Here is a 60,948-nt window from a genome sequence, read left to right on the forward strand (position 1 = left end):
ACCGCCAAAAAAAAAAAATCCCACTTACAATTGCATCCAAAAAGATAACTAGGAGTAAATTTAACCAAGGACGTGAAGGACCTGCACACTGAAAACTGGAAGACACTGATAAAGGAAACTGAACAGACAAAAATAAATGGAAAGATACCCTGTGCTCATGAGTAAAAAGAACACTGAGGGACTCCCCTGGTGGCGCAGTGGTTGAGAGTCCGCCTGCCGATGCAGGGGACACGGGTTCGTGCCCCGATCCGGGAAGATCCCACATGCCGCGGAGCGGCTGGGCCCGTGAGCCATGGCCGCTGAGCCTGCGCGTCCGGAGCCTGTGCTCCGCAACGGGAGAGGCCACAACAGTGAGAGGCCTGCATACCGTAAAAACAAAATAAAATAAAAAAGAAAGAAAGAAAAAAACTACCCCAATATAACTTATAAATATGAATGTAAAAATCTATCACAAAATAATAGCAACATGAAACCAACAGAACTTTAAATGGATAATGCCATAAGCAAGTATCTCTACACCAGAAGTTTCAGGTTGCTCAACATATTAAAAGTAAGCAATGTATTAAAGCACAATAATATCGTATCAACTAATGCAAAAAAACTACAGTGAAAATCCAGTGTTATTTCATGACAAACACTCAAGAAAGCAGGACTAAAAGGAAATTTGTTCAATATGGAAAAGAGTGGTACAAAAAGCCACAGCAAACATCATGCTCAATGCTGAAGACTGAAAGATTTACTCCTGAAATCAGGAGCAAGGCCAGGAAGCTGGCCTCCATCACCGTTACTCAGTGGTGACTGGAAGTTCTACCCAGACTCTTGAGGAAAAAATGAAAGGCATCCGTGGGTGAATGGAAAAATTACAACTGTGTCTCTTCACAGAACATAGGTCACATCATCTTAAATATAAAACTACCTATAATCAGCAAAGAAATTATTTGAGCTAATCAACTAATTAAGCAAAGTTATAGAACAAAATATCAATTCATGAAAATCTGTCTTATATGTATACGCTAGCAAAAAATAATCTGAAAAAGAATTTATGAAAACAATTCCGTTTTAAATAATGTCAACATCAACATTTAGGAGTATATTTAATCAAGGTACAAGACTTGTTTTATGTATGTAAAGTTGTATGTTTGAAATTACTGGAAAGTAAATTACTTTTCAAAATATCATGTATGTCAATAGCACGCCAGAAAAGCAGAGAAAACACCAAACTTCCATATAGAAGCCAAGCTTTACCCAGATCCAGTTCACCCAAAGTCCACATGTCATTTAGAGGCACTGGGGGAAGGTTATATTAGGAGCCACTGTCCTCCGTGTTGTGGACGACCCGGATACGGTAGAAACAGTGGGATTTTTGAATTCTAATTTTCCACTTCATTCCACAAAAAAGCTATTAAAACTAATAAATGAATTCAGTAAACTTGCAAAATCAATGCACAGAAATCAGTTGCATTTCTAAACACTAATAATGAACCATCAGAAAGAGAAAGAAGGCAACCCTATTAACAACTGCATCAAAAAGAACAAAATACCTGGGAATAAAGTTAACCAAGGATGTGAAAGACCTGCACCCTGAAAACTTTAAGACATTGATGGAGAAATTGAAAAACACACCAATAAATGGAAAGACACCCTGTTCTCAGGGGACGGAACAATTAATATTGTTAAAATACCCATTCTACCCAAAGCAATGGACACAGTGAATGCAACCCCTCCCAAAATTCCACGGTATTTTCCCCCAAAATAGAGCAAATCCTCCTAATATCTGCGTGGAACCACAAAGGACCCCGAAGAGCCAAGGCAACCCTGAGAAAGGAGAACGGGCTGGAGGCATCTCCCTCCCTGACTTCACACTTCATCACGAAGCTACAGTCCCCAAACCAGCGCGGAACTGGCTCAAAACAGGCGCAGGGACCAGAGGAACAGGACGGAGAGCCAGAATTCAGCCCACACGGACGGGGTCAGTTAATTCATGACACAGGGACCAAGGACACACCACGGAGCACGACACTCCCCACAATAAATGGTGCTGGGAAAACTGGACACCCCATAGCTCATGCTGGCTACCCTGCACACAAACCTGACCAAAAGCCCAGCTTTGCACACCGAGCCCTTCCTCGGTCACATGAAGACGGACCCCCTCGGCCGTCAGTCGCCCACAGGAAGCTTCTCCCCACTTTTCCTCGCTGTCTCTTCACCTTTCCCTCAGGCATCACCTGGGTCCTCAGGTAACCTGTTCCCTAGTCAGCGTGGGCGCAGCCCCACTTTGTCCTGAAGCCGAAACCCCAGCGAGTCCTAAGGAGACGGAGACCGAGCTCCTCTCAGCGGAGACGCTGAGCCGGACGTCCCACCCGAAGCCCCCGCCCCCGCGCCTGAGGAGGCACAACGCCTCTCAGCTGCGCTCACAATCGAGTTCGCGGGGGACGAGCATGCGCTGTGGGTCAGAGAGGCGAGCTCGGCGCCACCATGTGGTCAGTGCAGGAAGTGCAGGCAGCGCCTCCCTCACAGGTCACTGGAGACAGCGCCCCCTACTGACAGAACTACGGAATCCATTAAACTGGAAATTCAAACTGAAGTGGAGTCTCTATCCCAAAAGTTTTCTAAAATTAGTTGAGGAACAATTAATTGGAAACCATTTGGAATGAAATGAATGTAGATGCAAACTTTACAACTTATACCAAATTCACTCAAAGTTATTCAGAGGCAAATTTTATTTTATTTTATAATTTATTTTTGGCTGCGCTGGGTCTTCGTTGCTGCACGTGGGCTTTCTCTAGTTGCATCGAGCGGGGCTACTCTTCGTTGTAGTGCACGGGTTTCTCATTGCAGTGGCTTCTCTTGCTGGGGAGCACAGGCTCTAGGCGCGCAGGCTTCAGTAGTTGCGCAGCGCAGGCTTAGTTGCTCTGCGGGATGTAGGATCTTCCCGGACCAGGGCTCGAGCCCATGTCCCCTGCATTGGCAGGCAGACTCTTAACCACTGCACCACCAGGGGAGTCCCCACAGACAAATTTTAAATACAAAACTATTCAAAATTATAGAAGAAAATTGACATGAGCTTGGGTTTGCCCATGTAAATCATGAGCTTTGGAGTTTTAACACACAAAACAAAAAGGCAATCTAAAAATGAAAACAAGCAATAACATGGACTTAATTAAAGATTTGTACTCTGTGAATGACCTTACTCAGAAAATCAAAAGGCAAGTCACAAACCAGGAGAAAAATATTTGCAAACACATATCTAATAAAGGTTTTGTCTCAAAATACAAATAACTCTAACACAAACAACCCAATTAAAATAGGGAAAGATCTGAATGGACACCTGGCCAAAGAAGATACACAGACAGTACACAAAACTATGCCCAGGACTACGGGGCAGAAAAACAATGGTCCAGCTCAACTCCCTGAGCCATTTGTGACTGTGGACTAGTCCTGTCCTTCATGGAGGTGTCAGAGACATGGAGAGAGAGGAAGGGGAAGAGGGCCAGTTATGCTTAAACCTCACTCTAACCCTGACCATTCCAGCCACTTTCATTTAACATGGTCTAAGAAGTCCTAGTCATAGTAATGAGATTTTAAAAAATAAAAATAAAAGGAATCTCATGGCAGAAGAAAAAGTAAAACTGTCACTGTTTGCAGATGACAGGGTACTCTATACAGAAAACCTTGAAGATGACACCCAAAACCAAATAGAACTCATCAGAAAGCACAGTTAAGTTGCAGCACACAAAATCAATCTACAGAGATCGGTTGCATCTCTATACACTCACAACAAAATGCCAGAAGGAGAAATTAAGAAAACAACCCCATGGACAAGGACATTAACAAAGATAAAATACCTAGGAATACATCTAACCGAGGAGGTGAAAGACCTATACTCAGAAAACTGGAAGACATTGATGAAAGAGACTGAAGACGACACAAATGGAAAGACATACCATGCTCATGGATTAGAAGAATTCGTATTGTTAAAAGGATTCCACACCCCAAGGCTATCTAGAGATTCAATGCCATTTCTAGAAAAATACCAATGGAATTTTTAGGAGAACTAGAACAAAGACATGAAGCCATAAAACTCCTAGAAGAAAACATAGGCACTACACTCTTTGACATCAGTCTTAGCAATACTTTTTGGACCTGTCTCCTCAGCAAGGGAAACAAAGGCAAAATAAAGCAATGGGACTCCATCAAACTGAAAAGTTTTTCAATGGCAAAGGAAACCATCCACAAAACAAAAAGGGCAGCCTACTGAATGTGAGAAATATTTACAAACAATATATCTGGTAAGTGGTTCATACACAAAATAGACCAAGAACTCACTTACACAAGTTAGCCTCCCAAAAAACAAAAACCCAAATAAAAAATTGGCAGAAGACCAAACATGTTTCCAAAGAATATATACAGTTGACCAAAAGACACACGAAAAGATGGTCAGCATCACTCATCATCAGGGAAATGCACATCCAAACCACAGTGAGATTATCAGCTCACACCTCAAAGAATGGCTACCATCTAAAAGACAACAAATAACAAGTCTTGCTCAGGATGTGGAGAAAAGGGAACGCTCATGCACTTTTGTTGGGAATGTTCATTGGTACAACCACTATGGAAAACAGTATGGAGGTTCCTCAAGTAATTAAAAATAGACCTACCATATGATGCAGGAATTACACTTGGGGGTATCTTTCTGAAGGAAACCAAAACACAAATTCAGAAAGATACATGCACCCTTATGTTCATGGCAGCTTTATTGGCAATAGTCAAGATGTGGAAGCCACCAAAGTGTCCATCAATAGACGATTGGATAAAGAAGTTTTCACGTATATGTATGAAAACTGGACACACACACACACACACACACACACACACACAGTGGAATATTACTCAGCCATAAAAAAGAATGAAATCTTATGGCAGCATGAATGGACCTAGAGGGCATTATGCTAAGTGAGATGTAGCGGACAGAGAAAGACAATTACCTTACGATATCACTTATATGTAGAATCTACAAAACAGAACAGATGAACAAACACCACAAAACAGAAATGCACTCATAGGTGCCAAGAACACGCTGGTGGCTGCCAGATGGGAGGGAGTGGAGGGATGAGTGCACTAGTTGAGGAAGATCGAGAAGTTCCAAATCCCAGTTATAAAACAAATGTCCTGGGGTGTGGTTTACAGCATAGGGAATAGCGTCCGTAATCCTGTAATAACATTGTATGGTGACAAATTGTAACTAGACTTATCTTGGTGGTCATTTTGTAGAGTATAAAAATATCAAGTCACTACGTTGTGTTCCAGAAAACTAATACATAATATTGCCTGTCAAGTATACACCGATTTTACAAAAGAAGAGAAAACACTATCTTAAAAAGAGGAGGGGGAACTTCCCTGGTGGCGCAGTGGATAAGACTCTGCGCTCCCAATGCAGGGGGCCGGGGTTTGATCCCTGGTCAGGGAACTAGAACCCACATGCATGCCACAACTAAGAGTTCTCATGCCACAACTAAGAAGGCCACATGCTGCAACTAAGGAGCCCACATGCTGCAACTAAGGAGCTCACGTGCTGCAACTAAGGAGCCCACCTGCCGCAACTAAAACCCGATGCAACCAAATATATAAGTAAATATATTTTTTAAAAAGTGTTGGGGAATTCCCTGGTGGTCCAGTGGTTAGGACTCTGTGCTTTCACTGCTGAGGGCGCAGGTTCAATCCCTGGTCAGGGAACTAAGATCCGGCAAGCTGCACGCTGCAGGCAAAAAAAATTTTTTTAATTAAAAATGTGTAAAAAAGAGTGTAGTGAGATAAAGAGCCGGCATCAGATGAAACTTTGAAAGGATGCTGATTGAAAGGCCAAGTGCCTCCTGAAGTTTGACTCTCAAGTGGCCCAGGCAAACTGAGGACTTGAAGAGGAGGAGTCATGTGATGCTACTGGAATGTTCATTTGTTTCTTTGTTTAAATGGGGTTTATTATTTTTTTAAAGAAGTTTTGAATTCATAGCAAAATTGGGCAGAGTACAGAGAGGTGCCACGTGCCCCCTGTTCTGCTGTTACTGCTCTCTCCATCCACCCCCTCCCCCCCACCCACACAGGTGCTCAGAGTTTCCCTCTCCCCAACTATCCTATCAACATTCTGTGTGTTGGTCATTATCGCTGAATCTACATGGACACATCATGGTCATCAGAGTCCAGAGTTTACACTAGGGTTCACTCCTCGTGTTGTACATTCTATGGGTTTTGACAAATGTATCTCGCCACGAAGGTATCACAATGAATAGTTTCACTGCCTTGAAAGTCCTCTGTGCTTGAGCTGTTTATCATACCCCACCCCTTAACCCCGCCACAAACCCCTAGCAACCCACCCTTTCCGTGGTTCGCCTTTTCCCGAATGTCATAGGTAGTTGGTACCCTAAGATGTGGCACCTTTCCAGATTGGCTTCTTTCAGTGAGTGACATGCAGTTAAGGTGCCCCACCTGTCACCCCGTGGCTCCCTCTCTCTCTCATTTTTCTTTTCAGTGCGAAGAACATTCTGCTGCATGGATGGAGTCCCGTCTATCTGTCCATTCACCTCCCGAAGGACATCTTGGTTGCTTCCAAGTTCTGGCAGTTATGAATAAAGCTGCCGTAAAGTCCAGAGGCAAGTTTCTGTGTAGACGGAAGCATTCGACTCATTTAGGTCCATCAGTACCAAGGAGTTTGAGGGCTGGATCGTAGAGGAAGAATGCGTTTCATTTTGAAAGACACAGCCCATGTTCACAGAGCTTCTGAAGATGGTAGCTGAGAGCATGTCAGCATGCTGAGGACTCAAGCCAAGGAAGGAGGTAGAATTCAAAGATGCCGGCAGGGAAGATGTGGCCGAGACCGAACCTGACCTCCACCCTCTTAGAGCTGACGGCTGGTCCTGAGAATTAAATGGGCGTGAAACAGACTCACAGGAGGGAACCATACACATTTATTTCCCACAAGTTTTACCTGACCCAGGGCGCCCTCCTAAGGAAATGAAGAAAGACCCAGAGAAGTGGCGAAACCTAAATTCTTTTCTGTTGTGTTGAACACAGAGAGGCGATTGTGGAAAAGGACCTACACTATGTGGGGAGGCTAAGGAGGTTGAGAATTAGGTTGAACAAGGTCTGTTTGTACAGAATTCTCTCACTCTCCACTCTCTGCCCTTAACGATCGCAATGTCACTCTCCTTCCAGCAGAGGGAAGGCGTCTTCCTCTGGGGGGTGGGGGTGCAGTGGCGGGGGGGGGGGGGGGGGGACATGTTATCTGCTGCTTCCAGGAAGGAAGAGGAGAAGGTTCAGAACGCCCTTCTGCACCTGCTGTATTGTGTGTGTGTGGGGGGGGAGTTGTTTTTGCTTTGTTTTTTGAAGTGTCAGTAGCTCAAGACAATATTCTGGTTTCCTTTACATCTAAGTCCTTTACCTGGCGTCTGGCTTCTGACAGGAGGAGGGACACGTTTCTGACATGACGGGCTGGGCAGGCAAGGAGGGATAAGATGGGTGCGGGCCCGTGCCTGTTCTCATGTGTTGGGAAGATGATTCTGCTTTTGCCAGATGGGATCTAATTTGTCCATGAACAATCTAGCAAGATATCAGCTGAAAAGAGGAAGAGCAAAGGTCAGAAGAACGTGGAGAAGATGGATGATAGATGCTGGGGTCTCCTGAGCAGTGATTTCATCGGAGGCACATGCACATCCCTGGTCTCTGGACCACCATGTTTAAGGCCGATTTGGTGTGTAGGTCATTTTCAATGTACGGTGGTACCATCAGGCCACTTCGGGGTACTGTCTCCGGCTCGCCTGAGTGGTGCCGTTGTGCCCACATAAGACGGGGCTCACCCGGGGTTGGCATGGTGCCAGAGAAAGGGAGACAGCGGTATGTCATTGAGCTTATGGTATTTCTAAGAGAGTGACTCTCTGAAGTGACTGAGGTAGGAAAGCAGATGGATATCTGTCTCCTTGTTTCTTGGGTATGGGGATGGGGAATTTGTTTATTTTCTGGATGAGGTGAAAGAACTCTTAAAGTGAAGGTGTTTCTACAAGGGGTCTGTCAGGATGAGAGGGTGCAGGTCAGTCCATATGCCAAGAAATCCAGAGAATCTATAATGGCTCAGACTCAGGCCTTTTCTCAGAAACAGGCAGAGACAGGAGTTGGCTTTGGTCACCACAAAGCTAACTGGCACCTCAGTAGTCTCGACAGAAGGTTCCCAAAATGAATTGATTTGCAGGGGCCAGCACGCCTGCAGCCGTCTGCCCTCAGGTCTCAGCCCCCAGGTGGGGTACCTTTCACAGGAGAGATTTATTTCTTCCTAAAAAGAAAAAAGAGGTAAATAGTGTCTCTCTTGCATGGCTCTTTTCTTAAGTAACGTTTATTCAAAATAATCAATGTCACTAAGGCATACTTTGAGGGAAATGCCCTCAAATGCCCCCACTCCCCTGATTGCAGGGGAGACTTCAGGGTCCTCCCAGGTGGGAAGCACGAGGACCAACCATCTGCATCAGGGTGCCACCTGTAAGACCACACAGATGCGAAATCAACAGAAATGTAGACAAATCTGCTTGTGTGTGAGAGACAGAGACAGAGACAGACAGAGACAGACCCCGAGAGATGCACCACACCGTTCAAGATGGCCGCCTCTGGGGGCGGGGTTGGCAAACCTCTTTTCTTTAGGTAATATTTCAATTTTTTATAACATGTGTGTATTACTTTAATAATTATAAAAAGATTACAATCATGTCAAGTGTGATCCATTCATCACTCATCTATGGAGTAATTAAAGTACAATATTTTATTTTTAAAATAAAAATGATTTATTAAAAGATTTATTACAAGGACAATAAACATTTATAACAGTAAAGTAATGAATTCTAAAGGAATTAAGAATCAAGTAAAGAACAAAAGTTTTTGGTGACTCAGTACCAGGCCAGCTAGGTGGCAGTACATAGCAGGGCCGGGGCAAGTTTCTCCAGGAGGTTGTATGTGTTCTGAATCAGCCTCCAATAGAGGTGAGGGAAAAGGTGTACAAGAATTGTACACTGAACACATGCAGATCAGAAAAGACAGTCTAGTTATTTTTTTAAATTAATTAATTTATTTATTTATTTATGGTTGCGTTGGGTCTTCGTTGCTGCACGCAGGCTTTCTCTAGTTGCGGAAAGCGGGGGCTACTCTTCGTTGCCTACTCTTCGTTGCCGTGCGCGGGCTTCTCATTGCGGTGGCTTCTCTTGTTGAGGAGCACGGGCTCTAGGTGCACGGGCTTCAGTAGTTGCCGCACGCGGGCTCAGTAGTTGTGGCTCACGGGCTTAGTTGCCCCGCGGCATGTGGGATCTTCCTGGACCAGGGATCGAACCCACGTCCCGTGCATTGGCAGGTGGACTCTTAACCACTGCACCACCAGGGAAGTCCCATCTTGGGTGTTCTGGATGACCTGGATGTGGTAGAAACAGTGGGATTTCTAATTCCAGTTTTCCACATCAACCCACCAAAAATCTATTAGAGAAATTAAGAAAACAACCCCATTTACCGTAACATCAGAAGAACAAAATACCTAGGATTAAACTTACCCAAAGATGTGAAAGACCTGCCCACTGAAAATGTTATGACATTGATGAAGAAATTGAAGACGTAAATAAATGGAAAGATACCCTGTGCTCATGGACAGAAAGAATTAGTAGTGCTAAAATGTTCATTCTACCCAAATATACACATTCAATGCAATTCCTACAAAAATGCCAAAGGCATTTTTCACAGAAACTGAACTAACAGTCCTGACATTTGTATGGAAACACAAAGGACCCCGAACAGCCAAGGGGATCCTAAGAAAGGAGAGCAGCAGCTGGAGGAAACTCACTCCCTGACTTCAAACCATATTACGAAGCTACAGTAACCAAACAGTGTAGAAATGACACAGAAAGAGACAAAGGGGCCATAAGAATAGAATAGAGAGCCCAAGAATAAGCCCACACACATGTGGTCAGTTGATTTATGCCAAAGCTGCCAAGGACATACCCCAGGGAAAGGACAGTCCCCTCAATAAACTGCCTGGAAAATGGAACATCACAAGCCAAAGGAGGACACGGGACACTGCAGCACACACAAAACTCACTAAAACCCACAGTTTTCCACATCAAGCTCCTCCTCTGCTGGGTCCTCTGGAAACAGACACCCACCCCAGGCAGTCAGCCAGGCAGTCAGCACAGCAAGCTTCTCCCCACTTTTTCCTCACCCTTTTCTCCCAGGGAGGCACCTCCCAGCCAGTCCTGAGGAAACCGAGCTCGTCTCAACGTGGATGCAGCCCTGCACTGTCCCGAAGCCAAATCCTTGGAGGTTCCTGAGGAGGCCAGGCTCCTGTCAGCTGTGCACAGGACCAGCCCTGTGCTGGCAAAGTGGGTAATGCAGGCTGCACCCACTCCCAGTTCAGAGGAGACCGAGTTCCCTGCTGGCCGTCCTGCTGAATCCACTAATGTTTGGAAATTCAAACATATGGCAGCAAATATGCCATGACTTCTTGAAAAATAGGTATAGAACAATCAGAAACCATATGCAATGAAATGAATGTAGACACAGACTTTGCAACTTACACCAAAAGTCATTCCAAAGTGTCCACAGACAAATTTAAAATATAAAACTATAAAAACTATAAAAGAAAACATAGAAGAAAATCTACATGACCATGGGTTTGGGCACATAGATCATGAGGTTTGACTTTTAACACACAACACAAAAAGCCAATGCACAAAAGGAAAAAAGTAACATGTTCTTTGTAAATTAATTTTTTTTATTGAAGTATAGTTGATTTACAATGTTGTGTTAGGGCTTCCCTGGTGGCGCAGTGGTTGAGAGTCCGCCTGCCGATGCAGGGGACACGGGTTCGTGCCCCGGTCCGGGAGGATCCCACATGCCGCGGAGCGGCTGTGCCCGTGAGCCATGGCCGCTGAGCCTGCGCGTCCGGAGCCTGTGCTCCGCAACGGGAGAGGCCACATCTGCTGTACAGCAAAGTGACTCAGTTATTATACACATATATACATTCTTTTCCATTATGGTTTATCCTAGTAACGTGTTCTTTATAAAATTAAAAATTTCTACTCGGTGAAATGCCTTTTCCAGAAAACTGAAAAACAAGCAATAAACTGGGAGAAAAATATTTGCAAAACACGTATCTGATAAAGAATTTGTACTCAAATTATACAAAGAACTGTAAAACAAACAACTGCATTAAAAATGGGTGAAGATCTGAACAGACGTCTGGCCAAAGAAGATAAACAGACAATAAGTGGACAAAAACATGATCAACATCATACACCATTAGGGAATCACAAAGTAAAGCAGGACAGTGATACGGACCTATGAGAACTACTAACCTCCTCCCACAAGGACGACCCTGATCGCTGGAGGGTGGGGAACAACAGCTCTCCTTCATCGCCGATGGAACGCGCAGACGGCCTTGACATACAGTTTGGCAGGATTTTCCAAAGCCAAACAAGTCTCACACCTTGAGATAATTACACAACTCCTCACACCTTCAATAATTACACAACTGCTTTGCAAAACTCTATCCAAACAAAAACAAGGATGCTATTGTGCACGGAAGCTCTACTCATAATGTCTAAACCTAAATGGAATCAGGATGTCTTCAGTAGATGAATGCATAAGCAAACTGGGGTACACCCATGTGAAAGGGAGCAAAATGTGAAACGCCAAAATACGGAATTTCTAGAGACCCCAAAGAGCTAAAACAATTTTTCAAAAGAAATTCAAAGTTGGAGGGTCACACTGCCCAATTTCAAATGTTAGTACACAGCAGCGGTAAATAAAATACTCCCCTCTCCTGAAGTGTGCGTGCCACACAGTGGCTTCACCCTAAAGAAGACACACAGTACAGACTTAGGGAAAAAGTAACTTCACAGTGGGGAAAATCTGACAAACACTACCTGAGCCAGAAGATAAAGCTAACATGAACAGTGATAAGTTGCCCTGATGTATGTTCCCACGATATAAAGTCACAAGAAAGCACTTTACCCCTGTGATCTGCTTCCTCAAAACCCGTGACCCCATTTTAATCACAAGAAAAACACCAAGTAAATCCCAATGCGGGACAATCTACGAAATACCTGACTAGTCCACCTCAACACTGCTGAGGTCATAGAGTGAAGGACAGTGTGAGAAAATGTCAAAGCCGAAAACATACTAAAGTGACATTATGACTCAATGCCATGGGATACCCTGGATGGGATCCTAGGACACAAAATGGAAGAACGAAGGGAATCCAAATAAAATATGGATTTTAGTTAACAATAAGGTACCCACATTTGTTCGTAATTGTGACAATTCTGTTGAAAACTAGAGAAAGAGGAAAAATTAAAACTCAAATAAGAGAAACCTATTGCATCAAACTGGAAATCCACAGGAAATTGGTGATTTCCTAGCAAAAGCACACAATAACAAAATGCATGTTAAAATAAGGAAAATACAAACAGACCAACTCGCCTCCCGGGGACTTCCTTCCCCTGCTGGCTGTCCTCTCATTATTCTGGATTCTCACTCCTGGACAGGAAAGGAAAAGGAACAGAGATGTTCAGCAGCCCCTGTAAGGTCTGACCCCCACCCAGTGTCTGCATCTCCCCCAGCCATGCCCAGCTGAATAACGACACACTGCCAGAGGGATTCCCAGGGATCACTGATTCTGTGTCACCTAGGAGTTTTGTTTGTTTGTTTGTTTCTGGAGTATAGTTGCTTTACAACGTTGTGTTAGTTTCTGCTGTACAGAAAAGTGAATCAGCCTTACGTACACATACATCCCCTCCCTCCTGGACATCCTTCCCATCCAGGTCACCACAGAACACCAAGTAGAGTTCTCTGTGCTATACAGTCGGTTCTCACTAGTTATCTATTTTATACATAAACCTAGAACATCATAGTTTTAATTCACAGAAACGTCAAAGGCTATTTAGGGAGGTCTATGTGTCTAGGAGTCAAGGGTGGCCTCTGGCTAGCGGCTAGCAGGAAGCCAGGGCCTCAGTCCTACTGCTGCAAGGAAATGAATTCTGTCAACAACCTGAGTGAGAGTGGAACTGGATCCTTCCCCAGTCGAGACTCCAGATGCAAACACAGCCCTAGCCAATACCTCGAATGCAACCTTGCAGAGGACCCACCAAGCTATGCCCAGGCTCCTCACCCACAGACACTGAGATCATAAATCGTAAAACTTAGTTTTAAGTTACTAAGTTTGTGGTATTTGTTATGAAAAGATATAAATCTAATACAGACTGTATTATTTGCTAGGGCTGCCATAATAAAGTACCACAGATTGGGTGGTTTAAGCAACAGAAATTTACTTTCTGACAGTTCCAAAGGCCAGAAGTCCAAGATTAAGGTGTTGGCAGTGTTTGTTTCTCCTCAGGCCTTTCTCCTTGGCTCCAGATGGCCACCTTCTCACCATGTGTGCACATGGTCTTCCCTCCGTGCCTGTGTGTCCCAATCTCTTTTCTAAGGACACCAGTCACATCGGATTAGAGCCCACCCAAATGACCTCATTTTGACTTAATTATATCTTTAAAAGCACTGTCTCCAAATAAAATCACGTTATGACCTACTGAGGGTTAGGCCTTCAATATATGAATTTTGGGGAGCACCCAATTGAGCCCATAACAAGAACCACTGGAAGGGAGAAGATGTTTTTTGTTTTTCTGAGATGTTAGCAAAGTGTGGAGATTCAAAGCTCAGGCTCAGAGTCAGACTGATAGCTCTGAATCTTGGCTCTGTGGCTGTTTAGCTGTGTTACTTTGGATATGCTACTTTACATTCTGACATCATTTCTTCGTCTTCAATAAAAAATAATAAAACTACCTACTTCAAAGTGTTGTTGTGTTAACCAAATAAAATAATCCATTTAAAGGGCTTGATCTAGTGCCCGGCAGGTGATAAACTAGGTAAACCTCAGCTGTCATTAAATGGTTATTATCAACACGCATGGTTACTGTGTACTGGTGAGAAGGTGGTAGAAGCTTAGACTGTCATCGTCAGAGCTTGGGAAAACTGACTCGTTATAGACTCATCACATTTAAGGCTCGGAGACACACCTTGGAGTCTGCCTTGGGCCTAGTCTCCTTAAAGGAGAGCCTTAGAAGGGAGGTCGGGTGCATAAGCCTTAACAAGGGAAGGCTCTGGGGAGGAGGATGTGAAGAAAACAGGAGAAAGCAGCAGGGATGTGGCCTTAGCTTAAGACTACCTTCAACTTCATTCCAGAGGAGCTCGGAGCACGAATAGCACGAGTCAACTCTCTTGGAGGCAAAGGAGCTGGGCCTTTATACTGCAACCCCAGTCAGCCATGAGCTCCAGGCGTTTGGGGAGTGGTAACTTCCAGGGCGCAGCAGTTCCCCAAGGACAATTAACTATTCAGAGAAGGGGGCGGCTGTGAGCTGTTGGCCCCCAGCACACCCAGAAGCCGGAGATGGACGCACCAGGCAGTAAAGGGGTCTGGATGCGGCCCCAATAAAGTCCCGGGGTCCAATCCCGCACAGGGACACCCAGACCCAGGAACTCTGCTTGCCTTCTGGAGGTCACTTAGCGAGGTAACGGCAGCCCAACTCGAAGCCGTGGTCGGAGACGGCGTCCTCTGCACAGACCTGCCCAAGACACACGAGGGCTCTCAGGGCGACGGCACCTGACTCAGCAGGCTGCCGAAGAGCAAACGCGGCAAAATGCGCGACAGCTCCTGGCAGGAGGCACGGCACACAGCATAGACTCCATAAACCCGAGACAGCCGGAGGGGCTCAGACCTTAACACGGGGCTGGCGGTGCCAGGCTGGCTGACGCCCCAGAAATACACGAGACGCCCGTGAGCTCAGGGCCGCCCCGCCCCGGAAGCGCCCGGACGCTGGCGCGTATTTCCGGCGCGACGGCAGACGCGGGGACGCCGGGCACCTGTCCTGACCTCCCGCTCGCGCTTGCTCGGAGGCGGCTCCCTGGAGGCGGAAGCCGGTGCTTTTGGGCGAGACGTGACTTGGAGTCCGGGAACCCGGATCCCGGCCGGGCGGGTGGGCACGATGCGGCTGGGCTCCGGGACCTTCGCCGCCTGCTGCGTAGTGATCGAGGTGCTCGGGGTCGCGCTCTTCCTCCGAGGATTCTTCCCGGCTCCTGTTTGTTCCTTTTCCGGGACGGAGCACCAAACAGAGTCCCCAGCGCCCGAACCCTCGGCTGGTATGGACCGCTCCCCGGGCGTCTCTGCTCCCCGGGCCCCACTCTTCCCGGAGGACCCTCCTTATGAGCCTCGCCTCTTGGACTTCTTCCCGCGGCTCCCGGGTGGTCTCTTCCATTCTGGTCCCCACCCTCTAGGGTCCCCTTCTTACCGTTCCAGCCTCCTTTTATGTATCCTACAAGTTTGTGGCAAGCACTACTACCAGCCCTACTAAGATCCTCCTCCCTGGTCACCGCAAAGTAAGATCTCCATACCCGTAAAGAGTAAGCGTCTCCCCAGCTCTACTCATCCAGTGACACCCCAACCCCCTTCCCTGAGCAGATGTTTGGGTCACTGCCTGTTCCAGGCACCCTTTTTGCTCAGGAAGACACAACAGATAAGATTGCTGCCGACCTCTCGTGTTTTCTTCTATGGCATTCCTCTAAGACCCCGTTTTTTCCAGTAGCTAAGACCTCCCTGCCTAGGCCCCTCCCTGGCCTTCACCTACCCAACAGTATATCTTAAGTAAAGGAACTCACGTTTTGGATCAAATCCACACAATACCAGCTACTAACCATGGAAAGACAGTTTGTAAATGCTCGCGCATCCCCTACGTGCAACACTGTGTTTTAGGGCAATCTCCCTGATGTCCCATTCCAGGATACTCACAAAGGGGCTCCTCTGTGCCAGTACTCCCCATCATGCTAAGGGGGATTCACTACACAATATTAGGGCTCCCTGAGCTTACTTGTTGCCCACCCCCTGATCCCAGCGTTGTTTCCCAAGAACAGGCCTTTTTCTTTGGCTCAGGATATGTAGGTGTAACAGAGTACGTGCTGGAGAAGTAAGCAGAAACTAGATTATAAGGTGCTTGAATGCTAAATAAAGGTTAAATTCAATTTTCTTTTTCTTTTTCAAACACTCTTAGGAGCCATTTCCAACTGGACCAAGCTCCCACCACCTCTCTTCAGTAAAGTTGTTATTATGCTGATAGACGCCTTGAGAGATGACTTTGTGTTTGGGTCAAAGGGTGTGAAATTTATGCCCTACACAACTTATCTTGTGGAAAAAGGATCGTCTCACAGTTTTGTGGCTGAAGCAAAGCCACCTACAGTTACTATGCCTCGAATCAAGGTAAAGAGTTTGACTGAACGTATTATAGATCATGGTTTGGCTCTTTCAGAGGTTTAGAGGGGCTCTCTGTAGTCTGTTACTTGGAGTCCCAGTTTTAACTAAGTGGAAATTAGTTTGGTGCTCTCAACCTGGCTGGGGCAATAGAATGCTGAAAAAGCCTCCCAGATAGGATGGAACTAAGACCCATGATTTATGCCCTCTGTAAAGGTAGCCAACAGCTCATGCTTCATGGGAAGCATAACATTTAGAGCCAGATCATCTAGGCCAATCTAATCCAAGAGATACCATGCTCCTTGCTAACCTGCTATCTTCTTTAATCATCAGGGGGTCAGTTAGAATTCTGGGAGGAGCCTCTAGGGTTATCTAGTTCAGTCACTTGACTTTATGGATGAGGAAGCAAATTCAGATAAGTTAAATAACTTGTACAAAATTTTAGTATACACAGTGACCAAACCAACATGATCTGGCCTCACAGATACCTGTTTTTACTCTATAAACCGCCTTCAGGTGTTCAGCCTAGTGGGAGTGCCTTTGAAGTACATATGCTTTACTGCTTTACTTAAGAACTGTGGGGAAAGAAGAGAGTAAAGCTTTATTGATTTGCTCAAAAACAAGTTTTTTTTTGAAAATAACATCTCTGCCTTCATGGAACTTTCAGTCTCTAATGAGAGACGTAGCCATTAAACAAATGAACGTACAAGTAAACGTGCAGTTACAAAGTGTGATTAATGCATAATGAAAAAGAACAGAGCGTGATGTTCAGTGCTGGTTGGGGCCTCAATTTAGATTGGGGTGGTTCAGAAAAGCCTGTCTGAGGAAATTGCATTCACACTTAGACCCGAAGGTTGAGTAAAGAAGTGGGATCAGAAAAGCACAGAGGACCTTAAAAGTTTGTGAATATACTGCAGGCCGGTATGGTGTAGAAGTCTCTGGCTGAACCTTACATCTGTGGATGATCGTGTGACACCTTATTAGTTGGTGAGAAGGTGTCACTTCTTGATTTAAAGCTTGGGGGCAGCATTAGTAGTTACTCAGCAAATGTTTACTGGGTGAGTAAAGCAGTCTGGGATTGAAGGGGTTCATGCCGCATCTTTTACTGACTTTTTTTCTTGAGTTTCCCATTCTCGCTGCCTCTTTTGGATGTGGTTTGGCCTTCATTCAATATTTATTGAGGATCTATATGTACTGTGTGCTGTTCTAGATAAGAGGGATTCAGTGAAAAAACAAGACAGCAACTGTCCTGTCCTCATGAAGCTCACTTTCTAATTGAGGGGACAGAAAATATGTAAGTATACAAATAAATAATCAAAATTGTTTCAGGAGGTGATAAATGCTACGGAAGAAATTGAGGAGGAGAATGTGATGGAGAGTGATGGGGAGTCGGGGAGGCCACCTGTAGTCAGGATGCTTGGGAACAGCCTTTAGGGGTGCAGTCGTTCTGCTGAAACAAGTCCTGTGGAAGCTGGAAGCAAGGCATCCAGGCTCCTGACCACCAGGATCACTGCTTTCTTTACCTGTCCTGTCAGAAGTGTGGGAGGAACCCATTCCTCCTTTGTTCTGATAAGAAAAGAGTTGTTAGGAATCTGGGCAGATTTGTAAGAAAAAATGTAAGTGAGCCTGGTGGCTCCAGGTTCTGTTCAGTCTTGCACATTGGCCGGTGTGGCCCTCCCTTTGGTTTCATTTTACCAAACCAGTGTTTTGTTTTGGATCCTTTGCAGGTTCTTGCTCCTCATTCTCTATCAGGGAGGAGCTAGTACACAGGAAGTCCATCCTGGAGTTAGGGTTACCTTGCTCTGGAGTTTGATAGGATCAGGTAGTGTTGGCTAAGGAGTGTGTCCCCTGCCCTGCCTCCGCCTAGGAAGGGACTTAGTTCATCTGGAGGTGCTGATACAATTGCCACGAGACACCAGTTTTAAAATTTCAAGACTAATGTCTCTAGTAGCATGTTCACATGTTAAGATGCTGCAGTAGCTTCCTTCTAAAACGTTGTAACTGATTTTTGAATGCCTTTCCTTTTCCTGGGAATTTATAGTTGTAACAGCGGCAGTTACCACTGGCTGTGGTGCACCCGTGGTGCAGGCACTGTCTTGTACACTCTTACCACGGCCCCATGGAAGCTCCATGATGTTGGTGCCACTCTCTTCTCCATTTCCCAGATGAGGAAACAGGCTTGAAGTGTGAAATCTCACAGCTGGCGTCAGAAACCGAGCATAACCTTATGTTTGCCTAGTTCCAGGGCGTTGGTTGGTCACACTGTGTTATACAGCAACACTGTGTTACACAGAATAAGGTGACCAGATCAAATTCTCTTTTAATAGTCTCTGCAGAGCCCTCCTTAATTCTCAGAAGTCAGGAAACGGCTGTTCCCAAGACCACAGCAACCCCAGGGAAACCTCCAAGGAGATGACAGACAAGCGCTCAAAATTCCTGGGCTCTCAGCTGCAACTCTTTTGCTGCCTACATGTTTCCTGGGGTGAAGGGGACACCAGGTAGTCCCTGCCCTTCTTAAAAATGTCCGTGTGAACCCAAACTAGTGTGAAGAGGAGGGAAGTACCTTATAAAAGCCCAGAGGAAAGGATGGGTAGACTCAACCCCAAGTGGTGGGAGACATTATAAACAGTCAACTGACAGACAATAAATGGAAAAATTATTCACAGTTAACAAGATGTGAACCCCACGATATGTAAAGAGGATCCAATCAAGGGCAACAATCCAGGAGCAACTGGACAAAGGATATAAAGAAATCCACATAGAAAGAAATTAAAATATGCCAGTAAGCATAGGAAAAGATTCTTAACTGTACCAGTAATCAGATTAAAGGCAACTAAAGAGTCCTATCACATGGTAAAAATTGCAAGGTTGATGATAACACTCCTCACAAGAAATGAGGTGAACAGATCTCTGTATACTGTTTATGTGACTAACTGGACTCAGCCAGCACCTCCACTACCCCCACTGTAGGCCAGTCTGCTATGGTGTGAGCCTGGACTGTAAAACTATCCCAGCACTTCTCACCCAGAACCTGTCCAAACAGATCACGTTGCTCTGCTCTAGTCCCAACAGTCCTCCAGTGGCTTACACTCTGCCTCCTAACCCAGGCCTCAGGGTGCGTGGTCTTCCCCCGTTTGCCCTTCACCCTCATCTGAGCCGATTTCCCTCTTCCTGTGTGTTTATCCACGCAGATCACACCTAGCTCCGTTCCCCATGTGTGCTGCCCCCTTTCACCTTGGGGTTTTTGCAGTTTGCTGTGTTTTGCCCTGGAAAGCCTCACCTCACCTCACCTAGACAAAACTCCACCTTCACGCCTCAGCTCAAATGGCACTTCCACTGGAGGCTTTTTAAAAGCAATTGCCGTTACATTTTTCACAGAACTAGAACAAAAATTGCACAATTTGTATGGAAACACAAAAGACCTCGAACAGCCAAAGCAATCTTGAGAACGAAAAACGGAGCTGGAGGAATCAGGCTCCCAGACTACTATACTACAAAGCTACAGTAATCAAGACAGTATGGTACTGGCACAAAAACAGAAATGTAGATTAATGGAACAGGATAGAAAGTCCAGAGGTAAACCCACGCACATGAGGTCACCTTATCTTTGATAAAGGAGGCAAGAGTATACAAAGGAGAAAAGAAAGCCTCTTCAATAAGTGGTGCTGGGAAAAATGGACAGCTACATGTGAAAGAATAAAGTTAGAACATTTTCTAACACCATACACAAAAATAAACTCTAAATGGATTAAAGACCTAAATGTAAGGCCAGACACTATCAAACTCGTAGAGGAAAATGGAGGCAGAGCACTCTATGACATAAGTCACAGCAAGGTCCTTTTTGACCCACCTCCTAGAGAAATGGAAATAAAAACAAAAATAAACAAATGGGACCTAATGAAACTTCAAAGCTTTTGCACTGCAAAGGAAACCATAAACAAGACCAAAAGACAACCCTCAGAATGGGAGAAAATATTTACAAACAAAGCAACTGACAAAGGATTAATCTCCAAATTTTACAAGCAGCTCATGCAGCTCAATATCAAAAAAACAAACAACCCAATCCAAAAAATGGGCAGAAGACCTAAATAGACATTTCTCCAAAGAAGACACACAGATTGCCAAAAAACACATGAAAAGATGCCCAACATCACTAATCATTAGAGAAATGCAAGTCAAAACTACAATGAGGTATCACCTCACACTGGTCAGAATTGCCATCATCAAAAAATCTACAAACAGTAAATGCTGGAGAGGGTGTGGAGAAAAGGGAACCCTCCTGCACTGTTGGTGGGAATGTACATTGGTACAGCCACTATGGAGAACAGTATGGAGGTTCCTTAAAAAACTAAAAGTAGAACTACCATGTGACCCAGCAATCCCACTACTGGGCATATACCCTGAGAAAACCATAATTCAAAAAGAGTCACGTACCACAATGTTCACTGCAGCACTATTTACAATAACCAGGACATGGAAGCAACCTAAGTGTCCATCGACGGAGGAATGGATAAAGAAGATGTGGCACAGATATACAATGGAATATTACTCAGCCATAAAAAGAAACGAAATTGAGCTATTTGTAATGAGGTGGATGGATCTAGAGTCTGTCATACAGAGTGAAGTAAGTCAGAAAGAGAAAAACAAATACCATATGGTAGCACGTCTAAAAAATCTAAAAAAAAAAAAAATGGTTCTGATGAACCTAGGGGTAGGACAGGAATAAAGACACAAACATAGAGAATGGACTTGAGGACATGGGGAGGGGGAAGGGTAAGCTGGGATGAAGTGGACAGTAGCATTGACATATGTACACTACGAAATGTAAAACAGGTGGCTAGTGGGAAGCAGCTGCATAGCACAGGGAGATCAGCTCGGTGCTTTGCAACCATCTACATGGGTGGGATTAAAGAGGGTGGGAGGGAGACGCAAGAGGGAGGGGATATGGGGATACACGTATGCATAGAGCTGATTCACTTTGTTATACATCAGAAACTAACACAACATTGTAAAGCAATTATACTCCAATAAAGATGTAAAAAAAAAAAAGAGGAAGAGTGACAAAAAGAAAACAGACATACAGAGAAATAAAAGGGACACATGCGAGACTGTGTCCTTTGAGTGACTGAGAGAGCGGCTAGCCTTAGTTCCTGTTAGCTTTCCAAAAGTTAAATCTCTCCTCTCTGCTCGTGGGTACTCAGTATCCATAAAATAAATTCTCTTTTCTGCTTTCAAAAATAAAAATAAAACAATTGTCATTAAATTCGTCTTGGATATATACATTGTATATCCAAACACTGGAGTACTTGTAGCTGTTTTTAAAAAAGAAGGTGAAATACCTGTATGTTTTCTGTGGAAAGGGGTTCATGATATGTTATTAAGTGAAAAAAGCAAGTTGCAGAACTATCTATATAGTTTGTTGCCATTTTGGTAAAAAAAAAAAAAACGTACTTTATGTATTTCGGATTGTACATATACGGATGAAAGGATACTCACCCAAAGTAACTGGTTACCTTCAGGAAGTAGAATTTTGGGGTGAAAGGCTTACATTTAAAAAAATAACTTCATTGAGGTAGAATTTTCATACAGTACAGTATAGTCCAGTTTGATGAGATTGACCGAGTATATACATGCATGCGACTCCCACCTCGGCTCTGGGCCCTGATCCCCACCCGGGAGTGCTGGTGGCTGTCGCTGTTTTGCTGACTTGCTGAGGCTACTTCTAGAGAGTCCGTCTCTCCTGAAGTCCTGAAATATACGCTCACTGATGTCTCTGCTTGTTGTGTTTTTTTAATTCCTGGTTTTTTTTCAGCCACTCTTCCTGAGGGGCAGCCAGGTCGGGATGGCTGAGCAGTGAGCCAATGACTGGTCACAGGTTGTGCTTAAACACATTGTGGTGTGGCCTCCACTCTCTACAGGGGGTCTTTGTGTGTGGCTCCAGCCGTCAGCCACTCTTCAGGCAGTTTATGAGTCTTCCCTGACTCTCACTTTGTTTGAGCAGGGCCTGTGTTCAGCTGGAAGGACCAGGCAACTAGGCCCTCTCTGTTCTCCCCTGAGTGTACACTCACCCTGTGTGTGCACACAGCCTTCCAGATTCCAGGACCATGTGGGAGCTCACAGAAGCCTACTGCATCTGTCCCATTCCCCAGACCCCCTTTGCAGACTTTTTGCTGTGTCTTACTACAACCAGCATTGAAGCCTCAGGTAGCTGTGACGTTGGCCTTCCCTGTTTTCGCTTTGTCCCTGGCATGGGGCTTCTCCGTGGAGTGCTGGATCGGGCAGGCCCCTCCGGGTCCTCATGGCTGCGACATCACAGAACTGGGTGTGCGGGAGGGGAGCAGCCCAGGTTAAAACACCACAGGTACTATCAGTTCTTACCGAAATGCAGACGTGTTTTGGATAAGAACATTTCAATTTGTGTATATCTTCGTTGAGTTCAAAGTCTTGAAGGGGTTGTTTTTGACAGTTTTATCCAGTTTTATCGTTGCTCTTCAGGGAGAGGGTTTGCCAAGCTCCTCATTCTCAAAGTCCAAGATTAACTCATTTTTGCGTTACTTTGCTGTTAAAGAAGTCTTGGCAAAATTATTACACTTGTTAGCATTGTCCAGATTCCTCTATTTTCATTGCACAGGTCCCTGGATGCCAGTGTTGTAGGTTGTCAGCAAACTCCAGATCATGGAGACCCACGACCCATTTAGATTCTGCTAAAATGAGGGAGGTGGTTGACTTAGTTCTATAGCAGAAAGGTGTGAAGACATGTCGCACCCACCTGCTCCTCCAAGAAATTACGGTGCTGGGTGGGGCGAGGAGGTGGCCCCACCAGCATCCCTGGGCGAGTTTACTGTGAGGATTCCTCAGAGTTCCTGTTTAGGGACCACTTTCCTCCCTGGGTGTGTGGGAGGCTGCTCTTTCTCTCGGGCGGGGGGGTGGACAGTAGAATGACTGGGTTTCAGGATCAGTGTGCGGAGTTTGCTTGTCACATGAAGCAGATCTGAAGCTTAGATGAGGACCTGATGGTGGGTTTGGGTATACAGAGTGCATACCACCCTTTGCCATTTGTTTCATTTCTTATCATCCGTCACTGCTTTTTTGACCACAGCCCTCTAGCTACCCCACGGCCTTCTCCTTTGTCCTCTCGTCGGCTGAAATATGATCAGTTCTTCACTTACTGAGTTTGCTGGTTTTGCCAAGAATCTGTGTAGCTTTTCCCCCTTTGTCCTAATACTGGCCCAGCCTTCAGCACTGGTGTTGCTTTAGCTCTATGCTTGCCTCTTCCATTCGTTGGAATCACCTTCTGTGCCTGTTCCCACGCTGTGCTTGGATTCTGTGGTCTGACCCCTGAATGCTTCTTTCTGCAGGCGTTGATGACAGGGAGCCTCCCCGGCTTCATCGATGTCGTCAGGAACCTCAATTCTCCCACACTGCTGGAAGACAACGTGATCACACGAGCAAAAGCAGCGGGGAAAAGAATCATCTTTTACGGAGATGAAACATGGGTGAAGTTATTCCCAAAGCATTTTGTGGAATATGACGGAACAACCTCTTTTTTTGTATCAGATTATACAGAGGTCAGTTTTTAAGAAAAATATATTCTATGAGACAGAGCCTGGTACCCTCTAACAGTGAGAGGCAACGTTGTTTTGTATGTGGCTTTCATCAATATACTGAGAATAGTATGGAGAGATTGAAAAAATTGTTCCTCCCATAATCAGCTATAAGCCAGGACCATAAACCCTAATGCAAGTGTGAGCATAGTTCTCTGAGCCCAAAGCCCAGACCGGGTGAGCACCCACTGACGGGTACCGGGGGTCGGGAAGGGCTTCCCAGGAGGAGCCGCTCAGCCGGAGTTTTGACAGGTGAGTGGGGCCTTCGCAAGTGGACAGAATGGGGTGGCAGAGTCTGCGAGTCAGAGCCTGAGGTCCCCACGGTCTGCCTGGGATCCTGCCTTGCTGCTGTTCTCCTGCGAGGGCAGCAGCATGAGGGCAGACATGAGCTGGGCGAGCCTACCTGCTGCGGAGGGCATCGGCCCTGTGCTGCGTGTGCAGCCTCCGGCAAGGAGGTTAGACACCCCCCCACCCCGCTCCGTGTTGGCCCTGGGCCAGAGGGAGGCCCGCAGGGCAAAGGCACCGTCTGAGCTGGAGTTGGATGGACCCGTTTGCTTGGCCCGGGGGAGCGCCTGCCGTCCTGTTACACCGACACCCTTTGCCGAAGCTGACCGTATAGACACAGCAGTCGCTGACCACCCTGTGTGTGACGGCTCAGAAGCACTTGTCTTTGTAGTAGACTCTCCAGGGGGAGGGAGGGGTCAGGGCTGACCTGGCTAGTGGCTCTGTCAGGGGCTGTGTGGCTGGGAACTGCTGAGTGTGTGCCTCTTTCTTCCCCAAACAGCCTTCTCGTAGGACACAGGCAGACGTCCCCAGCTTCACCCCGCTGGTTTCTTGAACTCTGGGCACTGTCCTGTCTTAGCTAACTGCCTTAGCCCTCACTTGCCTCATAACAGCGTGACACCCATTTAACTTGGTTATCTGATCAGCTTTAGTTTCAGCTCCGGTAGTGATCCTGAAGAATTGTTTTGTGAGAACAGCCTTTGTTTGTTTAAGTTATAATATGTTCTATCCATAACTTAGAGACATAAAAACAATATTAGTGAAAGCTTAATCTAATGCAAATATTTTTTAAGACAGTTTTTATTTTGGGGGCTGCTTTGTTTGGTGTTTTGGTTTTGGTTTTGGTCTTTTCAAACTCCCATGAGTCCTAGTACCTGAAATAAGCCCGTAGGTTTTAAATGACCATATCACTTTTCCTTGAAGAGTGAACACCAGGGAAATCAGGGAGGCTATTCATATGCACTCTTTTTCCCTTTAAAGGTGGATGATAATGTTACAAGACATTTGGATAAAGTATTAAAAAGGCGGGATTGGGATGTGTTAATCCTCCACTACCTTGGGCTGGACCACATCGGCCACATTTCTGGGCCCAACAGCCCGCTGATCGGGCGCAAGCTCAGTGAGATGGACAGCGTCCTGATGAAGATCCACACCTCGCTGCTCTCAGAGGTGGGCCTAGAATGTCAAGGTGCCAGTGTTTCCTAGAAGAAATGTAGCTTCTACAGTGAACTGGGGTGACCTTGTGTGAGCTTCATACCTACCATCACTCAAGCAGCCTTCGCCTACAGAGCACGTGCCGTGTGCCGGGCACCGTACCCAGCAGCCCTGCGGAATAGCGGCTCTTAATATCTCTACCTGTTCATCCAGCTCATGTTTCCTGGAGGCCTTCTCTGTCGCTGTTGTCTGGGCATTTGTGGAGCTTAATCTCTAGCCAGGAGGGAAGAACAGGAAGCATAATCAATGAGCACATAAGTATTCTAGACAGTGATCGGTGCCGTAGCAGAACGTAGGGCAGGAGGAGGGCACAACATCTGAGAGAAAGGCTGTAATTTTAAACTGCGTGGTCAGAGCAGTCGTCCTTAAGGACGTGGGAGACGTGAGCCGAGACTTGAAGGGCAGGGGTGCCGCCGCGCCATCTGTGAAGGTGTATTCCAGGTGCAAAAGCAGCAAGGGCAAGTCAGAGCCTGTCAGGTACATGCAGGGGCAGCAAAAGCCACTGGCCAGAGCCCCAGGGGCCAGGGGCAGCTCTGTTTGACAGATAAGGAGACTAGGGCATGAAGAGCAATGTGCCCAGGCGCCCACAGCTTGGAAACGGCAAAGACAGAAACCAAACCCTGATTCTCTGCCCCGAGAGGCCTAACACAACCCTCCTGTGCTCCGTGACCTCCATGTGATTCCGTTTGTTTTATTTATGACATTACTCGACGTTGACCCTGCGATCTGACTATAAGCTCATAGGTTAAAAAGAAAAGAAAAGAAAAATTTAGGAAGAGCTACTATTTACAAAGTAAAGCTGAAATCTGAGAACACATGATCTTCTCCCCAGGCTGGGTTCAGCTGAAATGTATTTCCTTTACCTTCTAGGAGAGAGAGACTCTGTTACCCAATCTGCTGGTTCTTTGTGGTGATCATGGCATGTCTGAAGCTGGAGGTCACGGAGCCTCTTCTGTAGAGGAAGTAAACACCGCTATGATCTTAATCAGCTCTGCATTTGAAAGGAAACCTGGTGAGAATTTGGGAATGTTTAACACTTTAAAACTGTACTTTATTTCTTTGCTTTCTGTAGTTTGATTTTAATTTTAAAAACCATTTAACCATTTTTGGAAGCTGTGTAAGTTTGGAAAAAAACCCTGAACGATGTGAGAATGAAAAATAATGGGACAAGGGCCAGTCAGGATTTGGAGTTTACGTTTCTTGCCGATTCTTAAAATACAAATGTTCTTTTTGGGAATTGTGTGCTATGAATGTCACCGCCTCGATATCTGGAACTGTTAGTAAAAAGTGCCAGTGGCTTAGAGACATCTGAAGTGCATGTATGAATTGAGAGAAACATAAAAATTTTAAGTTAAGAAGCAGTATCCGTTATCTGAGACTATATGTTGAACAGCAACGTCAGCGAGAACCACAGGAGCAGGACTGAGTAGGACTGAGGGCCCACGTTCAGCGCTCAGACACAGCGCAGCTCTCCAGCCCAGACACGCCGGTGCCCTCGACCAGCACAGACGTGTGCACAGCCTCTGCCCCCTCACGTCGTCACACGCAGGCAGCCAGCTCACCAGCTGTTTCCACACTGGACGCTCTGGCTTCTCTCGGGTGACCCTTCAGCACCGCTCGGCAGTGCTGACCCCTAGTCCTGGGACCTCCACGTTTCTGGTCTCCCTCTCCCTCTCCCTCTGCTGTCCAGTCTTCTTTGCTGGCTTAGCCTCCTTGCCCTGGCCTTTGTTCTGGACTGCCTTTGTTTCATTCTGCGTTCACTCCTGAGATGATCTCATCCACTCCCATGGTTTTAAATGCCATGAATAGGCTCACACGTGTCAGATTTGTCCCTCCAGCTGTCTCCCCTTTTCCAACCTCCAGACTGTCTACTCCACTGCCTGCTGATGCCTCCGCCTGGATCTTCCACAGGCAGAGCAAACATGACTTCACCTGCAATCTGCCCTCCCTGTTTCCCCGTCAACAGATGGCGCCATTCACGCGGCTCTTCAAGTTGGAAACGTGGGCGTCCACCTCGATCTGCCCTCCCTGCTCCTCGCATGAGCCCAACCGCCTGGCTCCCAGCGCCCACACGTGCCACCTTTCAGTAGCTGAACCTCGGATACAGTAAAACTCCCGCGTGAGACTTCTCGCCTCCCTCACGGCTTTGTCTTGAGCCACATCCTTCACTACTCGCTGAATCCTGACCTCTCCCGCAGGTCCTCCAAGTGATAACTCTTCCTCACGCGCCCGACCCCGTGCTCCTCAGCCCCTCAGCCTGCTCATACGCTCGTCCTTGGTCTCAGCCAAAAATCCAAACCACCTTCCTTCCGGTCGTCTCACAGTGCTCGTGTATTCTGCCGTCGTCCTTCGCGTGGTTTGTAATCACAGCCTGAATCGTGTGGTTGCGTCCATCTCTCTCCTTGCTGTGCGCCACACTTGGGCAGAGCAGAATCTGTTTTATTCATCACTGTATGCCTTGGGTCTCAACATTGCCTGGCATTTGGTGGACGCTGAAAATATTTATGGAGTGAATGAGTCTTCCACTTGAGTAGGGATTGGTTGGGGAAGAAGCTCCACCTGTTTCCTTTTGTCTTTTTACAGCACTGCCTCTTGGGTGTCTGACCTCCTAAGGTATAAGTTTTTGGCTCTTGTAACCTGAGCCTTTCCTGGGTGCCCAGCTGGAGCCTGCCTTCCAGTGAGTGCACGCAGTGCCCATCAGAGCACTGGCCTCCATACACCCAGCTTTCCCGCTCTGCACGCCCAAAGCAGGGTCCCGTGGGGCTCCTCTACCTCAGTGAGAGCCCCAGGCCAGAAACACATGCATCTGTCCACCCATGCAGCAGAGGGGTACTGAGCGCCCACGGTAGGCTAGGCGCTGTGCTGGCACTACAGACAGGGAGCTTATAGTCTGGGGGGAGAAGAGACAACTAAGCTGACATGCTTTTATTACAGGAATGTTAGGGTTATTTTTAACTAAAGTGCTGATGTTTCATTGCTCAGATGGGTATTTAAGGATCTCCTCCCTGGGAGGCCTGACACATCTTCAGATAGGAAGGGCCAGGGCAGCTGTGCATAGGAACTGCCTGCATGGGCTGCTCACGCGGCTGACCTCAGTGCCAACAGTGAGTCTGATCTCTTTCTTATTTTGTTTACTTGTTTGTTTGCTTTAAGGGTAGTTATATTGTCTTGTCATCACGCTTATTTTTTGAGCCTTTTAGTTCATTCAGAGTTGGTTAGCCATCGTCATTGTCAATTTTGGGACATATCACCTCTTTAGTGGTCACCACCACTTCCCCCAACCCAGTAACACACCCACCCCAGCCACCGGCAATCACTCATCTACCTGTCTCTACAGAGTTGCCTCTTCTGGGCATTCCATGTAATAAATGTAGTGTCTAAATGGTCTTTTAATAAATGGACCATGTAGTAAATGGTCTGTGTGACCAACTTCTTTCACTAGGGTAATGTTTTCAAGGTTCATCCACATTGTAGCAGGTGTCAGGACCTCATTCCTTTCTGTTGCTGAATAATATTCCATTGTACAGATGCACCACATTTGTCCATCCATCCGTCCATCAGGTGATGGATATTTGGGTTGTTGCTACTTTTTGGCTATTATGAATGATGCTGTAGATAACATTTATGAACAAGTTTCTGTGTGGACATGTATTTTCTTATGGTGTCATTTCCTTTCTCTAGTACAGCTTCGCTTCTCTTCACCTGTGCTGTTGTTGTCAGATACATTCCATTTCTATATGTTGTAGGCTGACAACATATATATATACACACACACACACACACGTATGTTTTATATATACATATATATGGTTCTATATAATTGCTTTGAAATTTAAGAGAAAAAATGTATTTATGCTGTCTTTTATAACTGTATTACAATTTCTGGTACTCTTTGCTTTTTTTTTTTTTTTTAAACTGGATCCAGATTACCATCTGGAGTCACTAGCTTTCAGCCTGAAGAGCTTCCTTCAGGGTTTCTCGTAAGGCAGGTTTGCTAGCGATGAACTGTCGTTTTTGCTTTTTTAGTCTGTGGATATCTTCATTTCACCTTGACTTTTTGAAAGGTCATTTTGCTGGATGTAGGATTCTTGGTTGACTGGTCTTTTTCTTTCAGCTCTTTGTATGTGCTGTCCTACTGCCTTCTGGCCTCTGTGGTTTCTGATGAGAAATCAATCATTAATCTAATTAGGTTCCCTTCTTTCCCTCCTTGTCTTTCAACATTTTTATTATGTCCGTTAGTTTGTGTTTGTCCAACTTGGAGTTCATCGAGCTTCTTAGATGTGTCAATTTGATGTTTCCCATCAAATTTGGAAGATTTTTTGTCTGTTTCTCAGGTTGCATAATTTTTATCAGTCTGTCTTTAAATTTGCTGATTCTTCTGCCAGTTGAAAATCTCCTGTTGAGCCTTTACAGTGAATATTTCATTTTAGTTACTATATTTCTCAACTTCAGAGTTTCCCTCTGGTTCTTCTTTATAATTCCTGCCCCTCTGTTGATAATCTCTATTGGATGGCACACTGCCATCACACCTTCCTTTACTTCTTTACGCATAGTTTCCTTTAGTCCTTTGAACACATTTACGATGACTGCTTGGAAGACTTTGTCTGTTAACTCTGACATCTGGGCCCTTCCCAGGAAGAGTCTGTTGCCTGCTTTTTCTTCTCTTTGAATTATACTTTCCTGTTTCTTGGCATAATTGCTTGGAGTTTTTGATGAAAACTGAACATTAAATACTATATTGCAGTAACTCTAGCTACTGCTCCCCTCCCCTCCAAGGGCCTGTCGTCATTGTTTGCGTGTTCGTTTGTTGAGTACCTTGGCTGGACTGCTCCAGGGAAGCTTTGACCCCCACTTGTAAAGTCTGCTGTCGTTCCCGTGAGGGCGCCGCGCCCTGGGAGCCAGCGGAGCTCTGTGACGGTCACTTTCTGTGGCGGCTCTAAGTTGTTGCCTCTCTTGCTGCCACACCCACCCAGCTGTTGGCTCCCCTCATTGCAGGATGATTGCTGTCTCGTTTTCGACAATTTATAATCAATGTGCTCTGCGGTCTGGTCTCATCCTATTTGGGCCACTTTGCAGAAGTCATTTCGAGGCCAGTCTTTGAGTCTCTTCTGATGCCAGGGGAGCCCTTCTTAGCTGTCTTTTCTCCCTGATCCTCTCTGGTAAACTTCCAGCTGGCCTGTGGTTTAACCTGTTGCTCTCATGAAGCTGCCAGCTTCCTCTTAGTTGCTTACCTCCAAAACCTTCATAGTTTTCAAGAGCATCCTTAGGCTTGAATTCCCCACATTCTTTTTAAAGTAATGTCAGTTCTTGTTGATACGTCTCTAAGTCTCTTTTAATTTATATGTCTCCCTCCCCATCCTCTTTTATTATGATTATCTGTTGAAGAACCTAGTCGGTTGTCCTGTGGAGTTTCTCTCTGCATTGTCTGCTAACATGTCCTTTGCTCATCCGGTAAATCCCACCTGACCTGGAGTCATGAGCAGATTCAGATCCTGTTGGTTCGGTTGGTTTGGACCAGACTCTTGCTAGCAGCAGGCACAGAGTGTCCGACTTGTCTGCTGTGTGGTGATGTCAGTAGCCACTGATGACCACCTAGGGCCACTAATTCACTAGAGGTTACAAATAGTGATGTTTTAATTCTGTAAGTCCTTTTTTTTTTTTTCACTAATTAGCCAAAATAATTCAGTAAAGAGAATCTTCCCCCATCTACTTTTTGATTACCCAGCATTACCATTTATATAAGAGAGAGGAGATCACTGATGGCTTATTCTTCCCAATTAATTCCCAGTTTCAAATCAGTGAATTAGTTCACTATGAGTTCACTAGCGTGCTTCAACTATGACCAATTAGTTTTTATTTTTATTTTTGGGACATTTTGAACTCATGGATTTAAGCTTGTTTCAATTCACTATAGATACTATTTAATATTATCTAATATTCCATTTGTCCCATCTTTGGGAACTGGGAACATCTTCAGATGACCTCCTGAGTCCTTCTGACCTTACAGTCCCAGAGGCCTTAGTATCTCTGAGGGCTCTGTTGCTGTCTATTCCGAGCAGGTGTCCCAGCCGCTTGTGCACAAGCCCTTCCCTGGACCTGAAATCAGCTGCTTCTCCAAGATGCCCTGGTTCCTTTCAGTGGAAAGGGGTCTTTGAGGACCACCGTCTCACAACTAGCAGTGCTCATGCATACTGGCTTACTCATTTCTGTACAAAGTGAGGAAATCTCTTTAAAATAAAATTGATCTTGAGTTCGTATTGATAACTTGCCCTTCACTTCACTGCTGTAAAATTACCTCCTGAGATCTTTCACCTGTGCTGTCTTCCTCCCGAGCTTAGAATCCCGGTTGTCAGTACCCTCGGATCTGACGGAGTATCGTGTGAGGCCCTCAGTGGTCTCAGCACAAGACCATCACTAATATCAGAGCAAAAGCAATTTAAGGTGGGGTTTTTGTTTTGGGTTTTGTTTTGTTTCAGATCAAAGCACCTAATGTAAGAAAATTCTAGGAGGAAACAAATAATAATGTTGGGTGGAAATGTTCTTCTGAGTGAACCCGGAAGCCATCAGTAAATGGTTGGTCAAGAAAAGGTTAATACATCTCATCAAATTAAAAAGAAAAATTGTATACAACCAGAAATTGCCACAATCAAAGTAAAAGCTTTATAAACTCACACTAGAGTGTCTAAGAGACTTGCACCGGCACTGCCTGTCCCGGGTAGACTCTCCTGGTGACCCCCCAGCCCCCAAGACCTGCACTGTAGCTTCTGAGGTCTGTGGGCCAGATGCTCTCTTTACAGATGACAAAATTCTGAGTTTCTTATCCAAAGCCTCCCACTGGATGGTGGCACAGCAGGAGCCTGAGCCCAGTGTCCTGACGTCACACGCGTTCTCCTGGCAGGAATTCGGAGGCTGGCCAGCCACTGCTGGCCTTGGACTTGTTGGTAGGCGGTGTCTCGCTTGTCAGAGTTGGTTATGGAACTTGGCCCGGCTGGACCCAGCCTTGTTCTGCTCTCCCCAGTAGAGGCACCTGCTGCTGCTCAGGATGCGTGGAGAAGTCTGCATCAGCTTCCCTGTGGGGCTGCGTGGACTGCTCTGACTGCAGCGGGGCAGGGCCACCAGAAATCCACCCTCACCCTCGTTCAGCAGGGTGACCGTTGACCTCACCAAAGTGAACATCCCTCGGCATCCACCCCACGCTGTGAAACGCGCGGTGTTGAGTTTCCTGCGTTAGTGCCTCTCCCGCGTATTGTGTGCTGCTTTTTAGGGAAGCACCAGGCTCCGCAAAAAATGAGGATTCAGTGTTTTTACTGACGTGAAAAACAACGATGTGGTTTCCGTCTGAATCTACACAGGACGGTTTGAAGAGATGGGTGGTTTGACTTACTTTACTTGTAGAAGGTCAAATTGAGGAGTGACCACCATCACATGTGTCCTAGGGCCTGTCACTCAAGCTGTCTTCTTTTTTCTAGGTGACGTCAGACGTCCAAAGTATATTCAACAGACTGATTTGGCTGCAACACTATCAATAGGGCTTGGTCTGCCGATTCCAAAGAGCAGCGTCGGCAATCTTATATTCCCAGTTGTAGACGGAAAGCCGATGAGGGAACAACTGAGATTTTTACATTTAAATACAGTACAGCTTAGCAAGTTGTTGCAGGAGAATGTTCCATCATATAAAAAAGGTAAGCCGCTTAGCAGCTGCTAACATCTCTTATGCTGTGTGTGTGTTTCCATCGCGCCTGATGTCCCCGTGGTGTGCACTACAGCAGTCTTTGACTGTGTGTTCCTTTTCATTAGAACCCTGACTATCACCATTAGCAACACCCACAGATGCAACCATGTAAGTCAAAATCTTTCATAAATTTACTCATTCAGCAAGTGCTGAATTTTTTTCACTAAGTTCCTGTTTGGCCAGGGGCTGTTGGAAGGACTAGAGACACAGCAGGAGGAGAGCTCTGCCCTCGTGGAGCTTATCATCCAGAGCGGGGGAGAGAGGAAAGCAACGACAGATGTCAGATAGTGATGGGCACCTTAGGAAGAGGCTCAACCAGGGAAGGATGCAGGTGGGCGAGGGCCACTGGGGCAGGTTGGCCTGGGAGGGAGCCTTGTGGCAGACGCAGAGTCTTGTGGTGGGGATGTGCCTGCACAGTCAAGGAGTGACCGGGGGCCCGAGTGGCTGGAACTGGCAGAAGGCAGAAGGAGATGAGGGCTGAGGGCTGAGGGCCTTTTGGACATTGAAGGGGTTCTCACTTCCATTCTGAGTAAGTGGGGAGCTCCTGCAGGGTGTTGTGCAGAGCTGAAACCTTCCACTTGCATTTTCAGAGGCTCTCTCAGGTGCCCGTGTGGAGGGCTGTGTTGTGCTGCAGCAGAGCCAGGAGGCTGGTGCGCTACTTCAGTGCAGGGGGAGGGAGCGAGGGCCCAGGCAGTGGGATCCGGGGCAAATGGTTGGTTCTGGATCTGCTTTGAAGGTAGGATTGGCTGATGCACTGGATGTGAGGCGAAGCAATCCAGTGACATAAGGAACAACTTGGGGTTTGCAGCTGAACGGTGAAAGGATGCAGTGAGCGTCACTGAGGTGGGGAAGGCTGTGGGAGGAGCGGGCTTGCAAGGCAGGGTGCTTGTGTGTATGCTGGGGGGCTGGGGCGGGGTCAGTGTCCACGAAGCCAATAAAGAAAGAATTTCAAGAAGGAGAGAGTGAGCATGTGTGTTGAATGGGGTTTGAGGTAAAATAAAATGAGGAATTGAGGGGACTTCCCTGGCGGTCCAGGGGTTAAAACTCCACACCTCCACTGCAAGGGGCGCAGGTTCAATCCCTGGTCCGGGAGCTAAGATCCCGCAAGCCACGCGGCCAAAAATAAAATGAGGAACTGAGAACCGTCCGCTCGTACGGCAGGTGAGGTCTCAGCAACTTTGCTGACAGAGCGGTTCACGTGGAGACAGCCTGGCTGGCGTGGGTGCAGGTGAGGACCAGGGACAGGGCAACGGTCTGGCATCTGAGGTGGATGGGGCCCGAGCGGGGTGTGTCCTTAGTTTTAAGGACTGCGAGAAACTAGAGGTGTTTATATCTCTTTTTTTTTTTGAGGGTGTTTATATCTTGGTAGGACAGCTCCCCAGGACCATACTTTCAATCAGTTTACTCTGACCCATCCAGGGACGTCAAGGCTAATGTTTGACGCTGGGGCTGGGGCTCGCTGGGAAATGCAGAGGAGGTCACCTCCCAGTTTGAGGCAACATTTGATGGGATGTTGGCAGGTCTGCCTACTTGAAGTGGTGGGGTACTGCCCAGTGGAGTGAACGCCTGTGAGTTTGTGGGGAGATGTAAACTGACCGTGAGTTGGTTGTGGAAGACACACCCTGCCATCGGGGAGTGGTTGGGAACCAGATGTCCTGAGTGGCAGGAGGGCATGGGGAGCACAAGCTCTTAGATCGTGAGACAGCCCGGCCAGCAGCTCTGTCAAAGGTGAGGCCCGACCACTGTGCACATTTCAGTGCAGACCAGAGGCAAATAGCGTATGAGTTTGGTAGCTTTTGCAAATCCGTTGTTGTTGGTAGTGTGTGTCCTTTCTCCTATACCAACAACTAATAAAAATGAAACCCAGAAAACGGTGGGGTCGTTTGCTTATTTCAGGGATAGCAGGGTAGGGAGGATTGAGCACTGCAGTGGCTGTGGCCGTAATGAGCCTGTGAAACGAACAGAGGCCAGTCCCCGGAACGAGAAAGCACCCCCAGGGCTTCACACCCCCATCCAGGATGTCAAGGCCTGCCATGATATCCACCCCAGTCTGATGCAACTCGCTCGTCTGACCACTTTTTGGTCGTAGTGGGGGCTGTTATCACCTTTGGACCTTTGCGTGTGCTCTTCCTACTGATTGGATGCTGTTGTACCTGTTCCACAGGTTAGTTCCTGGGCATCCTTTACATTTTAGCTTCACTGTCAGACCTCCCTTGTCCCCCACACTCAACCCCATTCTTAAGTCAGTTCCCTTTCCGTTACCAAGGGTCTCTCACCGTTCCGTCTATAGTATATTTTCCCTCCGTAGTATTTTTCACTATTTGTAGTTTCATGCATGTGTGACAACCCTGCTGGATCACAGACCCACATTGTCAGGACCTATTCTGACGCATCTAGCATGTAGTCAGTGTTCAGCCCATTTTTCTTTGGACGCATGCACAGGTGCGCCCGTGTCTCTGGGACTCTAGGCGGTGGGGTGCAGACACAGGTGCCTCCGTGTCTTTGACTTTGGGGTGTAGCAAGTACGGGTACCAGCTTGGATCCAGACTTAGACCCCAGCTCTCACCTGCCTGCCCATGAGCGGGTGTCTGAGTTGCCTCCTCTCTGAAATGGGTGTCTAACCTTTCCAGTCCCATAGGTCACTGGGAGAGGACCTGAGTGAGGGCTTAGGGTCATGCCTGCCACCAGCAGTTGGTACAGGTCAGCTGGCTCCAGCAGCAGTGGTGGGGCTGCAGGCATCGGGGCCCATGCTCAGGGGTTGTGCCGTGAGGATGCCGGGCTGTGATCAGGGAAGGCAGGGTGGGGGCACTGCTGGTGGGCTGGGCCAAGGCCCCTGAAAGGCATGGCCCAGACCACCTTGGAACAGCTCTGCTTGAAGTTGAAAGAGCATGTTACGTACCAGGGAGTCTCGGGAGAGAAGTTCTTGCTCAGCCGACCAGCCGAGTTACAGTTGAGTCTGGTCCAGCCCTGAAAGGAAGGAAGGCAAGACCCCTGGCCTTGGGCGCCATGCCACTGTCGTCCCCAGTGGGGAGCCGGCTGCAGCCGGGGCTGGGCTCCATCCACGAGCCATCACGCAGCCCTGGCTTTATGTCGGCCGTGGACCATTCAGCCGGTGTGGTGCATGGGAGACATAGCTCAGCGTTGTGGTAGGAGGGCGGGGAGACTGCCACCCCTTCCCAAAGAAGACTGGTGAAGAAGGGAAGCAGGTGAAAGAGGGCCGCTGGCAGTGAGAGGCAGGAGGGGCCGGCCTGCCTCGGGAAGGGGCACGCGGTGGAGCGGGTGTCAGGCCCCTGCCTGCCCCGTCCTCACCCAGAGCGTGAGGGTCGGAAGGATTTTGTAGAACTGAGGGCTCTCCTGCAGTGCATTCCTGGGACGTTTTATACTGCACCTTGAGGAAGAAGAGTGGAGAGAGAGAAGGGGGAGGAGGCGGCAAGCGGGAGGCGGAGAAGGCGGGGCTGAGCAGCAGGCAGACGCTGCTGTCCGTGGTGTGCACCGAGGGCTGGCGGGCAGGAGGGACGGCAGAGGACAGGCTGGCTTCATCCGCTGTTGGGGTTTTACCGGAGGTGTTGGCAGCCACCCCCACCCCCGGAGTTCATCTTGGTTAGGTGTCAGGCTCTGCCATGTGCCGTGAATAACTGAGCACTCTGAGATTACAGTTACACATGTGCGTGCATGTCGGTGATATGTGTGTGTTGCCTTTTCTTCTCGGCAGAGCCTGGGTTTGAGCAGTTTAAAGTGTCCGAAAGGTTGCACGGGAACTGGGTCAGACTGTACTTGGAGGAGAATAGCTCAGAAGTCCTTTCCAACCTGGGAAGCAAGGTTCGCAGGCAGTACTTGGACGCGCTGAGGGCCCTGAGCCTGTCCCTGAGCAGACAAGCAGCCCAGTATGACGTCTACTCCATGGCGGTGGGGACCGTCCTGGTCCTGGAGGTATGGCTGCCTGTGCAGTGTCGCGGCTCCGCTGTTAAACTGGGCACCTAGCTTGGCCGGGATTGGGTAGTTTAAAGGACGTAGAAAGTTTCTAGAAAAGCGAAGGGAGAGCCCCCTGCGTGGTGGAGTCGCGGACGCCACCGCTGCTTCTTGTTGCAGGTCCTCGCGCTGCTTCTGCTCAGCGGCCCCCGGGCACTGAGCGGCAAGGCCGAGCTGGACGTCCCTCTGCCGTCGCCCGCGTTCTCTCTGCTCTGTTACCTGCTGCCCCTGGGCCTCGTAGCGCTCCACGTCACCGTGTGCACCTCCACAGGCGGAACGTGCTACCTGTGCAGCCTCCCGTGGCTGACGGCAGGCGGAGTGATGGTGCTGATTTCCACACTGCTCTGCGCAGTCCTGTCTGCTCTCACCGGGATGTTTGCCGGCGGAAAGCGTCTGAGTAAGGTAAGGCCGGCTTTCCAGACAGGCTGTTCTTGTTCCTCCAGCTGATGAGACACGGGTTAAGCCCCTGGTGCGTACCAGGCATGATGTTGATGGGAGCCGAGGAAAGGGCCCACCCTTCATGGGAGCCGACAGGACGTGCTCACAGTGGCTGGTCTCCCGGGTCCCTGGGCATCCCGACTTGACACGCTCAGACCTGTGCTATGAGGTCTCATGCCTTCCTTCTCAGTTAGAAAGACAGGGTCCCTGGCGCTGTAACCAGGGGACTGTCCAGAGCGGCTGGCACAGAGGGACGGGCAGCTGGCTGACGGGGGGCCAAGAGGAGACAGACCCCGCCCTCATCCTGCCTCATAAAATGCAGTTTCCTCTTCTAGACTGACGTTCTCCTTTAGAATTCTTGCAGCCTTTGGCCTCTGACACCTTCATTCATCAGCTGCTTGTGGTGGCAGGGTGGTGAGAGAGAGGTGGGCAGTCCCAGTTGGTCCACAGTGCCCAGAGCCCGAGGGACCCAGTGCAGTGACTCATCACAGGGCCACAGACGCGCCCCCCAACCTGTGTGGTGTCGTTTACCACACATATGTGTCCCCGCTGGAGCATGGGCTTCCCTAGAGCAGTCTGATTCTCCAGGGCCTGAGCAGGCTCACAGTATCAAGCTCTGTCATGTACTAGCTGCACGCAGTTAGTAGAACAAATATCGAGGAGTACTGAATGACGGCCATGGAGTCCTCATTTTACTTTAAATGCTTTACGTTAGTGTATTTACGGGCTAGTACTGTGATGCCAACTGCTGTAATGGAAACTCTCTGGATTTCTGGAAAGTTCTTGGAGAACTTAGGTGTCTGGTTCGGTGGAATACACCCTTGGGGCTCTTTGGTTTCCAGTAGCAGGCAGTGGCTCAGAGGGCAAGGACAGGCTGCAAGGAGGGTCCGGCCTGGGACTGGTGGGCAATGCTGCAGGCTCTGGCACTGCCGAGACTGCTTGGGTCCAGACAGCTTCAGTCTCCTTGTCACTCAGCTTAGGACTTGCAGTCCGGGGAGGACCGCCCTGCTGTTTCCACGTCCTCCTGGCGGTGCTCGGGGGGACGGGGAGTAGTGGGTGCCGGGCGTGAGGGGCAGCAGGTGTCTGTCACGGCAGGTTAGGTTCTGTGAGCGAAAGCTGTAAGCTCGGGCAGCAAGAAGATGATGTGCTGTTCAGATTTTTCCCATATAAAATACATTTTCCTTTTTACAGAATCCACCTCAGTGCAACTCAAGGTGGTCGGAGTTAGATCTTCTCATCTTGCTGGGGACCGTGGGCCACACGTTGAGTCTGGGCGCAAGCAGCTTCATCGAAGAGGAGCCCCAGACGTGGTACTTCCTCGTCAACACGCTGTGTCTAGCTCTGTGCCACGAAATCTACAGAAACTGCTTTCTGGGAGACGACTGTGCGCCTCAGAGTTGCCCGCACGCGGGAGAGGACTTTGACGGGGTCGCAGCGGCCCCACAGGGCAAGAGCCCTGGCCCTGACGTGTGGGAGCTCGACAGAGCGTCCAGGCACCCCTCTCCCCTGGGAGCGCTCAGAGGCCCTGAAAGGTGGATGGTGCTGGCGAGCCCGTGGCTGATTCTGACCTGCTGCCGGCTGCTTCGGTCACTGAACCAGACGGGTGTGCAGTGGGCCCACCGGCCTGACCTGGGGCACTGGCTCACCAGGTGAGGGCAAAAGCCGTGGCCTCGGGCCAGACCCTCCGTAGGCCTGTTTTTCATATTCAGGATAGAAATGGCATTTGAGATCTGAAGAAATAGAAAACTAACCCATGATTTGACATTGAGAGGTGAATTTATTTGAGGCTAGCTTGATAGTTTGGTTTTTTATCGCTGAATCCCTGTAAGTGTTCATGTTTGAGAACCTGTGAATTTTAAAATGATCACTGCAGCAGGATGTAGTTTGTCACTCGCTGCCCTGCCCCGCTGGTGCGAGGCTGGGGTGACAGGCTGGCAGGGCCTGTGCCCAGGAGCCCTTGGGAGAGTGGCTTTGCCTTCTGGGCTTCCGCCCTTCTCTCCCCGCCCCCAGGAAGGGCAGCTGCGTTGGTTGGAGCCTGTAGGTGAGCCTTCAGCCTCCTCTGAGGCCTCTCACGAGTGGCTGGGAAATGTAGTAGAAAGTATAGCAGATACAGAAGATTGAAGTACAGAGAAGAAACTAGGACAGAAGAGACCAGCATTTGGTCGTATCATAAGTTTTACTCTCTGTCAGTGAAGGCTTAGAAAACTAAAGTATGGGAGCAGTGAAATGAAAAAGTGTTTCCAAGAGTGACAAGGGTCACTGTCGGATCGCTGGGAAGAGCTTCTGTAAGAATTGTCAGCAGGAAGCAGGGCTCAGGAAGGTCGTAGACACGTTCCTAAAGGAGGAAGTGGCAAAGGAGAGAACAGGAAGTGCTCACTCCTGCTCGTGATTCGGGAACTTCAGTTAGATAAGAATGTGCGGTTTTATATGCGATGAGGGAGGGGACAAAAACCCAGGCTTGGCGAGCACCGGGGAGCCCTGGGGCCACACACTGGCACAGTCCTTTTGGAAGATACCTGGAATTGTACATCAAAGGCCGTAAGCTTGTTTATTCCTCTGGCCAAATAACCCTCATGATAAATTTCTACCAAGTGTTAGCAGTACTAGCAAACCTTCGGCAACCATAGTAATCACAGGCAGCGTTTCTCAGGTTCCTGCTGTGTGCCCACTCATTTCATTTTCACAGCAACCCTGAGGAGAGGGCGCTGGCCTGTCTGCGCTTGGGGTGTGAAAGCAGAGGGGAGCTGAGGCAGCACCAGGCGGAGCCAGAGCACGTGAGGATGAGAGCGTGCTGGGGCAGCACGACGACCTCACTTCTTATTTTCCTGGGAAGCTGCAGCACTGCGGGAAGATCTGCTGATTTCCACCCACAGATGCACTAACATGGTGTGTAGGGATGCTGCCACCACCCCTGGCCCACTCTCCAGGGTGCAGCTGTGCCCACTCCTGGGTCTAGACCCTCCTCCAGCACACTGAACCCCCACCCCTTTCCATCAAGGGCGCTCCCCTCCTGCAGCACGATTCTCCCTGTCAGTTTGTAAAGAGGCTGCAGTTTCGGTGATTCCTCCTCCAGGGCAGAGCCTTTGAGAGATGCCCAATCACTGTCTCTATGCTCCATTTTCCATTTGTGACAATTAACAATCCAGGATCTGCATGGAACATGCAGCTAACAGAGCAACAACAGAGGCCCCAGCGTGGCCCCCATCACCGTCTGCCATTCCCGGGACCCGTGCCCTGACACTGGCCTCCTTTCCTCTGCATCTTCCCAAGTTCGTCTTTCCGCGTGGCGTATACATGCCTCGGGTTAACGGCTCGTGAACACGTGGGCTTTGTGAGTGTGAGCTGCAGTGACTAGCATGGGAAAGAGCCCTGCTTTCCCAGGGCTCAGCTCGCCGAGGTGGCAGGGAGCGGTGGGCAAGGGCCGGGCAGAGAGAGGGCCTGTGACAGCCACGTGCCCAGCCTCTTCACCAGGTCTCCCCGCCTGGGAGGGGGCAGACGCTTCTGCGTGAGTCTGTGTGCACTGACGAGTGAATGCAAGAGGACAGTGCCAGGATGTGTGCGTCTCCCGTGAGCGGGCGCACGCGGGTAAATGTGCAGTTTGCACACAACCTCTTCACCTGTGGTCGGGGAAAATGAGGCTGCCCCAGAAAGGGGGCACCAGGGCAGCCAGCGGGCAGTGTTGGATATATCGCTGCCCTGGCCAGTGCAGAGCTGATGGTAGCTACCAATTGTGAATGAGCAATGAGAGATTGGGTTAACGGCCCTTTATTTGTTCCACTTTAAGAACCTCTGTTTGAATTTAAAAAACAAAAAATTTCTTTTTTGCTTTTCAGGAAAATGAGCTCTTTTTCCTACAGTTCTGAGAAAGCCACTTGGTGTAGATCCGTAATATCGCTAGTTATCCTTGGTAGTAATTTTTGGCATTTTACATTTCATTTCAGCTCTGATCATAAGGCTGAACTGTCTGTTCTGGCCGCAGTTTCCCTCATCATGATTTTTGTGTTGGTTCAGAAGAGGTGCTCCCTGGCATCAAAAGTGGCCATGGCGTTTGGCCTGCTGGGCATCTATTGCTACAGGGTGGCCATTGGAAATCTGCTGTTCCCATGGCAGCAAAACAACAAAGACATTTCAAAGTAAGTGTACTGGCAGACACAAGCACTTGTTTTTAGATCTGTTCTAATGTTTTATGTACTAAAAAATGCCATGCAATCTTGAGAACATTGGAGTTTGGTCTTTGTGAATTGTGATTTTGTCAACGGTTACTGACAATGCCTCAGTGAACCAATTCTGTTAGCCTCTTTTTTTGAAAGGAGAGAGACGAATAACCTGGAAGTAAGGTCACTAAGATTTATTTATTTTTTTTAGTAAGGAGTTCTTTAAAAATAAAGAATTTAAAGGATTCAGTTTTGCTCCATCAAGAAGTAACTAGTAATGAGGATAATAACGAGTGGATGCTGCCTAGGAGTTGGGGGGTGAAGCATGCCAGAAAACCAAACTTTCCCATAACTTACGTGAGTTCCTGGAGCGGGGGCTCATGGTGATTGAATCGTCAGGACCACTTTTTGCATGTCAAAGTGGCAGCTTTTTTGTTTTTAATGGTGATGTGGGCTGGGGTGGGCAGAGCCTGTTCTGGAGGGCTGTTTGTAAAACGTGTTAAGAACCTTGACTTTGTCCAACCCTCTGACTTGGGTGTCCTTTTCTAGAATTTATCTCAAAATACAACCAGAGGTGAGGCGAGAGACTGGGATATGGGCATGCTCTCTGAAGCATTACTTTACAGTTGCACAGAGTAAAAAACAAGGTAGTTGGCCAACAGTAGTGGGTAAGCCTCGGAGTTATGGTTTCAGGTCTTACATTTAAGTCTTTAATCCATTTTGAATTTATTTTTGTGCATGATGTAAGAGAGTTGTCCAGTTTGATTCTTTTAAACGTAGCTGTGTAGTTTTCCCAACACCATTTATTGAAGAGGCTGTCTTTCCCCCATTGTATATTGTTGCCTCTTTTGTTGTAGATTAATTGCCCATATAAGTGTAGGTTCATCTGGGCTCTCTCTTCTGTTCCATTGATCTATGTGTGTGTGTGTTTGTGCATTACCATACTGTTTTGATTACTGTAGCTGTGTAATATGGTTTAAAGTTAGGGCACGTGATACCTCCATCTTTGTTCTTCTTTCTCAAGATTGTTTTGGCTATTTGGGGTCTTTTGTGTTTCCCTACAAATTTTAGAATTCTTTGTTCTAGTTCTGTGAAAAACACCATTGGTATTTTGATAGGGATTACATTGAATCTGTAGATTGCTTTGCATAGTATGGTCATTTTAACAGTATTAATTCTTCCAATCCAAGAACACGGGATATCTTTCCATCAGTTTGTGTTGTCTTCAGTTTCTTTCATCAGTGTCTTATAGTTTTCCAAATACAGGTCTTTTACCTCCTTAGTTAGATTTATTTCTAGGTATTTTATTCTTTTGATGCAGTTGTCAGTGGGATTGTTTTCTTAATTTCTCTTTATGATAGTTTGTTGTTAGTTATAGAAATGCAACAGATTTCTGTTTATTAATTTTGTACCCTGCAACTTTACTGAATTCATTGATGAGCTCTAGTAGTTTTTTGGTATTGTCTTTAGGATTTTCTATGTATAGTATCATGGCATCTGCAAACAGTGACAGTTTTATTTCTTCCTTTCCAATTTGGATGTCTTTTATTTCTTTCTCTTATCTGATTGCTGTGGCTAGGACTTCCAATACTATTTGGAATAAAAGTGGCGAGAGTGGGCATCCTTGTCTTGTTCTTGATCTAGATCTTTTCACCACGGAGTATGATGTTAGCTGTGGTCTTATCGTATGTGGCCTTTATTATGTTGAGGTATGTTCCCTCTATACCCACTTTCTAGAGAGTTGTTTTTTCTTTTTATCGTAAATGGTGTTGAATTTTGTGAACTGCTTTTTCTGCATCTATTGAGATGACCATATGGTCTTCATTCTTCAGTTTGTTAATGTTGTGAATCACTCTGATTGATTTGTGGCTATTGAACCGTCTTTGCATCCTTGGGATAAATCCTGCTTCAGCATGGTGTGTGATCCATTTAATGTTTTGCTGAATTCGGTTTGCTAATATTTTGTTGAGGATTTGTTACCTGTGTTCATCAGTGATATTGGCCTATAATTTTTCTGTGTGCAATATCTTTGTCTGGTTTTGGTATCAGGGTGATGCTGGCCTCATAGTATGAGTTTGGAAGCATTCCTTCCTCTGTAGTTTTTTGGAATAGTTTGAGAAGGATAGGTATTAACTCTTCTCTGGATGTTTGGTATTGCTTTCCTAATCAGAGAAAGAAAAGCAAGTGTTATCCTCTCTAAAAAGGTGTCAAGGTGAATTCTGAGGGCTATGGCCCGGTTGTTTGGGTGGCTGAGGGGCACAAGGGCCACACCTGGAAACAAGACCTTTCAACTGGTGTGGGACGTCAAGGTGATGCCAAGGGCCTGGCTGAGGTGACGGCAGAGTGGCAGGCCTTCACCTGAGGCAGGGAGGTCAGGTGGGGAGGGCATGGTGGGGAGACATCTTAAAGACTGTTCACTTCAAAGTCTGAGACTCTGGGCAGATGTCAAGGCTGGATGTCACATGTGAGGGCGTCCAATCCAGGGGTGTTTGTTTAAATCTCAAAGTGCAACACATGAATAAATTCCTCTTTCCTCTCAGATACACCTGATTTCACTTCAAGACTTCGATGACTTCCTTACCTTTCATGGATAGAACAGCATGTACCTTGTTGGTGCCCAAAATATAGGCCAGTGCACCCTTTCATTAACCTGCACTGCTTGGTTCACATCCGTCCCGTAGAATGTTTCCATTCTCCACCCCGATCTGTCCTGATTCTAGACCCCTCTTGGTTCCAGATCTGCCCCAGTTCTAAAGCTGCCCTAATTCTAGGTCTGCCTGAAAGCTGCTTCTCTCCTTTCAATCCCCGCAGGTGCTGCTGTCCATCAGTATTCTAGAATCCTCTACATTTAACTCTTGACTTTCATCTCCACTCTGAAGCCCAGACCTGGCTGGAGCAGAAAGCCAATTTTCAGTGGTTCTGGATGTGCAGGCACAGCTGTCTGGTGAGGGCAAGAGGTGGATCCATTAAAGGCATCCAGTGGCGCTCTCCCTCCTGTTCACAGTCAGTCCTCCTTGATACAGAACCCAGCCCCTTTCTTCTTTGAAACTTCTCTGATTCCTTGGACCTTTGCTCATTTCCCCCTCTTTGACCCTGTGGGTCCGTCATCAGCACTCAGCTTAGCACACACCTTGGCGTGGTTGCATCTGACCCCAGCTCCTCCACCAGGGTGAGCCCCATGGCGGGCCTCATATCAGCCTCTCGTGTCTCCATGTTGCCAGTAGATAGTGCTCCACTCTTTAAACTAAACTGATCATCCTAAAAAAAAAAAACCATTTTTTAAAAACGCAGAAACTGGGCTTCCCCGGTGGCGCAGTGGTTGAGAATCCAGCTGCCAGTGCAGGGGACACGGGTTTGATCCCCGGTCCGGGAAGATCCCACATGCCGCCGAGCAACTGAGCCCGTGTGCCACAACTACCGAGCCTGTGCTCTAGAGCCCGCGAGCCACAACTACTGAGCCCACGTGCCACAACTACTGAAGCCCGCACGCCTAGAGCCCATGCTCTGCAACAAGAGAAGCCACCACAGTGAGAAGCCCATGCATGGCAACGAAGAGTAGCCCCCGATCACTGCGACTAGAGGGAGCCCCGCATGCAGCAACAAAGACCCAACGCAGCCAAAAATAAATAATAAATAAGATAAATAAGTTTATTTTTAAAAAATGTATAAACCTTTTCCTAAGAAAATCTGATATAGGAAAATTCAGTTTTCAACACAGATACATTCTTTTTTTTTTAATTTATTTACTTTATTTAATTTCGGCTGCATTGGGTCTTCATTGCTGTGTGCAGCTTTCTCTAGTTGAGGCGAGCGGGGGCTACTCTTTGTTGCAGTGCGCGGGCTTCTCATTGCAGTGGCTTCTCTTGTTGTGGAGCACGGGCTCTAGGCGTGCGGGCTTCAGTAGTTGTGGCACTCGGGCTCCAGAGCACAGGCTCAGTAGTTGCGGCACATGGGCTTAGTGACTCTGCTGCATGTGGGATCTTCCCGGACCAGGGCTTGCTTGAACCCGTGTCCCCTGCATTAGCAGGCGGATTCTTAACCACTGCGCCACCAAGGATGTCCCCAGATACATTCTTAAGGTGAACATTTCATTTAAAATTTGATTTACTTAGCGTCACTTTAAATAATCAGCTTTTCTAGTACTGTATAAAATGTTTGATTTATGAAATTGATCTAAAATATGTTTTAGGAATGTATAGTGCCATAAATTGTATCCTTTACAGATGATGACTGTGCTAAAGTACTTAATCCACAGTAGTATTTAACATTTACCGTGTGCCAAACGCTTTACGTGCGTTCTCTTGTTTAATTGTCAGGACAGCCTTGTGAGGTGTAGGTACCATTTCTCTTCATTTTATGAATAAGAAGCTGAGCATCAGAAGTTGTAATTAACTTGCCCCAACAGCAGAGCTCGTCTGTGGCAGTGCCCAGACTAACCTGGCGCCACCTTCCTCCAGACCCGCAGTCTGGACCGCACCACTGTATGTGTGTGTCTGTACACACATGCAAGCACGTACTTAAATCTGCTTGGTTGTGAACATGCTCGGTTGTGTCTTAGCATTTATGAACTTACGGAATTTCCTGACAGAGCTGGACCTTATCCTACTGCAGTGTTTTTTCAAACTAACTATGCAAAGTAGGTGGACAGTTCTTTCGGCTACAAGTAATGGCTCTGGTCCTACACCTAGGTGATCCTTGGGCCACAGGAGCAAGTTTTCCTGTAAGCCGGCTCCATCAGAGAAGTGAGCACAGAGCGGACAGGCCTGCCGGCCTCTGGGCGGGGCGTCCTGGGAGGCTGATGTGCAGAGGCAGACGCCCTCACTTCCACAGAGCTCCCCCGGCGGGTGGGTCCTGAAGCTTGTACTGTCAGCTCAGTAGACACGTGGTTTTCATGGGATAACGTGTGCTTGAATTTTTCTAGCTGGTGCTAATGAATCTGACTTCTTTTGCTTTCTTTAGGGGCATCACCGAAGCTCGTTTTGTTTATGTCTTTGTCCTTGGCATTCTGTTCACGGGCACCAAAGGCTTGCTTAAATCTCAGATCACTGCTGATGACTTCACAGTCAAGACCGTGGGCCTCTGGGAAATATACAGCGGGTTAGTTCTGCTGGCGGCGCTGCTCCTCAGACCTCACAATCTTCCCGTCTTAGCCCTGAGCCTCGTCATCCAGACCATCATGACTCAGTTCGTCTGGCGACCCCTGAGGCACGACGCAGCTGAGGTCACCGTGATGCATTACTGGTTCGGTCAAGCGTTCTTCTATTTTCAGGTAGGTTTTCATCATTATCGTGGGTAGAAGACTATTAACTTTTTATGTCGTTTATCTTTTAGTTTTTCTTTGAGAAAATTTTACCATAAGCTAGGAAGTTATACTGTATGTTTAGTGAAAGAACTGTCAGTATGGCGTGGTGAATCACGCTTAAATTGCACGTATAGCGTAAAGTGAGTTCAGTTATTTAAGACAGACGTCCTTGGTGGGGTGTATAGTAGCTGCGCTGGATCTGCTCTCAGCGGGCGGTTAGGGCAGCGCATCATGTTCCCGTGGCTTTATCAGATGTGGATGATGACTATTCTCACCTGCTCCCTTGGCTGTCAGCACTAGGCATTTCTGGGGCTCCCCACTTGGTTATTAATCTCTTGGGCCCCGTGCTTGTCACGTCCTCTCCCGTGTTGAAGGGCCCATAAAGGCAAGTCCAGCCGCCTCCAGGGTAGACCTCAGTGTGCAGCTGTGTACTTGGGAAGCACCTGGACAGGTGAACAGAGCATCCAGCTCCCGGCCTTGGAGGGACCGAGTTCCACCCCAGCCTTCCCGCATCGCTGCCCTGGGTCAGGTGGCCCCGCCCTCGACCTGTACCGCACACATCTCCCCTGAGGGTGGAGCGCAATCGCCGGAGTCCCCATCTCGCTCCGCGCTGTCCGGCCAAGGAACTTTGCAAACCGACTGAACGTCTGAGTGTGTTTTCTCGTCTGTACAGTGAGGATCTGCATTGCCTCCCTCCTCTGTCCAGACCCTGGAGCTTGCCTGGTGCCCCGTGTCCCGGCAGCTTGGCCTGGGGCCTCTTCCTCGTCTCCTGGTTTCTGGCTGCTTCCAGCCTCACCACAGTTGCATGGCTTTTCCTTTTGTTCCCTGAAGCCCAGAAGTGGGCAGGGGTAAAGTACTAGAAATCTGTAAGTCCTGGAGGGATGTGACCTGACCCTCCCCCTGTCTGTGCCTCCCCAATCCTCCAGCCCCACTTTGCTTCCATCTCCCTTTCACTCCAGCTGTAGCCTCGCCCCAAGGACCCCCACTTTCAGTGCCTACCGTTGTCACCAGGACCCCGCAGCGACGCCACAGCTGGGGTCCTTGCGGACCCAGGGCGTGGACCGCACCACCCTGGCGTCTGAGCCGCCCGTCGCGGGAAGGCGCCCTCTCTGACAGCCGAGCACTGGCCCGCGGGTTCTGTTCCTGTGTGTGCCTCATGCTGTGTTACCACCGAGGACACAGCTGTTCATACCTCTCAGAAGGTCACAGGCGTCATGGATGTGGGGAAGTGCAGAGCTTGCATTTCCAGAATTGCGGAGTACCAGCCGGGAGTGGGAAGACAGCGAAGGGACCAGCGTGAACGTGGGCCCCAAGGGAGGAGGGAGGAGAGCGGCCGAGTGCCTCTTCCGGTCGCACCTGCGTCAGAGCTGTCCTGCCGGCCGGTTGGCGTAGCTCATGTGTGGCCTCGGAAGGACTGTAGGTTTCACTGCACATTTCAAGAAATGTCCAGATGGCCCATGTCAGTCTGTTTCCTCTCTTCATCTGGACGTCACTTGCAGGCCTGTTCCTGGGGGTTGCCTCCCGTCTGGAGGTCAGTTAATGATGGTCACTCTGTCTCTGAGCACAAGTGGCTTGGTGGGGAATGGGAACGCTGTCACATCGGAAGATCGCCTCGTCCCTCTGCCTTCTCCAGGCTCCCCAGGGCCCAGCTGAACCGTGGGCCTGTCTGAAGAACACAGGACACCCCTGCCCGGGGGCGCACAGCCCCACAGCTCTGCGTGGGACGCCTCCCGGCAGCGCCCACACAGTCTGCAAGCTGCAGGTGTGTCCTGGGGGCACAGCAGACCCTGCTGGCCTGATCAGGCAGGTGCCCACAGTCTCCCTCTGAACCCAGACGGAGAAGGCGGCTACTGCTCAGGCAGCCTGGCTCCGCGCTGAGGCCTCAGTGTCAGGAAGACTGAGCACAGGTGGCGCCCGAGCGGGGAGGCAGACTCTGGCGTTCGGTGTGCTCCTCTGGGGGGCATGTGGCCTCGTCCCTCGGGGGTGAGCACGAAGCTTCCGTGACGGCATGTGTTGCTGGCGCGTCTCAGGCGCTGCCCGTGGGCAGCCAGAGTGCATGAGTCCAGCGACCACGGGCGTCCCTGCAGTGGCGCCGTCAGACGTGCTAGAGGTCCTCGGGGGCAGCGCAGGTCGGCCCTTGCACGGCGGGCCCCACAGCAGGCCAGACGAGCAGCAGTTGTGCGGCCTTGGGAGCAGAGCGCCCCTGGGGCCATGCTCATCTCCCCTCCCACAGCCCTTCCCTCGGGCGTCTCCCTTTTCTCACTGTCGGGTTTCCTGGCAGGAGAATCACAGGCTCTCCGCTCCTTCTTCCGGCCTTCAGCTCACCAGCTCCTCGTGGTATGGGGTCAGGAGCGTGGTGCCCAGCTGGCATCCACAGCTCTCCGCGGGCCCCTGGGTCTCTCCCTGCCTCGGTTCCTCACCTGCACGGTGTCAGGACTGTTGAGGATCTAGAGAGTTAACGCAAGGAAAGCCCCAGAGCATGCAGGCCGCGCCTTAGGTCGACCCTCTCTGACGGCTGAATCGGCTTCAGCGGGACCTCCAGCGACCTGCCTGGTGTGGGACCCGCTTTTCCATCTTCGGCCCACCTCCCCTCAGCATGGCGTTTGGGACTCTTGTTCTCCCTCCCCTGCTCCTCTCGCAGCTCTAGGGTCTCCTCCTTCTCCAGGGAGGGAGTCGTGCAGTTGGGGGAAAGCCCAGGCGGACGTGGGCAGAGCAGGGGGTCAAGGGGAAGCTGCACGAGGGAGGTTATTGTCGAGGGAAGAGCGCGACTCTGAGATGTGTGGGGTCTGCACCACGACCCAGTGACTGCCTGGAGTGCCACACGGCTGAGGGAGAAGGCGGTGGGCTTCACCCAGCCGGACTTGTGTCCCAGGCCGTCGGGTCAGGAGCTCCTGGGAGGGGCCTTCGCTGGGCTGGGACAGACATTTGTGCCGTCAGACCCGTAAACATCATGAGTGTCTCAGAAAAGGCCCCCAGCGTCAATAAAGACTGAGAGTGGAGAGGGACTGAACCTCGTGAGACCCTTCCCTGGGATTCAAAACCCCACCCTCCCTGCGTGGGGCAAGCTGTCCTGTTACTGGCCCAGATCTTGCATCTGACACCTGAGCCGTACGCCAGGCAGCCAGCCCGCCCTCCCTCTGCCACCTAACAGTGGCGTCCACCCTCGAGCGAGCCGTGTGGCAACACCGCCCTCAGCTCCCCCGTGCCACGTGCAGCCCCCAGACTGGGTCCCTGAGGAGGGAGGTCAGTGTGTCTGTCTGAAGTAAATAGATCTGGGGAAGTTTGGAATTTTCCATAGTTCATCATCAGACTTACATTTGTATAGTCTCTCGAAGGTAAAAGACATTCCACTTGCTCCTCCTGCCTGGGTGTGAGGCGGGCAGGTGGAGGGACAGCATCTAAGGTCAGCCCCGGAACCAGGAGTGAACGGGCAGCTGGGGCGCCTGTGTGTCCAGGTCACCGTGACCGGCTCTCACAGTTGCTAGTGGCCATGGTATGAGACCAGCCGGCTCAGCCTGTTTCTCCCCATGTCCAGGGAAACTCCAACAACATCGCCACCGTGGACATCTCAGCAGGCTTCGTGGGCCTGGACGCCTATGTGGAGATCCCAGCCATGCTCCTGACGACGTTTGCGACATACACGGGGCCTGTGCTGTGGGCCAGCCACCTGGTAAACTTCCTGACCTCAGAAGCCAACAGGTGAGGCTCCTTCGTCTTTAATCTGATGGCAGATCAACTCATGTTCCAGAGACAGGGTGCCTGAACCCCAAGGGCTCAAAGGTCTCGATTTTCATCCGTTTCCTTGACCTTGAACAGTCCACAGTGCGTGGCAGGGCTGGTCTGTGTGGGGGCGGCTCAGACACCCCTGCTGGCTTTCTCCAGCTCATACCAAGGTGTGTCTCCAGAGGGACAAGAAGGAAGGTCTCTTTTCATTTTCTCTGCTTGCTGGTGACCTGGTTGGAGCACGGGGCAGGGGGGGATGGCGGGGGGGATGGCAGAGGGGATGGCGGTGGGGAGGGGGGGTTCCCTTTGGAACAAGAGAACAGGAGATGCTGCTTCTCACTTCCAGGATCCCTGCTGGAGGGAGACAGGAGCCTGGACAGTCCTGAGGGGCTGGCCATGAGGGTGCGACTCTGTGTTGCCCTGTCCTGCCCCCATGAAGTCCAACGGTCACCAGCCCCAAAGGCTCCTTTCCCAGCAGACTGACGGGGCAGCCCACTGCTCTGTCCTGCCCAGCACATCCATCCGTCCACCCCTCCCCTGCCTGTTTACTCCACAGCATTCCCCTCCCCTCGCATGCAGTGCTTCCTTCCTTGTTTATACCCGCTCCCCTCAGAAAGGGGGCTTCGTGAGGAAGGGGCCTCCAGCTTCTACCCACACAGTGACCTCGGTGCCTGGGCCCACCTGGCAGAGTGCAGCCCAGGTGGTGTGTGGCTGCCTGATTCTGCGCTTCCCACACGGGCCCTGGCTCCCCGGTCTGTAAATCGGGCGATGGTGTCGCCGCCATGGGTTGTAGGCCCATGTGAGGTGCCGCGGGGTGTGAGGCTCCCTTAGTGCCTCTGAACTCCTAACACGCTCCCCTCCGCACCCCGGGGGGTCAGGCGGGTCAGGGAGGCCCCAGGAGGACACTTTGCAGCTGAGGGGAGGGCGAGCTTTCTGCCCCCGCCCCCCTCGGGGCCCGCACCTCCCCGCCCGAGTTAACAGCACAGGCCTCACTGCGGTGACGTCTGACCCCACACTGAACCCGCCCCCGCTTCCTCGGCCCCCTTCACGGGTTCTTCTCAGTCCCACGTGTCACCCCCAGACCAGCTCCTGAGACACAGGCCTCCGGGACCCTCTGCCTCTGCACCAAGCTCACGTCCACATCGGTGGACGGGGCGAAGGTGAGCGTCAGATTTTGGAGCAAGAAAGCAAGGGACGGCTCCCCCTGAGGAGGGTGGGCTTCTGCTCTGAGGCCGCGGCTCCCGGTGGGCTCCACCTGCTCTCCAAAGTGCCATGGCTGAGCCTTGGCTTCCCCAGCGAGAGGCTCTCTTTCCCCAGCTGCAGGCTTCCTGAGGACGAGGAGTGCCTGCGTGTGGCCTCTGGGGTGTCTGTGGGCAGACTCCCCTCTGATCAGCCGCTGCCTATCTGGTCTCCCGCGAGCCGAGCGCCTCTGGCGGGAGCGGACGGACGGGGGGTCGCTGTGGGGGAGCCCAGGACGCCCTTCCAGGCTTTCGTGCTGGACGTGAGCCCACGTCAGCGCAGGATCGCTGCCGAGCTGGGGGTTCTTTCATTAGCGGATTCCTAGATGCCCCGGGGGGTGGGTTTGGTGGGGTCGAGAGGCCCAAACTGACCGACAGGTGTCTTTGCATGTCGGGGACCAAGGGGCCGTGAGCCGGTGAGGTGCGCTCACTGCTGCCCCAGAGGGCTGCCTGCCCTGGAGCACGGCTCTCTGCGTGTACCGCGTCTGCAGACCCCAGGTCTGCTGGGCAGGGGGACCCAGGCGGGTGAGGGCCAGACGGTGAGAGCCTGGGCTTCTGTGAAGAGCAGCTTCCTGGTGCTAAATTCACAGCTTGATTTTCCTGGCGCTTCTCATCTATTGCACTTGTACTGGGGAGAAAAAAGACAGATGAAAGCATTTCTTTAAAGTGAGTTGAAGCATTTTAATCAGTTGGAGAGTGTTATATGACGTTTTCCCTAATTAAGGAATGTTTCTCCTTTATTTTAGAAAAGGTTTTTCTTCATTTTCACTCAAGTTTCACTCATTGTTTCTACTTTTTCTAGTAAAATAAGAAAACTATAACCAGATTAAAGTGGTAGAAAAAGAAAACATATTTCTAATGGCTTAAAATTTGGGCACTGGGTGGCCCGTGCCCCTCTGCTTTGGGAGCTGGCCTCCGGTCTGGAGCTCAGCAGCAGGGACAGCCGAGTGGTCCAAGCTGCAGGTCCTTCGTTCATCCCCTAGGTCGCAAATTGTCATTTGTTCAGGTTACGGGAACTGTCACCCCACTGGCTGTCGCTCTGGAAGGGACCTCAGTCAGTGTCTTCCGAGTGTGTGAAATCGAAACACAAGGAAGTGAGTGTCCTGAGCTCCCCTCCCTCACTGTCTGGTCAAGAGGGGAGTGGGGTCAGCAGGCTCCCAGCTGAGCACAGACGCCCTGATGCCCCAGGAGAGGGCAGCAGAGCCCGCGCTGAGGCCCGTCATCCACTAGGCCTTTCCCTAGGGTGCCCTTTGCTGGGTGTTGGGGGAAAGGCCCTGGGGAGAGAGGAGGCAATGCTTCGGGGCCCAGCTCTCCAGGGATCCCCTGCGGGATGGACTGGATCCCAAGTGGGACCCAAGGCGTGGGCATGAGGAGTCACTCCAGGAGCGCGTGGTCTGGTGGGGCAGCGGCGAAATGAGCCAGTCACAGCACTGCTGTGAGGGGTCAGGACGGCATCCCAGAAGAGGGCCTGCAGGTGGGCGTCGAGGCTGCGTGATGCGTCAAGAAGGAAGCAGAGCGTGCTGCCTACTGAGGGTGACGGGCAGCTGGAGAGCCCAGCAGGAAGGACGGGCACTGAAGCCCCAGTGGGGAGCCAGCTAGGGCCAGGCAAGGACACCTGCACGCGTGGCGGAGCCCCTGCGCCAGGAGGGGTTAGCAGCAGCGATGCATGTCGCGGAGACTCCGTGCGGGGTGTGAGGAGAGGCGCCAGGACCGGAATCTGGAAAGCCTGGCCCCCGAGGATCTGTGGGTTGACGAGGAGTGAAAGGTGCCTGGGTGGTGGAATTTGTCATCCCGAAATGGTCGCAGTCCCCGGAAGGTGCCTTGAAGAACAGGCTAGATTTATGTAATGTGTGGGGATGGCTTGGAAACAAAGGCAGTGCGTGCATGTGCCTTGAGGGGGACTGTTCTTATTTCAGGAGTGAGCCAACGTCCCCAGACCAGACCAGACACCCCCTGGACACCACACGTATCTCATCCTTGTGTGATTTTCTTTTCATTGTTTATATGTTATAACGTGTATAATTTTAAAATAAATAACTGTAGAATTTGGGGGTGCATTTTTCAAAACTATTTTGCAGATTGTGGTGGCCCTAAGTGACTGGAGGTGCCCGTCTGCAGCTGTCCTCTCCTCGGGCGCCACAGTGCCCACCAGACTAAGTCCCAGGAACAGGAATTACTGTAGTCAAAGTACAAATATCGATTATGTGTGTGTGTTCACGCCTCACATGAGCCAGAAGTGGCGTGTACTAACGCACGTTTCCCTTTTTATTAACAGCGGTTCGGCGCTGAGTCATGCCTGCTTCTGCTACGCACTGATTTGTTCTATTCCAGTTTCTGCATATATCATTTTTGTGACATCCCTGCGTTATCACTTATTTATATGGAGTGTGTTTTCTCCAAAACTTCTCTATGAGGGAATGCATCTACTCATCACAGCTGCTGTCTGTGTATTCTTCACAGCCATGGACCAAACCAACACAAAGTCTTAGACTAAGTTATTAAAAAGAATATATTTTTTAAACTTTACTGTTTACTTCATGGATTTGTATAATGAAAGAAATCTGTTTAAATGCAAGATCATTCTTACAAAAACAAGGTGTGAATTCTATAATGTTGATAATAGTTTCCATTTCTTTGACTACCGTACTTGAATTTAGGTTAAATAGTAAGTGGTTTAAAAAGGTCATTTTGAAATACTTAGTTTGGATACGAATTGTATTCCCCTGTTGACAATCACTCCAGAAACTTCTGAACTTTTAATTTCCTCTGGGTAAGTTACCCAAATATATCTGTTTAAACTGAAGAATAAAAAGTTTCCAGGTTTGTCACAGTGCACGGGAGCCTCGGAGGGCCTGGGGGCTCTGTGGGACAGGGCTCATCTGCTGCCGGGGTCCCCTCGCAGAGCTCAGGAACTACCGGGGTCCCCAGCTGCTTGGGTTTATGTGGGCTACGTCTGTCAGCATTTATGGCATTTAAAATTAAAACTAAGGCATTCAAAAATACGTATTCATTTGAAAATCAGGTTATAAACCCATTGTGTGTTAATATAACATTTTAAAGAAAAATATTTTTTCCAAAACAAAAACACTGAGCGAGGAGAGTGGCATTGCTTTACATTTTTGTAAATCTAATGTCTGACTTAATTGAAGGTGGTTGCATTCTGCATTGTCTGTTGTGGTGTGTGTGTGTGGTTGCAGCAGTCGCACAGATATGTCATTGGAAAAGGGAAGAGTACTTTAATATCCTTTTCTGATCATCATGGATGTTCTTTCTTGATACTGCACTAAAATTGGACCTGTGGTAGTTTCTTAAAGGTTAGTTGGAGAAAGAAGAGATGAGCGTGTGTAAAACAGGTGAAGACCTACTCAGGTCTCACCTGAGTGAACAGACTGGCACCCATGTCCGCTGCCAGGTTTGACAAGGACTGTGGCCATGTTAGGTACTGTTGTTGGGGAAAGCTGGGTGAATTGTACGTGGGCCTCTCGGTAATATTTTTATAACTTGTGAGATTTAAACTTTTCAAAATAAAAGTTATTTTAAAAAAGAACAGATCAGTTGCATTGTGGAATCTGCAACCATATCACTGAACTTTCATGCTCTGCTTCATTAAAATCCATTGATCTGTCTTGCTCCCTGAATGGATCTTTTCCATGAGGGATCGGTCCGCTTCTGCCAGCATGTCCTAAGGGACCTGGTGCCCCTGTGCTGAGCTACGGCAGGGAGGTGCACCGTGACCACAGGCATAGCGGTTTGACCCACTGTTGTTCTTAATGTGCTTGGTGCCCATCACAGGCAGCCTGTAGAGTTTATTCGAAAGAATGAACCTCTGATCGTTCTTGCTGAGGTACTAGGAATTAGAGCCTGATTTCAGCCCCTGAACAAGTATTTGCTTCCTGGGTGCCAGCACATCCTGAGCTCTGGGGAACCTTACTGAACAAAACAGGCAAAACCCTGCCCTCATGGAGCTGACATTCTAATGGAAGAAGGCAGATAAAACTCAGATCCATTGTTCCCTGCTGAGAAGAAAATAATAAAGAGGGGAAGTGTGTAAAGAGTGGCCAAAATGCTGTTTTTAGAGAGGGTGTTCACAATCAGCTATTCTGAAGAAGCAACTTTGAGCAGAGCCCTGAACAAAGCGAGGACGAGCTACACCTAGGTCAGCACAGCCCCGCGGCAGGAAGGAGCTGAGGGAGATGGGCAAACAGGGAGGGAATGGAGCGGGCTGGCCAGCTGCTGCTGCAAGAGTGCCACAAAGCCAGGACAAAGGGGGACTGACCAGAGTACTGGAGGGGCACGTGCCCCAGGGGGAGCCGCTGAGGAAAGCAGGCAATGCCCTGTCTGCAAGGCCCTTTGCCTGTGACCCTCCCACCATCCTGGACTATTATTACCAGAACTAACCACAGATGAAAAACAGGTGTAGAGGCCGAAAATTCTGTTTGGGGCCACAAAGCTAGTGAATGTGTGGACAGTCTGAGCAGACACTATGAGGCTCTGCTGTGGTGAAGGACGTGGGATGAAGAGTTAAGTGCAAGAGAGCTGGTCCAGGGTCAGTGGCCCTCTGGGCTTAGTGGCCAGCGGAGGGCAGAGCAGCCACACAGCAGGAATGCAGAGGAGGAGCAACCTGGGGATGCAGGCAGTGTGTGAGAACGCTCAGGGTCACCCCCGACCTGGTGTGAGAGGAGAAGTCTCCAGACCTCGCCTCCTGGCCCTGTGTTGGAAATGGCAGCATTCCCCCACCCCAGGTGCCCATCACACCCCCCTCAGTGGCATATGCCACCCATCGATGCACCCCGTCACCTGGCCTCAGTCACAGGCGTCTCTCGCCTGGGTTCTGAATAGAGCAGGCCACGGTCATCTTTGAAAGTAAAAACCAGGCAACAGTGCCCTGGTCAAAACCCTTCTAGGGCTCATCTCATTCATTTAGAACAAAACCCAAGCTCCTGGTCCTGGCCTGTGCCGCCCTGCCCTCACCTCAGCAGATGCCCTAGTCTGCAGCCTGCACCAGCTCCTTCTGCACACAAGGCAGTGCCCAGTCGTGTGTGGTACGGTTTATGGAGCTGTGCTTTCCTGCACTGTTTTCTTGACCTTGAACCTTCTTATTTCTCTTTTTGCTGCCCTCTTCCCCCTCCTCCTTTACCTTCCTAGGGCCTGCCCCACCCTACCTTTTTAAGGAAAAATAGTATTTTTTGTCAGTCATTTTTTAATTGTAAATACTTCAAACAATGAAGAAAAACACACCTATGATTGTGGATTTATGTGTTTCTTAGATCTGTTAGATTTTCTTCATATATTTTAAAACTGTTATTAGACACATATACACTGTTTGTTATATTTTCCTTATATATCTACTTTGTATCATCATGAAATATCCCTATTTATCTCCAGTAATACTCCTTGTCTTAAATTCTATTTTGTCTGATATTAATACTGCCACTCCAACTTTCTTATGATTACTGTTTGCATATATCTTTTTCCATCCTTTTAATTTCAGCCTACTGTGACTCTGTTTAAAGTGGCTCTTGTAAGCTCAAAATTTGCATCCTGATTTTTTATCCAGTCTGACAATCTCTGCCTTGTAATTGAAATATTTAGTCCATTTACATTTAATGTAATTATTGATACAATTGGATTTAGAGCTGCCATTTTTCTCTTTGTTTCATTTTTGGTCATTGTTATCATTCTTCTGTGTCTCCTTTCTTGTCTTCTTTGGGTTAATTTAATACTTTTTAGTGTTCCATTTTATCTTCACCATTGTCTTTATATTAAACTAACAGACTATCTTTTAGAATAGTTTTTGTTGTATGGAAAAATTCAGTGGAAAGTACAGAGAGTTCTCATGTTACAGTCTCCTCTCTGCACACACACACAGTTTGCTCTATTATTAACATTGTGCGTTAGTGTGGTACACTTGTTACAATTGATGAGCCAATATTGATACATTATTATTAGCTAAAGTCCATAGTTGACATTAGTGTTCACTCTTTGTCTTATATATCTACTGGTTCTGAGAAATGTATAATGACATATATCTACTGGTATATCATCATATAAAATAATTTCACTGCCCTAAGAATCCCTCGTGCTCCACACCCTCCCTGGAGCCCCTGCTCTTTTTATTGTCTCCATGGCTGGAATGATACAGTCTGTAACTTTCCCAGGTTGGCCTTTTTCACTCAGTCACATGCATGTAAGTTTCCTCCATGTCTCTTTGTGGCCTGATAGCTCATTTCCTTTTAGTGCTGAATAATATTCCACTGTTTGGATGGACCACAGTTTATCCATTCACCTACTGAAGGACTTCTTGGGTTCTTCCAAGTTTTGACAACTATGAATAAAGTTGCTGTAAACATCTGTGACTGGCTAGTGTGCTCAGTGGGATTTCAGCCCCACTTGCCACACACCAAGATCTTGGGACACAGTGTAGAGCTGCATGCAGGGACCTGAGCAGAGCAGAGGGAGGTCCCTGGATATTAACTGTGCAGAGACCCCCCCCACCCAGAGCCCATGTCAGGAGGGATGAGAGCTCAAGAAGGAGGTCTGTATGAAAAGAAATCCTGGATTACTTGGAACATTTGAACACATGGAGAGAATGTTTTCACTTCTGTCAGAAGTTGGGGGTGGGGCTTCCCTGGTGGCACAGTGGTTAAGAATCCACCTGCCAATGCAGGGGACACGGGTTCGAGCCCTGGTTTGGGAAGATCCCACATGCCACAGAGCAACTAAGCCCGTGCGCCGCAACTACTGAGACTGCGCTCTAGAGCCCGCGAGCCACAACTACTGAGCCCGCGTGCCACAACTACTGAAACCCGGCGCCTAGAGCCTGTGCTCTGCAACAAGAGAAGCCACTGCAATGAGAAGCCCGCATACCACAACGAAGAGTGGCCCCCATTTGCCGCAACCAGAGAAAGCCCACGCGCAGCAACAAAGACCCAACGCAGCCAAAAATAAAAATTAATTAATTAAATACATTTATTAAAAAGAAAAAAATTAAAAGTTGGGGATGACATGGCCACAGGTTCATGGAAAACATCAGTTAGCTGTTAATTTCAACAAAAACAAGAAAGAGAATGTAGTCGCAGAACCCCATTTACCTCACCTGTGGACAATGTTTATGATCTTAATAAAGGAGAATACTGATTTGACCCCTAAAAATCCAGAAACTCTACTGGGGAGAGAAGGTTGTGGGTCAGGTGGAGGGTATAAAAAACTAGTCCCAATGTTCAATAGTAAGAAATCAGCGGGGGAAGGGATAAATTGGGAGATTGGGATTGACATATACACACTACTATGTATAAACTAGATAACTAATAAGAACCAACTGTATAGCACAGGGAATTCTACTCAATACTCTGTAATAACCTATATAGGGAAAGAATCTTAAAAAAAAGAGTGAATATATTTATATGTATAACTGATTCACTTTGTCATACACCTGAAACTAACACAACATTGTAAATCAACTATACTCCAATAAAAATTTTGAAAAAAAGAAATCAGTAATCGTCTAAAATGGAAATAACCAGCACAGTAGTCATTTTTTCCATACATATGGAGGCATATTATCAAAGAAAATGGTTGCTTACAGGGGTGGAAATATGAATAGACAGATAAAACAATAGTACAATTGACTTTCAAATTAGACGTAGTATTAGCTTGACTTAAAATTGAACACTGGATTAGTATAATTTACCACAGTAACAGATTAATCCAGGAAAAAACTGTGGAAGGAAAATCAAAATGGAGTCAGTATTGCTAAGAGAGCTCTGAAATGGAGCTGGGGGCCACTGCGGGAGCTTATACGGTCCCAACCTGAATGGAATCTGACCTTTTGACCAGTTAAGCTCCCAATGAAGGCATCTGCCGGAAACTCCAGATGCTAATCTGACCCTCACCCTGATGACAGCCGTCACGTAAGGACGAATAGCTTCTTTCTTGCGTCAGAGCACAGCCTCATGGCTTTTGCTTTATCAGCCTCTGCCTCTTCTGTTCCCTGGAACACGCTTTTGGTTTTACCTGAATCTGTGCCTCCTGAATTATAATTCTTAAGACCCCAGATAAACTCTTTCCTTAGTTGCAAGCTTCTGTGGATTTTTTTCCTCTTTGGTTGACAAAACAAATGATCATGATAATCGATGGAAAAATACATAGATAAATTCAATGCTTATTTATATTGGAAAAAAAAACCCCACACACAAAAAAGCAAATCCATTCCCCCAAAAAAACTCTTAGCAAACTAAAAAGAGAAGAAACTTCCTTAATGTTAAAAAAGTTATCTACCAGAATTCCAGGCAAACCTCATATTTAATGACTTAGCTCAGAGAAAAGAAGAGGAGGCCTGTCATTCCACCTCTACTCAACTTTGTGTTGGAGATGTCCAGGAGGGAAAACTTTCCCCTTGTACCCACCTTGAGTTTTTGTGGCTGGACTAATAACATTGACACAGGGCAGATTAACAGGAGACAAAGACAGAAACTTAATTCATGAGCACAGAGGTCTCTTAGAAAGGACTTAAGAAGTGGCCAAAGCAGGCAGCTTTTAGACTTTTTAGACAAAGAAGCAATAAATTTGAGAGTAAGTGACAGGACAAAGAAATTTAGGTTTGGGTGCTTGACTAGGAAGGAATTTATGGGACTTCTCTGCTGGCACAGTGGTTAAGACTCCGTGCTCCCAATGCAGGGGGCCCGGGTTCGATCCCTGGTTAGAGAACTAGATCCCACATGCCACAACTAAGAGTTTGTGTGCCACAACTAAGACTCAACACAGCTAAATAAATAAATAAATAAAAAGGAATGTAAGCAAAATTTGGGTTTGAGTAGTAAAGAAGTAAAGGTTTGTTTAGACAGGTTTCTCGCCCTGAATTCCCTGTCTCTGGAGATAAGGGTGTCCTTCTACGTCCAGATGCAGGGAGGGCACCTTCACATGGGAGACATTTCCTGCTTTCAGGGCACAGAGAGGAATGTCAGAGTGTCTCAGTGTGTTGGC

At 48.4% G+C, this 60,948-nt stretch overlaps 1 protein-coding gene and 1 long non-coding RNA gene across 11 annotated transcripts; one reads left to right on the forward strand and one right to left on the reverse strand.

Moving 5' to 3' along the window:
- Positions 1-9,090: 9,090 nt before the first annotated feature.
- Positions 9,091-14,892, reverse strand: LOC137223294 (uncharacterized). 4 transcript variants are annotated; one of them, XR_010942781.1, is made up of 6 exons: positions 14,558-14,892; positions 12,488-12,552; positions 11,370-11,500; positions 10,810-10,994; positions 10,235-10,381; positions 9,091-9,436 (listed from the first exon to the last, which is right to left on the reverse strand). It is a non-coding gene; the product is annotated as an uncharacterized lncRNA (long non-coding RNA). The 4 variants fall into 4 exon arrangements; XR_010942782.1 differs by lacking the exon at positions 10,810-10,994 and having other exon boundaries at positions 14,558-14,891; XR_010942783.1 differs by lacking the exons at positions 10,810-10,994; positions 11,370-11,500 and adding an exon at positions 14,237-14,399 and having other exon boundaries at positions 14,558-14,891.
- A 4-nt stretch (positions 14,893-14,896) lies between these two features.
- PIGG (phosphatidylinositol glycan anchor biosynthesis class G (EMM blood group)) lies at positions 14,897-55,513 on the forward strand. 7 transcript variants are annotated; one of them, XM_067734763.1, is made up of 13 exons: positions 14,897-15,207; positions 16,113-16,318; positions 23,668-23,877; positions 25,177-25,365; positions 26,281-26,422; positions 32,880-33,092; positions 36,855-37,072; positions 37,232-37,513; positions 38,741-39,198; positions 41,491-41,682; positions 46,663-46,972; positions 50,541-50,704; positions 54,242-55,513. In XM_067734763.1, exons 1-13 carry the CDS (start codon positions 15,054-15,056, stop codon positions 54,453-54,455), a joined length of 2,952 nt encoding a protein of 983 aa, XP_067590864.1. In that variant the 5' UTR covers positions 14,897-15,053; the 3' UTR covers positions 54,456-55,513. The 7 variants fall into 7 exon arrangements, with proteins under 7 accessions (XP_067590864.1, XP_067590863.1, XP_067590865.1 ...); XM_067734762.1 differs by having other exon boundaries at positions 32,880-33,091; positions 36,851-37,072; XM_067734764.1 differs by lacking the exons at positions 46,663-46,972; positions 50,541-50,704; positions 54,242-55,513 and adding an exon at positions 44,515-44,647 and having other exon boundaries at positions 32,880-33,091; positions 36,851-37,072.
- Positions 55,514-60,948: the final 5,435 nt, after the last annotated feature.

The sequence above is a fragment of the Pseudorca crassidens genome, chromosome 4 (assembly GCF_039906515.1).
Source record: "Pseudorca crassidens isolate mPseCra1 chromosome 4, mPseCra1.hap1, whole genome shotgun sequence".
Taxonomy (NCBI): domain Eukaryota; kingdom Metazoa; phylum Chordata; class Mammalia; order Artiodactyla; family Delphinidae; genus Pseudorca; species Pseudorca crassidens.

What these genes read in the sequence shown, in the direction of transcription:
- PIGG (XM_067734762.1), top strand. Translation starts at nt 15,054, where the DNA reads ATGCGGCTGGGCTCCGGGACCTTCGCCGCCTGCTGCGTAGTGATCGAG. An exon ending in AGCGCCCGAACCCTCGGCTG is followed by an intron (nt 15,208 to 16,112) that starts GTATGGACCGCT and finishes AAACACTCTTAG; the next exon opens with GAGCCATTTCCAACTGGACC. An exon ending in TTACTATGCCTCGAATCAAG is followed by an intron (nt 16,319 to 23,667) that starts GTAAAGAGTTTG and finishes TTCTTTCTGCAG; the next exon opens with GCGTTGATGACAGGGAGCCT.